At 42.7% G+C, this 72,089-nt stretch overlaps 2 protein-coding genes and 1 long non-coding RNA gene across 5 annotated transcripts in view; 1 reads left to right on the top strand and 2 right to left on the bottom strand.

The window, feature by feature from the left end:
- Window positions 1–11,986: 11,986 nt before the first annotated feature.
- FGF9 (fibroblast growth factor 9) lies at window positions 11,987–41,246 on the bottom strand. Its single transcript, XM_042023955.1, has 3 exons — window positions 39,957–41,246; window positions 33,383–33,486; window positions 11,987–14,862 (listed from the first exon to the last, which is right to left on the bottom strand). Exons 1-3 carry the CDS (start codon window positions 40,231–40,233, stop codon window positions 14,617–14,619), a joined length of 627 nt encoding a protein of 208 aa, XP_041879889.1. The 5' UTR covers window positions 40,234–41,246; the 3' UTR covers window positions 11,987–14,616.
- A 15,060-nt stretch (window positions 41,247–56,306) lies between these two features.
- LOC121662609 lies at window positions 56,307–61,292 on the bottom strand. The gene is made up of 2 exons (XR_006015340.1): window positions 57,858–61,292; window positions 56,307–57,130 (listed from the first exon to the last, which is right to left on the bottom strand). It is a non-coding gene; the product is annotated as an uncharacterized LOC121662609 (long non-coding RNA).
- Window positions 61,293–65,367: 4,075 nt separating this feature from the next.
- The window catches only part of MICU2 (mitochondrial calcium uptake 2), a 142,435-nt gene continuing 135,713 nt past the window's right edge, over window positions 65,368–72,089 (top strand). For all 3 annotated transcript variants that reach the window (XR_006015339.1, XR_006015338.1, XM_042023954.1), the window contains exon 1: window positions 65,368–65,586. Coding sequence is in view for 1 of the 3 variants with exons in the window: in XM_042023954.1 (XP_041879888.1) it covers window positions 65,383–65,586 (204 nt within the window). In the remaining 2 variants the exon portion in view is untranslated. The remainder of the gene's footprint in view (window positions 65,587–72,089) is intronic.

Below are 72,089 nucleotides of genomic sequence, written 5' to 3'. Positions count from 1 at the left end.
CTTGTGTATGAAGTTATTTTTAGATATAGTTAAAAAAAAATAAAAATCAATCTGTAAGTTTTTCGTAGCTACATTTTTTTAAAAAACAGCTTTCTCGAAGACTGTAATTCACAATACTTAAGCTCACATATAAAATTCTATTGATTACCTGAAAGTTTACAGAATTACATGCGCTATTATTTGAAATCTAAAGCAAAAAGTGAGATCTTGGGAAACTCTGAAGATCTCTGTTTTAAGTACGTTGATACAAAATCAAATCCTTTTCCTTAAGGGGGTGAAATGGATTCTCTTTAGCCAGAAGTTCATTAACTGATAGATTTTACCCTCATGCTGTTCCAGCATCATCATACATTCTCCTCTTTCAAGTCTTTATAAATTTTCAAGGCTACACTAACTGAGCACTAGAAGCATCATAATCAATCATCAGCTCCAGTATCTGCTGTGGCAGCTAAAATTGGGTTAAACCAAGAATGGGAGCTGAGAGTATTCAGTGAGCTGGGAATAGTCCTACTTTAAGGTGTATGCTCTTAACAAAGGAAGGTAATACATTCAAGTAGATTTTACTTGGTGCTGAATTTCAGCCTTATAAAAATTGGCAGCTCACAAAACTGTAATTAAAAAGGTTCCTAATTATCCTGCTTTGTGTCCCTATGCCACATGAACCCAAACACACAGGTTACTATGTGAAGGAAGCTGAACATGAAAGCTCTGACCATGCCTACACTTCAATGACCATTTGCACAGACATGTTCTGCAGGCAGCAGGGTCTCAGTGAAGCCATGTGGGTTTGGAGGGAGAAGAAACGTAGCAGTTTCTGAATATTCATCTCTCTAAATTCCACGGAATTGTTAACACTTGACACAATGTAACATGGCAAATATGTTGAGAAATTATTTTGGTTAATTAGGTATGTCCTGCATTTTGTGGCTCAGCATTTCATGACCTATCTGGGCTAGAAATATTTCAGTACATCAAGACAGGTAATTTCAGGATCAGTTTTGTCAGAACAGAAATGGAAAACCTGCAGCACTGACTTTCTAGAATCTTTTCCAGTACACTAACCTGAAAAAAAACAAATTTGGTTTCACAGTTCCTTTCAGCTGGATCCCCTGCCAGTATGAATTTCAAAAGCCTGCATCATGATTCGAACATGTTCCTATGCCAAGTGGTTTCCACTAAGTTAACAAACAGAAGTACTCAGCCTCGTGCTGCAAATCTATTCACATTCCAGAGGACTTGAGTAAATGGGCACAGGGTGGTCATTCGCATACTCTGTCTAGCAAAACAATGTTCCCAGCTTACTTGCACAGAGCAAAAGTGTTCTAGGAATTTGCAAGTGTGGTGTTCTTAGAAACAGTGACCTGCAGCCACTTGTCCTGAAAGCATAAGCCTTTCTGGTGGTTTGGGGACAGATACTCATGGGGTACATTTGCACTGGAAAGGTCAAGCAAGTTAGGGGTGAATAGATTCAGGAGAGCCATAGTGCTGCTCCTCTCCAGGGGGATCTCTGAGTGTTGTTACCATAGCTCTGGATGCAGGATCACTCATATGGGGATGTCCCCAGATGTCCTTCTTTCTGTCCATCTAGCTGGAGGCTGTAGGTGAACAGGGGTAAAACCTAAAGATCCCATAAAGGAAATACCTTATCTACACTAACAAGAAGATAGTGTCAAATGGAAAGTATGAGAAACCAAACTCCATATGGAGCTGGCAGCAATGAACTGTTTGTAGCACTGAGCCTTTTGTGTAACTCACACCCCAGACATGCAAGTATCAGCTCCCTGTATTCCTTTTACTGCAACTGAAATCACATCAAAGTAGGACACAGCAGCTACGCTGCAGCCACATTCAGAAGATTTCCACCTTAACGCAACAGTTCAGCCTGTGAGGAGGAAATGCCACCTCCTGTTTCCTTCTGGTTTAAAGTAATGTCACATCAGACACTAACTCACGAATTTGCTCTTTCTGGTCTGCCATAACAAGAATAACAAAACAATTCAATGTTTTGTGACTCAGTCCTTTAGACCTCCTTGTGGCTTGCAGGAACTTCCAAAATCCCCGTTCGAGTTGCCCCATCTTGTGATTCCCCCATGGAAGAAGAGAGTATGAAAAACAAAAGTTGCATGCATGACCTTCCATGATCTCAGTCTTGTCTTACTGAAAATGTCTAGCTTAAATAGTGTCTAAATTTTACATATAGAAAACATATTTTTCAGACAGGACTTTCCTCTTGAACAGTCTAGCTGAGCTGAAGTTTTCTCACTGAAGATTTTGATTACTATTGTTCTTCCACTGGTAGCAAGTGAGGACTCCTATGCCTCTGAGATGGAGTCTTTTCATTTCAGAGGGTTTAAAATATTAAAAAATACAGTGAGAAATAATCCTAGTTGTTACACAGTGTCCTTAGATGTGTTTCGCTGAGGGGTTTTTACATCTGCAGTTGGTGATTTTGGATATAGTGTGTCAGCTTCAAAAAAATACACACCACTTAGACATAACAGTGACCTTTGTGTATATTTATAATTAAACTGGCTTGTAGAATAACTTGTATAGCTTCCCTCTCTTTAGATACAAAAGAAGAGAAACTCAGACCTTGCTGAAGCCTACAACAAATCTCTGACTGGCACAAAAGCAACAAGCACTTGCCTGTAATCTATATCATAAAACCATAACTGGCCATCTACATTGGGACTAAACTAAGAGGAATGTAGAAGGTCAGGACAAAGGTGTATTTGCAGCCTGCATAGTTTCTGTACACATTAATAGTCCTTCACGAGTATTATGTTCACATTTTTCAGAATGTATTTGTGGTATTTTATTTGCTAAAGCCTGGTCGGGTGGTCGCTGCTGTCTGAGACAGACAATTAAGGCAGTCTCTGACCTAATCAACAAAATTAACAGTCTGAGCTTGCTCGGGTTGCTCGATAAACTGTACCTGGCAAGGAGCAGTGCTGCCCATTGCGTATCTTTCTCTCTCTGTCTTATTTAGGACACCAGGAATTAGAGAAAAGAAAAATCTCTTCAGGAAGGATGACAAATGCTGAAAGAACACAGTATTTACAGTAGCAGAACTGTACAGTTTCCTTAATTTGTCCTTTTTTCTGTCCCAGCAAGAGAGGCAGCTGAATTTACAGAATGGCAACTACCTAGACACAGGGAACTTTCTTAGCCGACTCCTGACTCACACTGCTGGTCTTTCCTGGGGTCAGGAGCTCTGCTTTTGCTTATTCACTGCAGCAGCAAAGAAAATCAAAGCTGGCACATTAGACAAGACCCAGTGTTATGCCTGGCAGCTGTCACAATGTTTGACTTTTGGAACCAAATCATCAGCCTAGGTAGGTATTTTTGGGTGGTAAAGAGAAAGGCAAGCAAAGGGTGCCCTAAGCAGAAGCTGAATTGAAGTCCATCTCCAAGCCCACAGGACCCTTCCCAGTGTCCCCGAGGTGCCCCAGCTGCGCTGTCACTGCTGAAGCTATTGGCTCTGCCTCTGTGGTCCTCCAGCCCCTCAGGCACTGCTGGTCCACAGGGGCTGGGTGCTGAGGACCCCTTTTTGTGCTGGCCTCAAGCCTCAGTCTTTCCTGTGCACAGGTGAGCCAGTTTCACACAGGGAAGCTCTGAGAGCAGCAGCCTTGACCACCTCGTTGGGCTGCAGCACTGCCCACCTCAATGCCACAGGCCCGGGCTCACAGCTGCTGCCTCCCCACTGCCTGCAATGTGGAGGGAGCAAGTTTCTGTAGCACTAAAGCAGTAAAAGTCACATGAAGGGAAATTATATTTTGACCTATTTCTCTGTACTTTGCTTTTCAGCCACCTTTTCATGCAATTCGGACGGGTCAGCCCAAATACTGGCAGCACGAAAACTCCAGTAAAGCCAAGGCATGTGAAACAAAACAGGAAAAATTCCCCTAAAATTCCCTTGGTCCAGTTTCCACAGTAAATATGGACCCTTTTCCAACTGCTTCTTCCCAAATATGTGTTGTCATGAACATAAATTAAAACCAAGACTGCTAGCTACAGAATAATTAACATACCAAATGAGTTTTTGCTTTCAGAGAAAGGATTTTGCTACTGAAGGTCACTTTCTTCTGAAGGAGCCAAGAAGAACACACTCTGCTGCATCACAATCTGCAGCAAATGCAGAGATTTAGTCCTGTCAGCCAAGCATTTCTAGCAGACCCCCTCCTCCTCCTTTTGATGTGCTTAAATAATTTGACATGATGCTCTAATACTTTAAAGCAGGGACAAGGAGGAGGATGAGGGTTCAATAATTGCATCTCATGGTATGAAATGAACTTTTCTCATTGGAGCCCCTTTACTTTTGATAAAGGAGATGGGGAAAGTCTGCAGTGTGTAAAAAATGGGAAATGCTGTGCCCAGTTTTGCACCACACACAGTTCAAGAAGGAAGCGTGAAACAGAGAAGGTGTAACTTAGAGAATTACCAAGATATTCACAACAAATTACCTGCAAGGGCAGATGAAGATCCTAGCACTGCCTGAAGGACAGGGATGATGAGACCTGAGTCAAAAAAGGAGCAGAAAATAAATCAAGGGGAAGCCAATGGGCTTCCAAGATTGTGTAAATGAAACAGCTACTTAGTGAGCTGAAGTGGAAGGGTCCAAGTGGCAGAGCCACTGCTGTTCTTCTTCTTCCACTCACTACCAAGTAATTATTCTTTTTATTGGTTGCTGTTTAAGTCATTTTTCCAATGACTTAGAGACTTCAGAAGCAAGAAAGTTGGGGGTTTTTTGTCCAAAAATTACAACATGGATTCAAGTACGGGCTCATCTCCTACTGTTCTAGTCCCCTTGCAATGATATTCTTTGTGCAGCCTAATTTCCTAAATTGGTCTATAACATACCCCCATCCATGCCTTCGCAGAACCGATGACCTCCTCAAGGAGGGAGGAAGTTGGCAATTGCCTGTGGTTTTTATTAGGAAGTGTAAAATACAAAGAAAAGAGGAAAAAACTCATTGATCTGTGGACTTGACTGATAGCTTGCCTGAAAAAATAAGACCAAGATATAAGTTTTCCCATTTATCTTGATCAAATAATAGCTCCAGGAGAAAACCTCATTTTTAAACCGGATGTTAATTCTGAAATTCCGGGAGCTTTTGCTGAGAGAGAGGTTAGGGATTGATGCCAGCATTGGAATGGCTTTGGTCCTGCTCACCAGTGCCACTGTTTGAGTGCATAGAGGCTGGGAGGGCTGGTCCTTCCTTGCTCCTCTGAATAAGAGGGCCACTACATCCCTCCTGTACCAGCCCTTACCCCCAATACCCCAGGAGGGGTGAGTCAAGGGCAGGGAGATTCCCCCATCAGGCACTGTGCACCCTGCCTGCTGCTGCCCACAGAGACAAACCCCAGGTCCCAGCAACAGCAATGGAGGAAGTAGCCCGTGGTTACCAAGTCGTCCTACTTGAGATGTTTGACTTTGGGTTCAGGCCAATCTAGAAGTAAACATATCTTATTTTCTTGTTATTTTCACTCTCTGTGGTGTTCATGGTGTTGTTTTCATCCTGTTTATTCCTACAGAAGGCTATAGCTCCAAAAATACATCCTAACTGGCTGTTGGAGACAAAGCAGTGAATAAGCATGACCCTAGAAAGAGGAACACCTCTACAAAAATTATTGATTCCTGTCTGTGATGAGGAGAACTGTGGAAGAGAGGAAAACTCCACAACTATCCTACCTCCTCTTACTATTAAGCCTGCATCAGTTATACTGATCATGCAGATTTTGATTTCCTCCAAGCCAGGGCTTAGCCCTAAACTCACTTATGCAAAGACAAATTAGGAACAAATTGCCTGTATCTTCAATAGCTGCCTGTGGTCACTTGGGAATTTTGCAAAGAAGGAACACAGACATCTCCTGGCACCAGACACAGCCCTTGCTCAGCAGGCACCTTTGTTGTCCGCACCAGAGCCTGGTACACACCTCGGCAGAGCAGGCTCTGCAGCACCTACTCATGTCCCAGACCGCAGTATATGGAGGAAGAGTCTCCCAGCCCCAAACCAGGCCCTCTTCTCTGGTCTGAATCCTTTTAGCACCACTACTTCCATCATGGAACTAACCCTCAAGATGGATCGTTCATTAAGGATGTGCAGCACATGGTCTTCTAACATTGCTAAGAAGCATCTGTTGCCTCAACTCATGATAGCTGGAAAGGGAAGAAGAGAGGGTGTGCTTGGGGGAAAAGGGGTAGCACACAGGCAAAGCAGGGAGAAGAAACAGAAGCATTTGTATTTCTGTATGGCTCTGTCCCTGCTTCCACAGTGTGCTAATTCCCCCCTGGCAAACCCAGGAACTTCCTCGTACCCCTTCTTAGATGAACCCTGTTTTTAACACATCTCTCTTTACTGCCTCTCTCTCCTCTCCACAGGGACATAGCTTTCCTGTTTCAGAGAGGCTTTCCCTGCAGCGCAGACAAGTTTCTCAGCCTGAGTGAGAGCTTTGCCTGAGTGGAAGTTAACCCTGGAGCTGGGCAACAGCAGCTGGGGGGAGGTTTAAGGGGCATATGCAGCAGGTGGGGGGTAAGCATTTCTACTGTGCATTAGAGGCTTTGCATACCCGTGTAACAGCTGAATATGGTCTCCAAGACTACATTTCTGTGAGTAAAACATGTTTTCCATTAAGAAAGAAATGGATGCTCAGATGCACACTACCTCATGAGCTGTGGAACACTTACCTATTATCACAACTGAAAATATGACTACAAGTAACACGGCTTTGACTTCAAAATTTCAACTCAAGAGTACCTTGGCTGATTTTTAATTGTTTATTTAAGCAATGCAAGAGAAGAACAGGAAATAAACTGGTTCATATGTACCGTCAAGCCTGTTGTTCATCTAGTTTGAGGGTTTATTTTAAGATGTCACAGCCACCAAATTTGTATAGCAAAGACAGTTATTGACAACTGAGATCAGAACTTTGCTTGTTTTCCATGATGCTGCTAGAGAAGAGTGGGGATACTCCTGGGACAAGCATCCTTCCTTAATCTAACCAATCAGACCTGTTTGTCTTAAAGAAAAGGAAGGCTATGAGATGCTTCTAGCAGAGTACCTGTGTGTGTGTGTGTGTGTGTGTGTGTGTGTGTGTGTATCAACTCATAGACAGTCCAGAAGGAAAACAGCAATCTGCTCAGAATAGCCTTCTGGCATACACCAAAAATGCATTTTTCAGATAGATAATAAGGCCATAAAATAGAAATATTAATTAAGTGCATGGAATATGGGCTGAGGTGAGAAAGATAAAAAGTGCAAACTCTACTGAAGTCAAGTATGGACTCCTTCTTGCAGTCCTGGAATGAGGAAGGTAGTCTCTTGCTGAGGGAACTTCTTGTACAGTACAAGAAGCCAAAAGACAACAGCTTCCTTTCTACACAAAGTAGCAGCCTGGCAGGCACACTCTTAAAGGGGTTGGAACAAGCAGGGGACATTTCACTTGGAAAAGAGCAGGCTGATCTCAAGAAACAGAAAATATCAGTGAATACGGCAGTGTGTAACAACATCCTCTTCACAGAGCATTCATGGAGTTCACTGTACATCAACTTCATAGACATTGACAAAAGCTTTTGCTAGGATGACAGATAATATCAATTGGAAAGTAATGGGACGTAACAGAATCCCAGAAAGACAGTTAAGTGTATGGAAATCTGTTAAGAGGGATCTTAGCATGAGCAAGTTCACATTAGCCTCCTTCAAACCCACTTGAGATAAGGGGTAACACACAGTTTTCTTTTCCTTCACTGTTTCTTCCAAACTTTTTTACTGGGTAAAGACTGACTTGATTGAAAATGAGATTACACTGGATTCAATCACAATTATAAAATACAGGTTTCTTTGATAGTATGGGCCTCAATACCCAAATACCACAAAATTATATTCGGAAGATTAAGGTGATAGGAAGAAGCAGCTGCAAAGTACTGGAAGAGTGGGGGTTTTATTAGAAGGAAGAGAGCTAATACAGGAGAGCACGTGATACAGCAGGCCATTTGGGAGTGATCCCCAGGCACACTGAACAGGCAGGCCAAAAGAACTGCTTTCCTCTGAAGGACAGTGGAGTGAACTGGAGACAGTGAGGAAAACATCCTTAATGGAATTGGGGATGCATACCTGACTTTCATTCTTCAGAGAACAGTTCAGGTCTTACAACAAAAGGCATTGACAACCAAATTGTGCATCTTTAACACACATCCTTGTAATTCAATGAGTTGCCAACACAAAGTAATACAAAGTGGTTGATCAAGAGATTTCAAGTTAATAAGGCGATGTCTACAGTGTTAGATGTTAAATGATCCTAATGGATAATAAACAAAGGCTTGCACAGAACGTTCAGTGAAAGAAGAAATGGAATGGATACACCATACCCGAATAAACTGACATTATATATTGAACACCCTTCTGTTGTTCATACTAGGGACACAGTGAGATAAAGACCCGAACCATCCTGAACAGGAAGATATAAGCACTGGTTTCATCTGGAGTCAAACCAAAATATGTATCAAAAATGAAGATGCACAGAGAACTGTTTACCAGCAAGTCTTCTGCTTCCCTGGAATGAAGATAAGATGGACTACAGTCTTACCCTGCAGGTTCTTTGTGAAGGTTTGTGAAATTAACTACAGTCCAAGAATAAAAAAGATGGATTGTGACAGGAAGACGAGAAAAGGAAAAATAAGAGTCCTACCTGAGAAGTTACTGCCTTGCCTTGCCAAAACATTAGAGATTTAGAAAGAGAAAATTGGTTTAACCAAAGAAGTCAGAGATACATCATTTGACTGCAACTACTTCAGTGTGTGGACATTCATAACAAACATAAAGGTTTCTAGAAAGCAATAGAAATCATACTGCGTAAGAAATATAAAAGAAAGAAGTATACATTCAAGAGCACAGCTGTGAGGGAGTATTTCAAGACACTCTTTCAATGTTTACATCTACTCTCTCAACAAGGGTAGAAATAACAATAATAATTTTAACTAAAGCTACTCTTTGCGGGGGCAGGGGGAAGGCTGTCAATAAAATAAATGAGTTCCAACATTACAGAAATGCTCTTTTCACCTAGACTGACTGCCTCCAACAGTAAGATATACATAAATCCAGACCCTCTGGACATGAAAAAAATCTACAGGGCATATTTTGCATATGACTATAATTTGACGGCCTGTGATTTCTCAAGAAAACAGAAATGTGAGAAACATTTTGACAGTTCAGTCTAATTCCAGAATTCTTTTGACTATGTAGCTGCTACTTGTGAGTAGTGCACATAAAAATAACTTCCCTCAACCTTAAGAAAAGGGGGTTGGGTTTTCAGGTTTGGTTATTTTTTTTTTGCTATAAAGTGAAATCCCTTTTGCAGCACTAAACAATAAGAGCTAAAATTTATTTTATACACAGCTCTCTGTGACAGGATATTTGTGAGAGGGTGTTCAAGCGACAGATGCAGGTTTAATAAAGCTGGCATGACTTGAGGATCATTTGGAAAGGTCTCTCCTATGATAATAACAATATACAACGTATTAAGGTACAATTAACATTGTTGCCCTCGATGTAATAGCTATGGTAAGACAAAGTCATCCTATGGACTGTAACAGCTACTCTGAGGACAAGAGCAGCAGCTTTGCAATGCATGTGATCCTCTATCCTAACCCACAATCACATGGCACTTTTCCTGCCCCAGGGTTCAGACCAGAATAACTCTGAAAAATTATAAAAAGGCAGCTGGACTTCAGAAATCATGAATGAAAAATAGAAGACTCTTTTTCAATATTATTGGGTAGAAGAAAACACTCACACAAGTTATTAAAGATATAAAACCGTGAGAGGAAAAAAGCAAAAAGACTGGATTTTATAAATGACTTTGCAGGTGGAATTTGATTATTATTCTCACTTAAAATTACCAGAACATCAATTTTCTGCTTTCAAACTTCTGGCATCTGAGCTGGCAAGACACCTTGCGCAATAGCATTTTTTGTTTATAATCACTAGTTGTCTTTCTTATCCTTGATGGATACATTTTTTGAGACCTAAATTTAAGGTGCCAATTATCTGTGCCCTGCACACTTCACAAGGCCAAAGTGTTCAGGAACCAACTCTAGGGCAGGCTGTTGCAGCTTCTTGACAGGAGGAGATGAGTTTTTATTACTGGTACTTCCTTGGGGCCAGGAGGGCAAAACCACCTTGTAGTGTTATGGTAAGGTGAAAGATAACATCAAGGCAGGACAGAACTGCCTTGTGAACAATCGATGGAGAGCTCTAACAGTATAAGAACAGAGATAAAATTTTGGAAAACAGAAGTCTTCTGGTTTTATTCTCAGATCAGTAAACGATGGGCCATGTGGAATAAAATATTGAGGATGACATTGTTGGTTACTTCTTTTCACAGATTACCTACAAATACAGCTGCCTGCACTTATACAGCTACATGAGTAGGGGGCTGAGTTTCCAAGATTTTCATCAAAATTTCAAAGACTCTGGAACCTCTCAATTTTTACAAAACAAACTGCAGTTGTAAGGAGCCTGGTCATATCTCGAGGTTTGTTAGTGTATCTCATGGGGACCTTGTAAGAATTCACTAGCTGGGACAGGAGCTCACGTGAAAAGGTATTCAGTGTGGCTCACAGCCCATCCGCTTCTACTCCTATAATCATGAGTAACAGAGCTGGACCTTACAGTCACTTCTTTACTTGATACAAGAAGCAGAGCAGAGTATAAGCTAGTGACTGTGAAAGACAAGCTACAGAAGCATCTTCTCTTACCTCCTGTCATATTCTGTATACAAAGAAACTGCCTCGGAAGCATGTCTTCAGCTCCCTCCTCTTAGTATATTTATCAAACTCACACTTATGTTATTTTCAGGGGGACGACAGAAATGCTTGATTTTTAAGGCCAGAGTCCCATCTCCAGCCTCCACATCTTCTACCCTGTCATTTATGAAGGACTCACTTCTTTTTTCCCATCCAGTTGGCAGGCAGTTTGAGTTCTGCACTGACTGGTAGTAACTTAAGGCAATTTTCCTAGGATTTTTCTCTTTCCACTCTGCGCTGCCCAGCTCTGCCAGGTTTCATTCACCCCACTTACATTTGGGAGTGCTGCCTTACACATTACCGAATGCAGCTCCAAACCAGCCCATACTCTAACACTGGTCTGGATCTCCATCATCTTTTGGGCCGTGCTTCTTGCCCAGAGAGGTCTGCTTCAGGTGAAATGCTAATACAATTTTTGCCAAAAAGACATCTCCCTGCTTTTTTCTAAATTAGCAAAAAGGCATAGAAAATACTGATGACTTTTGGCTTCCTGGAATATTCTCACATCCTTTCTAGGAATAAGCAAGGACATCTCTTTGCCATCCCATTATTACACATGTGCACAGTTATAAGAAAATGCTCTGAAGGGACATCAAGCAAATAATACCAATTTTCAAAATTCTATAGCAATATATTTATACAAATTACAGAATTCTGTATGTATTTACACACCATTACAGAATATCAAGTAAATAACACCAGTTGTTCTTTTCTTTTTCCCTCAGGTTTGTCTTCGAGTGAATTTTAGTGCTCGAGAAAGGTGCCAGATGGACAGCACAAGAAAATGAAGACTTCTGTTTGTCCACAGCACAGGAGGAGAGGCAGGCAAGCCTCCCTGCTTTGCCGTGTCAGCTCTCTGCAGCCCTGTTTTAGCAGGATCACATAAGGAGCAGGAGGGCATCCGTACCACTTCACGCCTTGGCAAAGGAGCTAAGCAGCACCCAGGTGACGATGGTTTTGCCCATCCCCCGCCAGAAAACAAACAGAAATAGCTCATTTTACACAAGGGACTGAACAGAATCTGTTGTTCACTACCCGAAACAGGCCAAATTTGACCCAGTGAACCTGCAGGGAGTGGCAAACTGCCAGCTCCTGAGCCTTCCAGTCTTGCAATAATGCCTAAGTTAAATTACATGTTTCTATATTTACATAAAGTCAGTATTTACACACCATTACGGGTTATTCGAGTAAATCGGTTACAGTTTATTTATAAGGACTGCCATAAACTCATAACATTTTTCTCAAGTTTAATCCTTTCTTTAGAAAAATACAAAAAAAAAAATAAATTAAATGAAACGTGTTAACTAGTAGTAATGATTAGCCTATGACTAAAAACCCAAGTCAATTTAACATTAAGACTTTAACTGTGGCCTAGTATTGAGGCCTCGACTCACAGTAATTTTAACCTTTGCAAATAATTTCCTGGTGTATGTCAGATTTACTGAAACAGGAGAGAGTTGTAACCTCCCCTCCTCGTGGTGGGGTTGATCCCTTTAACACAGAGCAATGAGCCCTAGTCCTGCTCAGAAGCGCCTTTTCTTCCCCTACGGTCTTTGCCTCACCCACACAAATGATCCGGCACCCGACTGACCCTCAGCAGCCCCAAAGGGTGGGAGACAAATGCGTGGGCTGCAGCTCAAGGCTGTAAATTCCCAGGCAATAACAGTCCCTAGACAAGTATCCTTCAAATCAACTAATGTAATTTATGTATTTTATCATTCATAAACAATTACAACAAAATGCCATGTTCCATTTAAGATTACTGATACTGCCGGTTGAGACATGGCTCCTCCTACCTGCTTCAGTACAGAAAGGGAACATTTGTTCAGGACACCGAGCCAGAGGTTATTCCAGAACAGAATTAAGTTTCAAATAATATAAATCAGAGGAACAAGAGTGCTTTAGCTCAAAAATTTCTTAATTACAAGTAGGCTACAACCTTTTACATCTCTCCTCCAAAGCACATCTGCGCTCAGCCCCCGTGCGTTTGAAGACAGCCAGGGTGTCAGGACCAGCCCTGCTCCCAACATATCCAATGGCGAAGGCTACACTCAACTTAATGGCACTGGATTCAAATCCTAAGGGATAAAACAACTACAAAATGCATTTGTCATATGGACCTTAACATGATTTTTTTCTCCTTTTTTTTGTTTCTTCAGAGTATTAGGGAAAAAAACGCCTGTTCCTGAGGGTTAATTTCCAAATGGTAACTGCTAATCAATATGTTTGTGTGCTTATCATAAAATGCTACATACCCTTAAGTATTAGATACTGTTTCCTCACCTTGGGGTTCATGAATATTTGAACATACTTTAGAGAAAACAATAAAAATAAGTCTAATACTGTCCCCCTCATTGTCATTATTGATAGAGATTTATTAGTTTCATTTTGCAAGTTTTACTTTAGGAAGGGTGCTAATATCATGTATTATGACAGTTCACACTGAAAGCAATTTTCCATAAAAGATATTACAATGACCCCTATGGAACTTGTATAATTTCATAGTAGATAGTCAAGTGCACAAATAAACATGTTTACAAGAGTGATCCTGTTAACCTGGTTCTTGCCCTCTGAAATATTTATGTGTTCTTTGTTAAAATTAGTATAATTGTTGTTGGTGTTACTTATGTTGTTTCTGGCATTCTCTTTAGGAAAAAAAAATAATAGCATACTCATCATTTAGCTTTGGTATAATCTGCAATAGGTTTTAACAAGTAGAATATATTCCAACCCCTATATTTTCCACAGCTGTGAAATTTACAATGATGTAAGAAGTCACTTTATCAGAGAGGAAATATTACAGACACATAAAAAAAAGTTGAAGACCCAGTTTTCTCTTTAATCCTCTGGGGTAAGCTATGAAACAAGCAGTCAGAAGAGTGAGGATTCAGTGTCATGAGTGGTGTGCATACTTGTACAATAATACGGGCACAAAAGAGATTGTCGCCTTTAGTACATGAGGGTCACTAGAATTTATTATTATTATTACCTTTTTATTGTTGGCTTTTTTTTTTATCCATGCACCTTTATATTTACTTGCATGAATTTACCACAGGTTCATAGTGGCCTTTGCCATTTTAATGCTTACAGAGCCTAAAGCTTCCAAAATGCCTATCTGGCCTGTACATATTTCATTAAAAATAAACTCTATATAATAAATAAATATATAAAATAAATAAAATGTTGCCTTTGGAATTTCTATAAATAAATTTAACTTTTTATTTTTATTTTTTTTACTAAGAGGTCTTTGCTTTAAACTCAGTGGGGTGAGACCCAGAGAGCAATTAACTGAAAAGTCTCTTGTTTAAGTAAGACTGCACCCTCCATGCCTTTGTAAATGCAGCGTACACTTGAGCAGGCCACCAGCCAAAAATCCTGATGAATCGAAGTATGGCAGCTATGCTGATATATGACGAAGTACAACTGATCAAAAATTTAAAAGCGTGTCTATTCCCCAGCATGCATCAGGCCTTCCTCCTCCTCCTCCTCACCCTCCTCCTCCCCTTGGTTCCTCTCTCTCGCGCTCTCACTCCCATTCATCCTCTCCCTTTCTCTCTCTCTCTCGCACTCACTCTCTCGCGCTCCCTCTCGTACTAAATCAAGCGAGTGGGCATAGGCTCTCCTCCAGGAGGACAAACCTTTAAGTGCAGAACAAAATCAGCATGTTCCATCCAAGCCTCCATCATACATTATGCATGCGACAAAGTTTGGCAACAGTGGAGCTGATGTGATGACACAGCTAATCAATAAGAACCCACCGCATGAAACCTTTATAGTGGTTACTTTTTAAGGGCTCAAGTGAATTGTCTTTGTCAACTTTGGCTTAAAATATCCTTATATAGTTCCGGTACTTTCTCAGGGTCCACTGGTCTAGGTAAAAAATGTGTAAATTTTTGATGCCGTTTAGTCCTAGTCCCTTCTCTTGGAGTCCCATCTTTATTTAACGCAACGTAGTATCGTCTTCCAGTGTCCACATGTTTATATAGATTTGATGAATATGTGTTATACCAGTTTTCTTCAAATTGCTCTCTGAATACACACTCCTGGGTTAATTTTTCCTGTGGAAAGAAAAGAAAGAGCAGTAAGGAGATAGCCACTAAAATAAGCTACTTTTTATTAAAGAATTACTTTTTTAATGGCTTGAAACTGGTACCTCCTTGCTAAATTGCAGAATTAACTATTTCAATACTTCCAGTTTTAGCTATGTAAACAGTTTTAGCTATGTAAACTGTACTGCTGGGTATTTCAGGAGGCAGTCACAAGGGTGGATAACCCTATGTGAAGAAAAATTATTTTCCCCAAAGCCTATTGCCCAAATCAAAACAGCAGCAACAAAGCTGAAAACAGATACTTTTTATTTCTGATTGCTCCCAAGCAGCTCACAAGACCTTACTGGACTTCTATAACTAATTTTTTCAATCATGAGTGCAGGCATTCAAACAAACAGATATAAATAAAGGAAACCAGAACCAGTTTGCAGGGCTGCAATAAAATTTACAGTCTTAAAGTCTCTGTATCTTTTCATTGCAGTCAATGAAACTCAATGCATTTCTTTAATTTAAAAACATACAATCTGCTACCCTTCATTTGATTTATTATTTGTATCACAAAGTCACAACCCAAGAGAGCTTCAAACAGGGACATGAACACTGTGTGCTGACATGAAGCCCTGAGGAAAAGCCCTCCAGGCTTGCACTGCCAGGGTTGTCCTTGTGTCCTGCCCTACTGACGGGACCCACTGAGGACATCAACCATTCATCAGATCCCCCTGCCACCACAGAATCCCACTCCTTCCTGTTCCTTCCAGCACACCCACTTCTTCAGTCTGTGTTGCCTTCTACATCCTTTTCGTCTAAATAGATTGCTTAAAATTGTTTTTTAAAAATTGCTTAATAGAGTGCTTAAAATGCAGCCACCTGATAATCAGATTCATTTTAGGAAGGACTCGCACAAATGACTGAGCAAAAACATTGGAAAGAAGAGCTCTAGCATGGGAGAGCTGATAGAAAGCTGGGGAAAATAAGCCTGAAAATAGTCTTTTCACCTGGCACAAGAAAAAAAAATAGTGATAATTCAATATATTTTTTCATAACAAGTTTTCATTTCAATAGCACTCACATTAATCACACCCAGCTTCCAGCTGAGGATCAATTTATAATTATTACAAAGCTCCATACAATGCATGTGTTTTACAGACATTAAATCTTAAAACAGTCCTTTTATATAGATGTACAGAGAAGGGAAAACTGAGACCAAGGCCCAGATGCAGCAAAGTATGTATGGCACCTAAGCTATAAAATTGTGCCTGAACACAGCTAAGGTCCCACAACTCAAGCACCCCTAAGAAACCACCCTCCATGACTTAACTCAGGAGCTTCCCAAGGTCCACCATCACCAAAGCCTGCAGCTTGCCCTGAGACTGCAGGTGCCTTTGGGGCCACCTCTGCTGCTTGAGACTCAGCTCACAACCCTTTCCCAAACCAATGTGCTTCGGCCCAGACATTTCACTGCTGCTTTGTGTGGCAAGCACTCTGCTCCCAGGGCAGAGCTCTGCAGCCCATCAGGACTGGGAACCAGCCAGGTCCAAGGAGCACCCCACACACCTTACAGAAGCCCCCCAGTGGGGGAAACAAACCCCGTGCAAATGGGGAAAAGAAGGCAGCACCCCTCTGCCCCTGTACAAACTGGGAATTGAGCTGCGAAGACAGAGCCCTCCTCAGGCCCTCCCTAACTCCTAAAGGTTTGGGATTTGGAGGTTTCTTCTAAATTAAATCTCTGGCAATTCCAGTAGGCAAGAAAGGCAGCAAGTAAGCTGCTACTGACTTCCCCTTTAATGGGCACTGGGTATCTCATTACCACTCAGGAAGGAGAAATCCCAGACAGGACCAGGTTTCACGTGTTAAACACCTGAAAATTCACTATGGCAGTGACCGTATCCCTTTGAGGATATGACAGCTTATTTTAGAGGCATTTCTGACTATGACATTTTTAGTTTAAAGTAGTTCAAACAGCAATACTCTCTTCAGGTTATAGGCAAAAGAAGCACAAACCTGTTCACATTAAAACCTTATCTATGGGCCATACCCTGCAACCTCCTCTTGGTAATTGCCTCCATGTCCTTTGCCAGCTCAAATCCGCAGCCACATTGAGCATTACCAGACCAGCAGCAGCTGCCAGTTACACCCATTGCAGTATTCCCCTTGTATAGCCTCAAAAGTACAAACTATTATAAAAGGTATTCAGCTGCAGTGAAGATTAAGTATAGGTTTCATTAGTGTTTTATTTTCATGAGGTTTAAAATCATCTGTGTTTGTTTTAAGGCAGAAGCAGATGCCAAGGGGTATTATATACTGGGTCTGTATAGGTCCATGGGGAAAGAGAAACTAATTTAAATTGTTTTCCTGCTCTCAGAAGGCAATAGGATCACATGAAAAGCACTGCAGAACTCCCTGCTAAAAATAGAAGCATTTTAGGAAGATATTTCAGTCCTGTCGTGAATTCATTAATTATTCACTTCATCTGCTTTTTTTTTTAGCATCATCATAAATTTCTATCTTTGCAAGAACAGTACTTCCCCATGCCCTGAAGGAGAAACTTTAAAATAGCCTCTCTTTATCTGGCAGGTTTGGTGGATCATGGCAGTGCTGTGGCGCACATAACTGGACCCTGAATCAGGTGGTTTGCATTGTACTGCGCTCTGGATGAGTTAAATGGATTTCAAGATCACAAATTCAATCTTCATTTTACAAGCTTATCCTGTTTTAGCTCTCTATTCACTTACAAGACAGCTACATCTCCTTTGTCGTTCTTCAAAATTCTCTGAAATTCACATATAAACATGATGAAAATACTTCAACATGAACTTGACAGAGCAATCAGGATGTGGGACCAGATGGGTAGGGACATTAACAATCACCCTTTCAAAGAAATGAAATGAAATAATTTCTTTATACATTCAAACCTTTTCCTTCTAGGAGACCTAGAAATTCTGGTTGTGGTCAGACACCACTGGAGTAAATCAGTGTTGGTGACTCTGGATCAGATCCTATAAGTAATGTGGGACACTAAAATCCCATATCATCCTTCTCCCCATGCCCTGGGAGATCCTTACAATAATGTCTCATCTAGTACCAAGAGAGACAGAAATCGGCATACACCAGGATAGTAATTTATGTAGAATCACAGAATCCTTTGGGTTGGAAAAGACCTTTAAGATCCTTGGGTCCAACCATTAAACTAACACTGCCAAGTCTACTCCTAAACCAGGTACCACCACAGCCCTATGTAACATTACTACCTTACAGTCACATTTAAGTATGCATGTCATTATTCAAGCCAGAAATGAGCATAACACAGGGGTGAGGCTGAGCCATCCCGCCAACACCACCCTCTTGTCTCACCATCTTAGGATGGGAAAGTCTTGCTGAAAACCAACTCTCCCAGTATAGAAAGGATATGGTGTTTCCTGACCACATTTCTCCTTCTGGCTTTGACTTTTAGAAAGTCCCTCTATGTACATTTGAAGAGCAAGATTTAGCCCTACAATACAGCTTTTATTCTAGCAACTGACTTCTCTATCAGTTGTCCAGTGCAAATATTTCCTTGCACCATAATTAAAGTTGCTGGACATCTTTGTCGAAAGCTGACACAAATACCAAACATACCCAACTGGAACAGCTATGGAAAGTAACCTGCATTCCTGTGAAAGGGGAGGCTGCCTGCCTTGTTGAAATCATTTAATTCAGGGCCAAATAAGGAGGTGACCTCAAAATTATATAAATCAGATGTTGCACTGCATTCCACTTGTTTTCTGTGAGGACTGTTCATAGAGTATTCAACCACAAAGTGATTGATTTTCATTTTGCTACATTTCTACACTTCACCTGTTTGTTTTTTTACCCTGTTATTTAGCTCAGAATGTTCAAATAATTGAATTGTACAAAAATGCGCATACCGCAAAGACAAAACTCTGAGACATATTTAATTCAGAAATCTGCTAATGCCTGGTCGGTGATAGCAAGCCCAGGACCCCTTTCCCTTTCTACATTCTCCACCATCTAACAAGGGAGGAAAATAATTATGTTATCCTATTTCCAGGCTGATTGATTAAAAGTCAGATTCTAAATTAATAAAATGCATAGTTACAGCCATCGCAACGAAAATCTTGCTAGCTTGTTTTAAAATAGCTATCCATGTGAAGTAGTTAACTGTAAATAAGTAGAAAAATAAAACACATGTACACTGCTCAGAGAATGGTTTCATGACTCTAAAGAATGTAAGACATTTGTGCTGCTTGGTAGCTGAAAGAACAGTACAGGGTCCTGTATAAAACATATCAATACTCCTTCTTTCTTTTAAATAACCCTATGGAGCTAAAACTCCATTTTATTTCGAAACCCGCCAAAAGAAACCCTCTTCAGACCATCATTCCTAAAATCACAACAAATACCTTTCATGCCAAGTAAACTATTCTGTTTTATGCCATGTATAGTTTTCCCTTTTGCAAACTGCTACACTGATTCAATAGAAACAGGAAAACACCTAATCCAGAAGTCCAAACAACCATTAACAAGAGATATATTTGATGTAGTCAGCACTTCCTATATACCTGCTGCACACTAATACCTTGTTAATCTACCCTGTCTTAATAAAAATCTTGTTTAAATATATAATCTCCTAAATAATTTCATGCAAATCCCTCATTATGGCTACATGGCATTACTAAAAACTGCATATATAGTGAAGAGAAACAAAGAAAAGCCCTGTTCTCTTCCGAAGCAGTTTGCTTTGCTGTTCTGCCTACCAACACACACATTTTACATGCCATTGGCCCTTCCCATGCTGTAATGCAAACAGCCTCTAGAACAGACTATGTTCAGCTAATAATTAACACTCATCCAGAGCTGTCATAAATAAAGGTCTAGTTTACCATTTGCTGTGGTGTTGTCTGTACTCTCATGCTAAGCCTGTTAGTCTCTGGCTGGGTGAACCACCTCCAGCCACAATGAGAAGCCAAATACCAGTGTCCAAGCAGCACCACTTTCTTTTCCAAATGAGACCACAGTGTGAGTCAAGCCCTGTACACTGTGTGTCTGACTTGGTAAGTGTCACAGAGCTTTCTTTGATGAGTTTCTCCGAGCAGAGTCTTTTCAGAATGCTTTGTTTGATAATTTGACAAAACATGAAAAAAAATATGGAGGAAAAAAGGGTCTGCCAAGAGGACTAGCTGACTGGTTTTTTGTGTTTGTGTCAGTAGTTCTCCAAAAGCCTTTTTGACAGACAGCAGGAAACCCTTCAAGGCCGGAGGAGAGACAAGCAAACAGGCACCAATGCTGCCACTCATACAAATTTCATATTTCACAGCACGTGAAATTAGATGAGGGAAATCAGGCAAGGTGTCCTGGCAGAACCACAGTTAGGCAATTGCATTCTCCCTACCTGAGGTCACCTTGTACTCTCACAGAGTACATGCGGTATTCATCTTACTTTCTTCCCCTAAACCTCTTAGTTAATTTGTATAAAGTTTTTATTATACATCAATAGCCACTTACAAAATAAAAATCAAGTGTAACAGTTCTGTGCTGCTGCCATGGAGCAGTTATGATGGTGTTTAAAGATTAGTATCTTTCATACAAAAAGCTTGTAAAGATCCCAAGACCCAGCAGAACTTGACCCCCTTGGGATCATGATTGCCAAAAGCCACAATACATACGTAGATACAGACACTGTGGTACTTCTACATCCTGATGCAGACAGCAGAAAAGCAGAGCCTCCTGAACAAAGCAAGCAGACTCCAGTATCAACAGTAAAATCCCGGGACACTGTCAGTGCAGGAGGGATTTCAGTGCTTCACCCCTTTGCCCCGCTGCTGCTCTTCTCCCACTCCCTTGCTCTCCACGCTATCTGGACCTTCTCTGGAGGGACCAGACCGGCATACAGCACTATGCTGTCCCAGGGCTGTTTAAAGAGCTCTTCTGACATGAGGGTGAGATGCCAATTAGGCCTCCACCCATTTTTGCCACTGCCAGCTCCACAGCTCTTGGTTTTACTGATATCCTCTCCTTTGAGGTTTCAAGTCTGCAGCATCTGTCAAGCTTTAAGCATGCCCTCCCTGGACATGAAATCATTATGGGATGGGCAACCCCACTGTGCCTGAGCTCTCATCTGCCAGCGTAGGCTGCCCATCAACAGCCATGCTTCATGTTCATAAAGGCTCGGTTTATAGCTGCTCAGCCAAGTGCATGAGGTGAAAACTCATTTTCACCTAAACACCCAGGATCTGCTCATGATGCTGTTGGAAGTCATGACAAAACTCCAGGGACAGATCTCAGGCCACATAAGCTGTCACAGTGTCTTTTCTCTGGAAGCTGACAAGCTTCCTTCCTGACACCACAACAGGGAACAGGACCAGGACAAAGTCGACTCTTAGAAAACAAATAAACAAGCAGGTCTGTTCCCCTCCCTTCCACGCCAGCAGGACCAGGCCCACACTGTGTCATTTACTAGTCACATTTCTGACCTCTATTTTATTTTTTATTCTCTTGGCACAATAAAGAGCTGCAGTCATCAATGTTATCAAAGCATCTAATTCATAACGCTTGGCTGAACCCTTCCAGGAATCAGAAAGCAAGGTGGTATGCAATCTGATACAGGGGCCAGAGCCAATTTTTAAGGAAGATGGGAGAAGAGTTCCCATCAGCTTAAATGGAATGTGGATCAGCCTTGCAATGATAAAAAGGCAGAAAATATTTTAAGACACTAAAAGAACCATTTCAGGCATGCTCAGATTTACTGAAAGCTGTAACTTGACCTCCCCCAGCTCCCCGCTCCGCAAATTCTCTTCTATCAAAAGACAACCTGTATGTCAAACCAGGGCTGCTACTCTACAGCTACACACAATCTTTAGCCTGAGTACCAGTTAAGGTTTTAACTGGATGGAGATTTTTAAATAAAACCTGCTTTCCTTAAATCCAGCTTAGATGGAACAAAGTGTTTTTCTTCCCTTGTTTTGTGGTTCTCTAAGCACAGAACACAGGTTTAAAGGAAAGATATACCCCCTTTAGCAGAATGTGCTGCTTAAGCAAGCTAAACTCACATGCTGAAATACATTTTAAAGTGAGAGATAAAAAGTACTTAATCTGCATGAGTCTCTACATTCAGTGAATACCCCACAAAATGGATTTATCCATCATTAAAGAAGTACATTATCTGTCAGCTACAAGGTGCCATCAGAAAAAGATGTGCAGAGTGCTCAGGACCCTTCATAAAACACTTTGCCGTGGGGACCAAATAATCATTATACATATGTAGTGATGTAAATGTATATTATAAAAGTAATTAATGTTTTATTCTTTCAGCAAGATGATTTGGTCAAGGACTGATGAACAAAAGGCTGTCTCTAAATTTTGGTATTGATTTTTTGCAAAGCTACTAGCTAGGTACTAGCTCAGAGGACAAGGACATTACTGATCACATTGTCATTCTGGATGACATTCTGGTCATCAAACAAACACAGCATCATAAGCTATCACGTTTTGGAAAGATCCTCACTGAAATGCCACATGTCCACTGAAGTCTTGGAAACCAGCAAGTTTGACAGAAATTTTAAAAACTACAGTGCTTTGGTGGGCACTACAGCAAAGGATTGGCACACTACGATCTTTACCTAGCAGGACTCAACTGCATATTCAGTTTAAATTGTTTAAAAATGAGGCTTTTTTAATTTGCCACCTTTTTTGGACAGGAAGGAAGGCCAGCATTTCAAACAGCGGCTGCTGAAGGAAAGATGTCACGTTTCCTCTTCTGCTAAAGTAACTCAATTTAAGAGCACGTAAATAATGTGCATGTGCACACTGGCTTTGAAATACCTTGTCACACTTCTCATAAGCAGTCTCTCCAGGGATGACTTTTTGGACACTTCCCCCATTCTTTTCCCAGTGGCAATCCCACCATAATGTCATGGATTTAGATACACAATTTTTAGTATCTCACTTTCTGAGTAGAATAAAAAGTATTTCCTTAATATTTCTCAGAAAATCCACACATCTTTGGTGTTGCTATGCCATGACTTATGTTGTCAGTGATATGGCTGACCCAGCCTTTGGGAAACACTAAAGGAAATCAGGTGGCTCTGCTGCTCCACGAGACCCCTACTCCTCACATGCACACCGGTGGGCCTGTCTTTCAATGGCTAAAACTTTAGTCATGCAGTTAATTTCAGCTTTGATGAAAGACATTGTCATTCTGTCTGAAAAAACCCAAAAGATATACAATAACAACTTCAACAGAACTAGTGACTGAAGAGCTCAAAGACCAGGTTGTTGGTCTCCTGGGTACCTACAAACATGGATCTTCCAAATAATTCAGATTTTTAAAGTTTTTTTTAAAAATTCCTATTTTGTTTAAACTTTACAACATTTGTACATTCTAAAATGAATCAAAAGGTTTTCCTGAAATCTTAGCCAATAACTTTCCTGTCCTGAGTTCAGATTATACAGTATATGCTGTCCTGACAAAGGCATCAGCAGGCCAAAATCCCCCTTGTTATGAAAAAGTAAGATTACATGTTAGAAGACTGTCTCTAGATTGCAGACTCTCATAGGCAGGAACCCTGTCTAGATTTAGGTTTTTAAAATGATGAATACAATACAGCTCTTATCTTGATTGGGATCTGCTGACACAACCATAAAACTAATTGGTGGTTTTACAGGAGCAGGTCCAATCCTGATTCCACTGAAGGCCATGGTATTTCAACCATAATAGAGTCAAGTCAAAATTTCTCGAGTCACAGTTGCCTCTATAAATGTGTTAAATTTGAAGAGCAAAGTTTAGCAAATTAAAGATGCACAGCCTGGGACAGACCCCAAAAGTATGTAGCATCCGCACCAGAACACAAGTTTTACCTCAGCAGCAGCCTGTGGAACACAAATATAAAACCTTATCTTCAAATCAAAAGTAGCAGCAGATATCTGCCAGTATAAAAGGAATGAAAAAGAAACAAAAGGGCTCTATAGAGAGGGGAAATATGGATTTGCACTATAACAAGCTTTAATTCTTAAGCTTTTTGAATGCAACACAAATGAACCACGTTACTGCACATCACCAAATCAGCCTAAGCACATTCAAACTGCAAAGCAAATCTCAACCTAGTCAAAATTCCTAATGAAGTCCCCACAGGGCAGACTTTTTCTACTCTGTCTTTGAAAATGATGAATGGTAAAGTGGGAGAGAGTGCCACGTTCACATCCCACTGGCTCCTGAATCAGAAACAGAGCACATCAGATCTTTATCTGATGCAGCGAATAATCCCCAAGCACATCTCAGTGTGTCACTGCTGCTGATGCTTTTAGCATGTCACTTCAACACAGTATTCTCAGATCAACCAAAGACACTGAAGCTTTTCACACCTCAGTATGGTTGCACAGCCAGCTCCCAAAACGCTCAGGGCTGCAGTGACAGGGAGCTACACAAATGCAAAGAAAAGAATCTGAATATGTCCCACTCTTGCTTGCTGGATAGAATTTGGGTTTGCAATGCAGTTGTGCCATTTTAACAACTCCCTGCTGTCAAAAGCGTGGTGCTCAACCCTCCTCTCATCCCACACTGCACCTGAGTCCCCCACTGAGCCTTAGTGCTTGCCCAAACAGGCAGCAAGCCAGTTCAGGAAGCTAAACTTTTTTCTGTGGCTTTATATGCCTAAGCTGACCTTCTGACAAGTCAGATGAGTGCCAGTGTTGGAGCACAGAAGAAAACAGAAGCATGCAGCACAAGGAGGGAACCAGAACTGCCCTTTCTGGAAGGGCTTTCTGCAAGGTCACATTGGCTGCCTCCTGAAGCAGCACCTCTAGTCTCCTGTTTTCATGAGAACACAAAATTTCAGACATCTTTAGTTAGGGAAAAGCAAATCATTAAACTAAGGTTTGAGTAGGATCTTGCTTTACCAAAGCTTAGCTGTATATATCTATACATATACACACACATAAACATATGTATATATAAATATATATATATGCATATACACACACACATAATTTATACAGAGGATACTCTAATACCTTCCTGTCCCAGGCATGTAGTGAGAATCCAAGATCAGCTTAGAATTTCAGACTAAGGCAAGGAGATCACGGAGGGTTTTCTCCCATACAAAATTATCTTCAAACCTAGTAAGCATTTGAAATTAAGTCCTCTGAGGAAGATCAAAAACCTGAGGAAAAGTGTAGTATCTATCTTGCAGGACACAATTGGTAAGTGTCCCTCTTTGGTGACGTGTTATGAAATTCTGATTTTAAAAAGACCAAAGCCATAGTTTAAAAACAACCATAATAGTTGCAGTTTCTCACCGAGGTTTCTCTCATATTACCTGTGTCAAGTCTATGTATTGACCCATCAGTTCTTCCTACACCAGTACCCACATCTCAAAATACTTTTTTTTTCTACACAGTCCTTCACACCTTGCTGAGCAGGTTGCAGTTTCTGCTCTCATTCCCCACGCTGGTACCTGTGGGGAACACCCTTTAACAGTACCCAGCTTTCAGCAAGGCTGCCCATCCAAATTCTGAGAGAAGCTATCTACAAGGGTGAAGTAGATGAGGTAACTCAAGAACTTTTCTCAGACCTATATCCACCACAAAAGAAATGTCCACAGTCACAAAGCTGTTTCCCACTGTACAGTGCAGAGAAAGTATTTATGTCTCATCTCCCACCTCCCTGTAAAAATCCCTCTGGCCAGCTCAGAATCCCACTTCCTCACAATCTCAATCTTCCTCTTTATCCAGCCTAAGCTTTCTTGTGACTCATTCAAGCCAATTCATTCTTGTACTCTATTTCTAGGACTTTTTTCCCCCTCCCTGGTGTTACACCTCAAGGTATTTGCAGAGAGCAAGAGTGTACCCTCTTGCTTTTCATTCTGCAGGCTAAGTAAGTCAAGATCTTCAGAGTCTATCATTTGATAGTATTTTTATCCCCCTGGTTATCCCAGTAAGCCCTTTCTGCACCTGTTTTTGGTTTCAATTCATCTTCTTTAACACAGTGACCAATTGCATTTTGCATTCAGACTGGATCCTCCTAGTGCTGTATGCAGTGTCACTGACAGAGCTCTCCCTGAGCCTCACATGTAAACATTTTAGGCCCTTTAGGTCACCAAGGCCCCTCTGTGAGGTTGCCTCCTGTGCTGGAAATACTTCCCAGCTTTGCAAAAAGTTTCAATAACACACCACTACCTTTTTATGATGAGATGTTTAATGTCCCTAATAAAACCAGGGAATAAAACCAGTCCAAGGAACAATCCATAAAATCTCCACTAATAGCTTCATTCCAGTCTTTCAGCACTCCCCATTGCTGTCTTCTCTTCAGAGTTTTCACCATCTATCATACAAATCTTCTACTAACATTCTACCCACTGTAACAAGCGCTCTCTTCTGTGGGTCATCCCTAACACAGGCCTGCAGATCAGCACAATTTCCCATTTCTAGAAAAAGAAATTCCTACCAAAAATAAAATACTAGGCTTGCCTGAAACGATTCATCCTGCTTCAGTAAACTCATCTTGCATGTACTTCCAGGTCCCCCTCTACTCCTTCATTTAAAACCATGCTCCTAATGCCCCAAGCACATCCCAAGTCAGACTGATAGCCCTCCAGCCAAACACAAACCACGTAGCCAGAGGTACACCCGCACTCGAGGCTGGAAAACACCTGCATTGCCCCAGAGGGAGCAAACACTCCCTCACCTGGGGCTTGCTCCTACCTTTGTGCTGCACCTTCCAGTGACCTGGGAGGGAACTGCCATGGCTGAAGCCCTTTTGCTTGGCCAGATTTGTTTTCCAGTTTCCTGCCTTAATTCCCCAGGCAGCAAAGAAACACTTGTGCCAGCAAAAGGGAGGGGATGGTTGGAGGGAAAATAGCCACTTCTTTCAGTAGCAATGTTGGCTGCCCCTTCTCCCTTTGCTCATCCCACAACAGGGAGCTCCCCAGACCCATGTTAGCCCCAAAGGAGTCTATCAGAAACAGGGCTAGCCCAGTTAGCATCCACATTCAGACTGTATTGCATTTACACTCCCATCTGAATACACCATGTTGGTAAAGATTTCTGTTCCCTTTCCGGGTATATAGCTTAAAAAGTTTTCCCCTTGTAAAACTTTCAGTACACATTTCAGGGCCCAAATCAGCTTTATTGAAGCAATTTCCATTTTATTCCCATGCTTCTACATCTCTAAGACACAAGTTTTTCTGCAACCTGCCCTTCTCCCATTCTCTGCAGACCCTCTGCCAAGCACTTACAGCCTATTAGTCTCCAACTCCTTGCATGCAGTTTCACCCTTGCTGGGACACCATTTCCACAGGATTTCTGCATCTCTGACAAAATTTCAAGTTTCCTTCATGTTCAGAGCCCTAATCACCTTTTTGAACTGGGCCTCTTCAGATCTCTGCATTTGCCCATCAAATTAACTACAGGCCTGCTTCTTGCAGTCTCCTGCTTAAAGCAGATTTACCCAGGGAGACACAAGTCACTGTCATCAGTAAAAGACACCATCGGGTTTTTGTTCATGGGAGTGACAGGTTTTCCTGAGCAAAGATGCTCGTGCAGAAAGCCTGAGCACTCCTTGTGAGTCAGCTGCCATAGGAATCATCCTCTGTCTCTCCATTTATACCATTTCCTAGAAGGCATCTTATTATTGGAAGCAATAATAAAAACACAGGCAGAAGGGTGTTAAACCTGGTGCCGCAGCCATTATTCCTCCTGAGATTTGACCACTCTCAGCCTAGAAGTCTCTGCCCTCACTCAAGGAAATTGCTTTTAATTCTCCTTCCAAAAATTGTGCACTGAAACTGTCCTATTTCCAGGCTCACATCAACCATGGCACCTGACTGGAAAATAATGAACAGGTAATCCAGATTATTATTTTTAAAAAGTCAATCAGAAACATATGGAATTGCTTCATATCAGAGGTATTTAAAAGGAAAGTATGATGGTACTGGAGGGTAATTTATTTATTTATCCAGTTCTTACATACCTGTAGTAATCATATACTTGGCCCAAATGCTGTTCCCAACATGCACTTTCAACCTGCGTTTTTCTTCATGTTGTTTCCGTGCACCTTGACCTACCATTTGAAGGGCTGAACAATTCCCTTCCTTTATTTGCACAGGAACATAAAAGATATTTTTAGAATGTAGCCAAAGAAATCCTTGCCTACACCAAGCAATTTTCAGTGAACTATGACAAATTGTCCCTTTTTTGTCAGAAAAATTTCTGTTCACCAGTCTTTGTAGCTTCATAGCCCTTTCAGGACTATGGGGACCCAAACAAAAGCATAAAACACTGCAGGTGCAGCCCTGCTGGGACAATAAAGAGCCATATCGTCACCTCCCTGCACTCTTACTGGGAAAACATGTTTCTTCAAGGACGGTACTCTCTCTCTCCCTCTCTCCTCCTCCTCCACCCTCTCCCTAGTGTTTTAGGAGCAAAAGGCAAGTTTAGTCTCCCAGATCAAGCTTTCAGTTCACTTTTTGAAGGACACCAATTTATTACCCTGTTAAAAGCATTCCTACATCTCACCTTGCAGCACACACCCTGAAAGTCTGAAACCCAGAGGTGTGGAACTTCCCTCCCTGGCTCCTGATCTGGACTCTTTTGCCCTGTCCTAGCTGCTCTGTGAGCAAATGAAGCTTTTCTTTGTACACGCCCTTGAGCTCTCCTTCCAAGCACTCTTTCCCCTTTCCTCAACAACTCCACCATCTCCACTCCTGCCTTCCTCCTCCCACCCACACAGCTTTCCTGGTAGCTGCTCCAGATCTTCCAGCTACCAATATTCCTCCTGAGCATCCAACCTGAGCTGTCTTTTGCTGGCTGCCAAGGCCACAAGGAGCAACGAAGGCACCTGGATTACATAGAATGATTTGGGTTGAAAAGGACCTTTAAATCTCATTTAGTCCAACCCCCTTGCAATGAGCAACTCCAACTGCATCAGGTTGCTCAGAGCCCTGCCCAACCTGACTTCGAATGTTTTTACCGATGGGGCATCTACAGCATCTCTTGGTAACCTGTTCCTGCACCTCACCACCCTCACCATAAAAGGATTTTTCTTTATACCTAGTTGAGAAGAGGAATGGGGCAGGTGCATGTCCATCGGAGATCAGTGTGGAAGGGCTGCCAGCAGTCAGATGCAGCACAGCTCTCTACTGCAGAATAGCCCAAGATAACCAGGGCAGCTGAGGCAAGGGTGTCCCATGTTCCTGCCTGGTCTGTGCTTGAGGTAGCACAGAACTTCCTCAGAGGACAGCCTGAAGTGGGAACGACAGGCACCCTGTGATGTGGGGACACATCACAGCCTGCCACATGGGAGCCAGCTGTTAATATTCCCAAGGGCAGCATGACAATGGGGAAAGCCCACAAAAACACGAAGGTCTTGGGACTGATCAGAAAGACCTCCCTTCCTCCCTCCCTCCCTCCCTCCCTCCATGGCATGGCCTGAGGAACACAGTTAAGACACAATTGCTAATATTCTTGCCAGACGTGTTGGCAAGAGCTGTTTGGCACTTGGGAAGGAAAAGGTCTTCATGTCTTGTCATAACACCCTTTGGGTCCTATCTGTAGTTTGAATTTTTCCTCCTTTCCAGAGACAAGCACAGTAGCTGCTGTGAAACATGATGAGTCATAGCTGCAGGCTGCCAGGGAAAGGCAAGGTAAAGGGAAAGCGGGGACAGATGAGACAGGAGGGAAAGCTGCTGGCACTAACCAGGCTCCAAGTCATTGTTAGGTGGCTACCACTGGTTTCTCTGCAGTACTATGTGCATGTATTTTCAGCTTTCCCTGGCTAAATCCATGGCATGAGGAGGAATTTGAGAACAGCCGCATTATGTTACACATCTGCCTGAAAGCAGCATGAGAGTCACTGTGCTCTTCTGACCAGAAAATGAAGTAGGAACTGCCCCCTGTAAGAGCGGGAAGTTGGGAAGAGTTTGTTAGGCAGCTAATCTATGAGGAGAGCAGAACTTTGAGAAGGCTAAGAGGAACATGTCTGGATCAAGATATGCTGAAACTGCCTTTGCTGTCATCTCTCATGAAAACTGGCAGCGATCACCCATCCTGGCTGCTCTGCTTTGCCATATGTCCCAATTCCAGTGCCACCACAAATATGCTGGGAAAGATCTTCCTGTGTCAAATGTTTCAAACATAAATATAGAAGGATAGAAGTCCTTTAGGTCACTGATTTGATTCACGCCTAATGTATTTTTCATGCAGTAATTTCAATATAAATATGATGGTGTCAGACACAGGGCATCGTTTCCGATAGTGTCAAGTACTGCATGCCTCACAAGCTGTGAATCTAAGCACCTACTTAGATCCACAATGCTGACGTAGAGCAAGACCAAGTATTTCTGAGGCTGCTATTTAGTTGTCTGTGGGAAATGGTTTTCTCACCTTAGGAAACAGAGCTACAGTGTCATAAGGGTACCTGCTCTGTGACAAAGCTGATGCTATTTACAGCCCTTAGGGAAGAAACCATGACAGAGGGATAAGGCATCACACCTCCCAGCACAGCAGCACAAGAACAACTTACTGGTGCTACAGAACAGTTCAGCTGAAGAGATTGTTCTGCCTAATGCAGGTGAAAAATTGATTTAATTTTTTCACAGTCTACCACATATCAGTCTCAAAACTAATCTCACTTAAACTGATCTTCTACTTTGCCAGAGAGATAATTCTGTGCTGGATTGTGCCTTGCTTCTGGTTCAAAATGCAATATTTATTCCCATCAGAGAACTTCATTTTCAATTAACTGCATTTTTTGACCAAAACCAAAAGCAAAACACTGTCACTTAAAAATGTCCAGCCAATTCTACACAGAAATCTGCTCCAAGGCCTGCTTATCTCAGTGTTTCTAAGAGAGCTGACAGTTGCTGAAATATAGGCACTAGGATTGCTAGTGTTGACAAGGCTTTAAAGCATCATCACACTGAGTAGCCATTAGAGGTTATATTTCATTGGAAGTAATGTAATTCAATTACCATCACTCTTTAGTATGTCCCATCTCTGGAGACTGACAATAAGATGTATCATCCATCAGATTTTAACCTGAACTTTGCATTCTAGCCTCATAGATTGCCAGTTCTCCATTATGAATGGCTTCATATTTTTAGTGTCATTTCTGAGGAAAAGGAGGTTATCTAATTATACTGTACATCCATTTGCCTCCTTGTCTCTCCTTCCTTAGCTTGTCAACCAGTTTCAATCAGGAGGCAAAGGTCTTTATTAAGTTCCTATCAGTTTTGCAACTAATCAGAGTCAGGGTAAAGAAGAGAAATCATTTGCACGTCCCACTTGGGAGTGGTGAACTATGTAATCCCTGCAAACTGACAGCCTGGTGAGCACAGACAGCTAATACTGTCTCTTTCTCCATACATGAAATACAAAAGGCTGAGAAATTTGTGCTACTGCAGGGACTGAAGTTCAGAGAGACACACATCTTGTACTATGAGACACAACCCCTTAAGAATGCAGGCTCCTTTAGAACTGCTGTTCATGGAACAACTATTTTATAAACGCAGTGAGCTTAGTAATTTACATCTTTGTAAACATCTCTTGTGCACATTTCTTCAGGAAACAATGTCTCGAGTAATTCACTCCGACAGTCAAACATATTGCAAATACAAAACATAAATTGCACAGAAAAGTGATGTAACATTTGCTTCCGCAAGTCTATGCATTTAAGCTTTATCAATAAACACATTTCCTTTCTCAGAATTATGCAGACCAACTGATTCACTATGTTTATATGTTTTAACGATTACTCTTACTGATGATTATCAACATTACTGATTCATGTTACTGTTGTTGTTCTGCCTTTTTGCTGCCTAACTGAACCTGATGTACTCATGTACTCCGCTAGTTCTTTATCACATTCATCAGCTGCACAAGGATTGTGACTTATGACAACTTACTCCTCACAGGCAACTTGTTTATATCTGTCATTGCATCCATTCCTTTTTTCATTCCCTCTCCATCCCTCCAAACTTTAACTCCTCCATATTGACATTTATGCTAAATCCCTTTTCTTTGGCCTTTCCCACTCACAGGCTCTCACCGTCTTGGCATCTTCCCTTCTCCTGTGTCCACACATTCTCCATCCCAGCCTTGCCCCTCATTCTACCACCTCTTTTTCTGCCTCCCACACACACTGTCATTATCTATATCTTCTGGCTTCCTCACCTAGCCTGCTCTTTGCTCAGAAGGTAATCCTTTTCCTCTCTCACACACAAAATTTTACCAGAAAGAAATCAGTGAACCTAGACACCCTTACAAAAACACTTTTGCTGGACTTTCCTGGTTTCACTTGCTCACTCTCCTACATGGATAATATACATGGAAGATGGACTTCCCTCTTACTCCTTCTGTTTTCACCTGCCCACTCACCACCACCACCTCATGTTTTCTCCTACTCTCATTGCCATCCCTGCCCTTTTCCCTGGTACTGCTAGTCCGCTGTGACACAGCTATCTTCAACTACATTCAAAGCCCTTCTCTATCACTTTAACTTCTTTTTGAGTGTTTCTCTGCAATATTTACACTATCAGTTGGCTGCTGTCACTTCTCTGCTTTTACTGAACTCCAGTGAATGCACAGCTTCACTTCAGACATTTGCTTACTCTTCAAACCTGCCATCCTCTTCCTCAAAAAACCTGCTTCTCTATTCCTTGTAAACTTTGGAGATTGATATTTTACTGCTAGAAGAGGTTCCCTTCTACCATCTGGGGAGTTACCTGCCAAATTCCAGATGCACCTGCCCACGATCTACCCAGGGTATGAACCCCATTGTACATCAGATGCCTCGAATATTCCCAGGTAAGAGCCACGTCATACAGACACATGCACGCGCACACAACACGTACACTCTCTCTCTCTCTCTCTCTCTCTCTTTGTTCTGATGGAAGACAGCCCATGTTGCCAAGAACAGTCACCCATCAGCTGCAGGTAGGCTGGCAAACTCCCACATCTGAAATACCAAGTTTTACTCCTCCCTCACACCCGTTACTCACTCCTGCTGCCATCCCTCAGGGAGCACCTGTGAAACTTTCAGGACAAGACCACCAAGACTCTTGCCCTCATTCCTATACTTTTTATAACTTTTGTCACACTCCTGTTTCTCATTTTCTCATCCACATATGCCACTCTTTCCCTCCCCCTCTACCTTGTTTTGTCAATTCCTAGAAAGCTCTCTGCCTACACACAAAAGGAATACACTTGTCTCAATTTAGGTTTCTACAGGAGACATTTACAAATCTTATAGTACATCCTTCAGTCTTCAGTAACCAGCTCTGGCCATCAGTGTCCATTGTTTGTATCTAAATTGTCATTCATCTGCATTATTACTCATTCCTGATTTTGCCATCCTTTCCTTCTCCTACATTCATTACATCACCCACAGGGTCTCATTTTGAATTAGATTGCGAGATATTTAGAGCAGAAAGAGTGCTCACACATAACACACACATAGTGCAACGGGAGACTGTAGGAGCTAGCAAGTGTTTCCCCCACAGAATGTAAGCATCAGAGCTGCCCAAGGGCAGCAGGAACTTACCGAGCCGTACAGTTCCCCTTTCTCATTCATTCCAAGGTAAAGTCCACTGTCGACTCCTCGGATGCTGACCAAGCCCACTGCTATACTGATAAATTCCAGTATACCTATGAAATGAAGGAAAAAGCAAACAATGTACATATTGTTTCCATTGAAAGATTTTTTTTTTCCAGATATGACTGATCCCTGAGTGCCAAGCAACTATTTTCAAGGCTTTTTTCCCACTTTCTGAGTTGTTTGGAAGATGAGGACAAAATTAATATATAATACTTCAAGCACTTTGGGTCTTTGTTAGAATGGTGCACTGCAGACAGCATTAATGTATCAAATTAAAAGATTGCTCTCAATCTTTCTCATTACTCCTAAACACATACCTTAAGCTCAGTTATACTGATTTTCACAACAGATAATACATTCAGAGAAAAAAAATCTTTTTAAATTGCCAAAATTAGCAGAAGTGAGGAACCTATGAATCTTGTATTGCAAAATAAATTCTGAAAAAATACATTTTTATCAAAATTGTGAAGTAAAACAATGTTACACATGGTACCAAAAGATCTACTTTCAGACATCAATGAATCAGGAATACAGGGAAAGGTTTACTCACAGTATGATCTTCCAGAGGCTTGAGATATGAAAATCCTTAGTATAGTCCAGTGTCATGCATTTCTGTTTAGATAGTAACCATTCTCTCTGATGTGTTATTATTTACTCTTCTAAAATTCAGACATTAAAACATCCTACGCCTAAGTGTAATAGTTTGTACATTATTAAGTTTACCCATGCACATAACAGCAAGGTTACACAGACATTTGTGCACTTAGAAGTAGGAATACTCTGCAGAGAAGCACTGCTTCTGTGAACCACCAAGGTTCAGCATCCATGTGCACAGTACAGCAAGTGTCTGTACCGAGTATTGGCTCATCTGCTTCTGAGGGTTTGGGGATTTTCTGGCAGCCTTCCCTGCAATTTGCTTACCTCTTCAGTGAGGATGCTACTGGCCAAACCTGGCATAAACCTAGGAATCTTGTGTAAAAACATGGAAATTTCTTCCTCTTTGGGAGTGCTCATCTAAGACTGTAATGATCTCACAGGAAGTGATCCAGCAACATTCAGAAGCATGCTGCTGTGTTACGCTACTTTCTGAGTCACAAAATAAAGTGTGTCCTGCACAGAGTAGCATTTTCAATATATTATGTGAATTTTCATGTCTAAGCACACTGTGTAACTATTTTTTAAAGCCCATTGGAAACTATATGTACATGAAATACTGAAATAACAGTATAGTATGTGTTGAGCCTCACATGGCCAATAAAAAAGCACTTTGGTGGCTTTTTTTAACAATTAATTTGGCATCTCCCACAAAACAGTTGTGCACTAATCAATAGCAGGCATGAATCACATAGATCTAACATAGCACAATTTGAAGCCAATAGGGAAAATTTATAGCCAAGGTAATGCAAAGATGAAAAGTATTCCCTGTAAGGGACTATTGATCATTACCTTATATATTATTCAGCACTACAAACACCACAGTATTATTGTTTTGATAACCCTTTTTTAAGGCCTGGGCATTTAAAATTATTCTCTACATATGCACAAATAAAAAATACTGGGAGGAAATACTTAGTAATTATGGATTCTTTAAGTAATATTGAGTGGCAGCACGCCGTTTATCTGGTATATATAGTATCTCAGATACAATTGATCCATTGAAACCATTTAAAAATTCCCATTATATCAGGACATGCAATACTTACAGATTTCTTACTAAGGCTTTTTCTCTAAAGCTTTTACCAAAATATCATATTACTTGATACATGTTACCAAGCAATTTTAACTGAGGTCAAATCTTACGTTAAGTGTGTGAGTCTGGCATCTTTCATATCAGTCCAAATGTAGTCTTTAATTGCTGTCATCATTTCAAATATTTGGATGCATGCTGCTTCGTGCATCAAAGAACAAAAAAAGCACTGTCACATCTATTATAAGTGCAGAAAATTAATTTAAGGTACTTGGCAAAGAGCATCCATGTATTTGAGATCAGAATAGAGACTTCTTCATTTGAAATACTCAAAAGCCTACTCACAGCAAGTTTTATGCGCCATATTAAGTCCTTCAAGAGATTATCCGGGGCCAAGCATACAGTCTTACAGAAGTCTTGTCGGTTTAAGGATTGCACTTGTCCCACAGTTCTGTGAATATTTTCACTGTATAGTTTCTATAATATACAGATACTACTTAGGACCTGAACTAGATATTTAAATAGATAATCCTTTTCAAAATGAGGCTATATCAAATGAAAATCAGGACAACTCCAAACTTTGAAAGCTAGGGCCCTATTTATAGCTAAAAATGTGGAAGGGAAGACAAGTAGAGAGGAAATAACTGTCTCAGTACATGGGGTGCTGAATTTCTTCTCACTGAGCATTTTCTTTCATGAAACCACTTCAATGCAAAGACCCATTCCTTCACAAGGATAGGAAGAAAGTTTCAGGGAAGCTATTTATTCCTTACATGTCCACACTAGCTTTTGTCCACACCAGACCTTCTTCTACATGATCCAACTCAGACCATGCTGAATGGTGCCGGACACCAGCCTGACATAAATGCTGGTCGTGCTCTTCTGACAGGCTCACAGATGAGAGAAGGTGTGTTGTTGAAAAAAGTGAAATTTTAATTTTCATCTGTCCTAGCTCTGGTGAAAAGCAGGTCTACAGAAGCATTTTCCTTGGCTTTTAGGCAATGAACACCCCTGCAACTGCACGGTTTCATGTTGTTGCTGGTTTGCCCTTTGCTCATTTTTGCCTCCAGCTACACGTTGGCTTTCTTTGTATCAACGGATTGGAGCAGTTTCGCTTTCCTTTAGCACTCTAACACACCATCTATGACAACGAAGACGGTGAACAAGTATCTCTGCCAGCCACTTCTTTGCACGGCTTCCAGGGGAAGGGAGCGCAGGCGGAGCGGTGAGGGACCCGCCGGACTGTCCTCTCCCCGGGCTGCCGCGGGGAGCAGCGGGGCGAGGGAGGCCGAGCCCTTCGTGGCTAAGCCGCCGGGAGGTCAGCCCAGTGATGGGGCGAGGGAAGGGGCTTCTCCGGCGCCCCCCTGCCCCCGGCGCCTCCCTCTCGGCCTCCCGCCCGCCGGCCGAGGCTGCGGTGCGGGGCTGCGCGGAGAGGCGCGGGGCTGAGCGCTCCGCCGGGATGCGTCCCGCCTGTCGCAGCTGTCACCACCCCGCCCGCTCCTCCACATGATGCCAATTAAAAGACGGGAGCGCAGACAGACACAGCACCCCCAGGCAGCAGGGCCCTGCTTCAGTTCCAGGCTCTTACAGCGCCCTTGCCCGCCCCCCCCCATCCCCTCCCCTCTGCAACGCTCAATAGCGGGGGAGACTGTCGGGCCTGCTCGGCGCCTTTTCCTCCCCCTAAAACCTGGCCCACGATTCCCAGTCCCGGGGGCCAGAGCCTTCCCCGCATGCATCACCTTCTCCCCCGCCCCGCCCCGGTCTGCTGGCTCTCTTCAGAGACAGCACGGGGCGGGGGGCAGGCCCGCCCACCCGCATCCAGCAGCAGAGGGGCGGGCAGCCGCAGGGACCCCCGTCCGGAGCCGCCCCCGCGCCCTCCCGGCGCTGAGCCCGCCCCGCCAGCCCAGCGCCGGAGCAGGCAGGGCGGGCCGGGGAGGCGGGAGGGCGGGCGGCTGCGCGGCTCCCGCAGATGATGAACGCAGCGGTTCCTTGTAGCAGCAGGTCCCGGGGAGCGGAGGTCACCTGCTGACAAGCTTTTTTTTTTTTCCTTTTCCTGCATGCTCCTATTTTTTTAATGCTGTGCATGCAGTACTTGTGCTGACGCACAGAGGCACGCCTCTCCGCTGTTACAGAGTTCCTGAATTTACAATGACTCTACTGTCTAGCCAATGCCCTACACTAAAGGAGACTGCATCAAAAAAATTTCTTTTGTGACCCAGGAGAGATAAGGCTTTGATCACCTGAGATCACATTACGGGGGGGACAGAGCCGGGTTCTCCCGGTGAGCTTTTCTTTTAGAGATGGGCATCTTGCTGCAGGAATTGCGAAATGCCAGGGCTCCCAGAAGCGGGCGAGTATAGACACACAATATGGCTCGGTTTATCGTACGCAATAGGCACACATCCAACATAGCATCACAAAAGAATTACTCTTATCTGATGTCTCTCCAGAGGTGTGTGCGGGGAGGGGGATTCCCACAGGGCAGAGCCCAGAGAGGAGTTTACGCGCAGCCCCCGGGGTTTTCTCTTTGTCCTCCTTATTCCTGGAGAAAAACTTCCTTCTGACGCGTACCCCCCCATCCACACGCGCGCGCAGGTTTCCCGCACACGCTCGCGGGAGACCATGTGAGCCCGCTCTCCCCAGGGCAGCTGCCGAGTTGGGATGCAGTCCTACCCAGTATCATCAAAAGACTTTACAATCACCAAAACTCAGATAGCATCTGCTATTCTGTGACCTTCCGGCAAGCACAACAGCAATGTCACGGCACCGATACAACAGTACCAAGATCCCCTTCCCGCCCCCAAAGAAGCCGGGAGCCCCAAGGCATCCCATGGGTTTGCCGCGCCCGGTTTTCCCAACCCCGGAGCGAGCAGGGGTATCACCGGCGCGCTGCATGGGGAGAAGAGTTATCACCGAGGCGCGTCCTGGTGGGGGGAAGAGGGAGATCAAACCGACAAGGACAAAAAAAATATCAATCTATTTAAAGCCAAGGCGCTGCAAGGGATGGAAGAACTGCCCCTCGGAATTGTCAGCTTCCTACAACTGCGGCTGGAAAGCCATTTTAAAAATAGACGCCACGAATAATGTGGTCACCGCCGCCTTGCTAAGGGAACAGCTGGCGGCCCTCCTCCGGGGGCGGCGGGGCCCCGCGGGCCGCCGGCCCCCCGCCGCCCCGGCTGCCGGTGCGCGGAGCGCCCTACACCTGCTGCGGCCCCGCACCGCGCCTCCCCCCCGGCCCCGCGCCGCGCCCGCACCGCAGCGGGCAAGGGGAACCTGCGGCGGTGGCTCAGCAGCTACGCACGGCGTCTGCCCGTGCCAAGGAAAACGCCTAGCTGCAACACACCCCCCCGCCCCGTTCCCCTCACTACGCGGCTGCCTTAAACACTTTCCGCACTTTTTCTCGCCAGCAAGCGTGGATGTTGCGCCCCCGGGAGAGCCGCGACGCTGCCCTCACCCCGCACCCACCCTCGGAGACCCCGGGCGGGCGGCGTGGGAGGGAGGAAGAGCCTGCAAGCAGCGTGAGAGTGTCAGGGAGCAGCGGATGGAGGGGGATGGAGGATGAACCTGCGACCATGCGAGAGCCTCGGTCCTCTCCTCCCCCGTCCCTCCCTCCCCGCTTCCCTTATGAGCCCTTTGGAGATCATCTCCTACAACACCGGCATTATCTAAATAGCTCCACAAAGCAATAAAATACAGCTTAGATATCGTTCAACATCTGGCATTAAAATACAAAGAGAGAAAAAAAATCAACACAGGACTTTGTTTTTACGACCGAATTTAAGTGCTGTCAGGTTGGTTCACTCACAAGTTAACTCCTTCCAACAGCTGGGAGCTTGGCGAGCTAACCTGGCATATTTTCCGCACCCCTCCTTAAAAAAACCCCAAAGAATCAGCTCAGCCAGGCTGTTTTAGTCACTTTCATACATTCAGTCTGCCGGGCCTTTAACAGACTCCTTGGCAGCCGAGAAGCTCCAGGCCCACCGGACTCGCGTGTGCATGTGCATGTGTGCGTGTGTTCATGCACAGGCTCTCCGGAGCGGCCGGGGCCATCAGCCCTCCAGCCCTCGCTGCTGAGTCACAAATAGTGTCCCCTGGAGAGGAAACCCAGGGAATGCTCTTTTCAAATTCGCTGCCAGTCTGACACGCCACACAGCTCGAGAAAGGCAGGTTTTGGCGCAGGATTCCCGGCTGGTTCCGGACCCCACCTGCGCTCCCTCTTTCCCGGGGCGCCGGCCACCGGCAGCGCCGCACGGCTGCGGGTGCGGGTGCGGGTGCGGGTGCGGGCAGCGAGCCCCGCTGCGGGTCGGCGTGCGCTGCCGGTAAATCCTCGCCGAGCAGCGAACCAGGCAGGGTGTGCAATTCGGGCAGTTACTAGGGCAGGTAATCGGCAGAGAAAACGAAAGAAAAGCCCTCGTCAATTTGCGTATAGGACGAGAGCCACTCCCTCCAGGAAACTCGGTGAATTTTAAATTGTGGTGGTTAATGATTAAAAACCCTTTAAACTCGCGAAATCAAATCATTCAGCAGAAACGTCCCGAACAAAAATTCCACCACCGCCACCACCACCTCCCAGTACGCGTCTGCTCTTAAGCAGAACTTGGGGCTACACAAACATCGCTACCAAACACCCGGCGACTTCGGCGAGGGCTCCTGCTCCGCCGCGGTGGTGCCGCTTGTGTACATCTGCACCCCCGGACACATTCATTTTTCCCCTCGGCGGATCAACACAAACCCCCCTTCCCGCACGCCTCGCACCCCCCACCGTCCCCCCGCCCGCAGTTCTGCCCCATTATTTCATCACATGACCACTAAAGGGTTAAGGATAATACCTACCAAATCTGCTGTGGTCTTGCCTGGTTCCCTGGATAGTACCATTGGGGAAGATTTCTAAATGAAATCCAGTCCTGCAGTATAGCTGCCTCCGCCTGAGGATCCCCTTTAAATGGTCCAAGTCCGTGACCGCAGGCCCCCTGGGTAGCCCACCTGCCTCAGACTGACCCAGGTGGTCACTTAACAAAACCGGACTATCCACCGGCAAAACGGGCACATTCCCAAAGGGTACTGCATCCTGCACACCGAAATAGTTCCCAACTTCACCTAAGGGAGCCATCAGAAGATTCTGCTTTTAGAGAATGAGAATAAACAATAATGATGGTGCCAAACCCAGGAGATATAAGATTAGGTATATTCCACTCCTCTCCCCTCCCTAGCGCAGTTACAGAGAAAATGTTCTTTCTTCAATCCATTAAATGCATAAATAAAAGTAATATTCTGTTTTGACTGGTACAGGTTCAAGGTCAAACCAGTTAGTCTAAGAAACCACCACTTTATACTCACACACTGACATATTTATAAACATATAGATGTGTATATCTATATAAATGCATATATCCCCAGCTCTTAGCAAGCAATACGGTCTTCAGCCCATCCAACTGTAATAAAGAAAAAAATCCGTAGTTTCTCCATTTGGTTTAAGATAAGAATGACCATAGCAACTTAAATACCTAGGCGTTATAGGGATTTTTTTTTAAGATGCACAGGCTACGTCAGGATTTATGGATTCTGACTCCAGAAAGGCATGCGCTGTTTTTACTCTATAACAGACTGCATACATCAGCATGAATCCTGCAAAGGGGGAGGGGGGAAATCTCACGTTGTTGGCTGAGATAAATCCAAAAAAAAAAAAAAAAGGAAAAAAGAAAAAGGAAAAAAAACTTTTGACGTCCAAATCTATTATCCAGAATTCTCAGGAGGCTCAGCAGATGTCCACTGGTTTAGGATTATTGACGATCCACAAGCAAAGCAGCAACATACAAGCGCTTGTGTCTTTCTTGGCTGGCTCGAAACAGGTGTTGCTTCTGCAGGGCTCCCTGTGAAATGTTGTACTCCAGCACTGAGCTGCAGCTCTTGACTGTGGATCTCCATCCAGCACGCAGAGTGGCGCAGGAAGAGGCATTGGGCTGGGTTTAAGGTAGTCCTGATTGCTGCTGGAAGGATTCTCCGAGGTCCTAGCGCTCAGCCCTACCTGCTGCAATACCGAGCCGCTTCCAGCGCTCGGCACGGCGCGGAGCGGCTCTTGCTGCTCTGCGGCAGCGCGGCGCTCGCCGGCAAATAAATAAATAAGTGGGCGAAACTTTGGGGGAGGAATAAAGCGACGCGATGCTAAATATACCGCGCCCGCCCGCTGCGGGAAGCGGGCTCCTCGGGAGATGCCCGCATAGCCCGAGTCCCCCCTGACATTGGCGGGGGGAGCGGGGCGGGCAGCGCCCTGCCCGCCCAGCCCGAGCTCGGCCCGGGGCCCGGCCCCGCCGCAGGGGAGGCGGAGGCGAGGCCGCCCCGCACCGCTCCGCAGCCCGGCCCCGGCCCGCTCTGCCGCAGGTAACCGGGCTGCCGCTGTCCCAAGCGGGGTTCAAACTCAAGCTCCGGCGAGCAAACCGGCGGGGCGCGGGAAGTTCGGGAGCTGGGGCGGGTAGTGGGGGTCCTTATTGCCCACGCCGCATTTTTTGCCTTCTCCACTGTGGCCCCCCACCCCGGCAGTCCGCAGCCCTCCCGCTCTGCCCCTGCGCTGCCGGGGGGCAGTTCGGGATGCCGCTGCCGGTGCGGGCAGCGCCGGGGCCCTGCCGCCGCCCGGGACGCCCCGCGGGCCAACCGTGGCTCCTGGCTCAAGAGTGCGGTGGAGGGAAGGAAGAAGCGAGCAGGAGGCGGCATGGGGGGAGACAGGGGTGCAATGCGAAGTACGTATTTTCTTTGCCCCCAACCCCTCCCCCTCTCTCAAAATGAAGTTATTTAAAACTCTCGGGAGAGACTCGGCGAGGGGAAAGAGGGTTTCTGTTTCTTCTTATGATGCCGAGAATTGGTGTTATTGTGGGTTTGCCCTTCGAAAATAGCTGTGTGAATCAGCAAAGGGACAGAGGGTCTCCTGCATTTGCAAAAGCGTTTTTGAGCAGAGCTCAAGGACTGAGGACGATGCGGAGCCCTGCACGAGGGAGAGGACGCTCCGGCAGCCCCTTATATTGAGCACAAAACCTAAAGACAGGCTCTTGGGGGAATGGTGGGGGGAGAGAGAGAGACAGGGAGAGAAGGAGGAGAAACATAATATCTTGGGGGCTGGGGGAAGAGATTGCATGGTGTGAATGATGATGTGCACCGCTGAGGTAGCGGGGTCCGGGAAGGTCATTGGTGGAGCCTGGAAAGAGAACTCCAGAGAAGGGAAATTTTGCAAGGCGTTTAGTTAGAAATAATCGACTCTGCATGTCCTCCTGCTCGATGGGCATGCGGTGGAGGGGGTGGGTCTCCTTGCCTTCCCCACCACAAAAGCCAGCAGTCCAGCTCTGATTGTTGCAGCTTTCCTGCATCCCCCCACTTGCCAATGTGACTAAACACGAGAGGAGGGAGAGAGACTAGTTTCCATGTCTAGCGGGGAAACTGCAGCAGGGAAAAGCTGTGTCCTGAATCCACACGGACCTTTAGGGAACTGACTCACGCCAGTGGCGCATGAGCCACCCCCCTTTTATTTGACTCCAGCAGTCTTTATTACAATTTGAAGGACAGGATGTAGAAGCTTTGGAGCAGGGTCACGTCACTCTAGTTCTGTACAAACCCACAGAAAGAAACAGTTGCTGCATGTCAGTCCATGCATTTCAATATGCAAGAACAGAAAAAAAACCACCACCAAAGCAGTAAAGTCATTGCTCTCTGGCAAATAGTTCTGAAGCATTTACCGTTATTTTTAGGATTTAAGGACACTGCTCTCACACACTGGTTGTATCAGTGTGAACAACTGCAGAATGACTTGGGAAAAACTGCAGAACTCACCATGTCAAAAATCATCATTCTTTATCAACTGGATCATGGCAGTACCCAGAGGCCCCATTCAGGGCTCACAGCTCCATTGTGTCGGATACTGTAGACACATGTAATAAGAGAGATGGTCTATGCCCAAAGAGCTTATGATCTTAACCCATGATGAAAGACAACAGGTGTATAGTACAGACCCATGGGGGAAGGATAAGGGAAAAACAGCCTTGAGAATAAAAAGCAACAGGCCCAGCCAGTGACAAGTGTTTGGTGTCAGAAGGAAGTTTTAAGGAGATTTGAAGGAGAACAATAAAGGAGATTTACGGTTACTAATGGGGAGATTTTTCCATGCATAATGGCTAACTTGGAAGAGAACATGAAATTGCTTGTTAAAAAATTGGACTGTGGAAAAGTGAAGGTTTGTGCCACTGGCAAAGCAGAGGGGAATATTGCCGAGTGACCATAAGGGCCTTGTATCTGGTGTGCTCTCAGTCTAGAAGGAACTGGGAAAGAGGTTCCCAGGTCCTTTCTAGTGCTTTAAATTTACATTTCTAGTCCCAGTAAAGAGTATTATATGGAATTTTTTTCTCTAGTCCAGGCTTCAGTATTTTCTGTCTTGCACTTCACACCAGCTTACCTTACGAAAAATATCAGAAGGTAAAGAAGAAAGTATTGATATAGTTGCCTTTTTTTTTTAAAGGGACTTAAATGAAAGCCCATAGGTTATTTGCTATAGGAAGTTTAGTGTTATAAAAGTGTTATCTAAGTTGAGGCATCAATGTCTGAATTACTCATAAGTATCAAAGCCACACATGAATTATGCAGGACATCCCCAAAATTATACCCATCTGTGAGTAGGTGGTGTTCCAACCTTGCTTCACATAAAATCTATGTGTGATGTGTAACGCCAAACTTACCCCTTACAGAAGTTTGGCATTGCTGATAGCTGGGGCTGTATTAAAAACCTACACTTTTATCCCCAAGACACTGAGGCAGGAACATCCCTAACTCCCCTCTACTAGAGATTCACACCCACTTCCCTTATACCCTCCTGGAATTAAAGACTGCATCTGCCACAGTGAGTCATCAAGAGCTTACTCATCAGCTTTATGCAGGATTTTAACTCCTGAGAGCAGAACTGGTCAGAAGGAACCTGCATTTCTTGAGGAGCTCCTGGCACACATTCTCTTCACATGTACCACACTAACGTGACATCTCTGTCAGGTTTCAGTTATTACGACATTTTTAAAAGAAAACTGTTTCACCTGTACTCAGCCAACTAGTCCAGTTTTAAAAGATCTTTTCACATATCAATTTTTGAGTGTCAAAAAATAATTCAGCCTGCCAAAACAGTTTTTTCTTGGGTTTCTTTTTTGTTTTGTTTTGTTTTTTTAAATCCCCCTATATTGTATAATTTCACCAAGATCAGGATCTTATTCTGGACCTTTAATGTATCTAACTCATTTATTTCCCAACCCTTCAGACAGAGAACTAAAAGACTTAGTTATTAAAAAGAGAGTTCTTATGACTTTCCCATGAAACATACGGCATTTGCAATTTTTACTAAAATGTCTTGAGGCAGAAAACTTTTTAAAAGTTCTTTTTTAATATATAAATGGAGAATAATATAAAAAGTAATGCTATTTTCAGTTTTCTTGACAAATAAGATTTTTAGGGTATTTTAAAGCATGATATAAACCTGGATATGAGACTATTAATTAATCTTGTCTCACTTGAGGCTGCTAGAATTGAGACATCAAGATATAAACTGCTTGTTCTTTAACATAGAGAAATAGGAGCAATTTTAGGGCACAAATCATCTGACCTATTCTAGGCATCTACTTTAGGATGACATGACTCATGCTCTAAAGATGCTTAATTCTTCCTCGTGTATGGAGGGAGCCTATATTAGATGTAGACTTCTACATGACAGAGGTCTAGATAGGACTGCATGGATCCCACCTGCTGTGTTATACATGTGATTGAGCATTTCCCCAGAATGGCTGGTGAGGGCACTAAACTATTAATACAGCTACACAAATTAACACTCCAAAGAAAACTTATGTGATATCAGCAATGAAAAATTACTGAAAGTCATGATTATCAAACCTTAGGTTGACTGGAAATAAAGAAAACATGTGAAAACAAAACAAAGAAAAAAAAGCCATGTGATTCAGTTAACCAGATTAATAAAAAAAAAAAAATGTCTAGAATTTTAGAGAATTTAAACTAGAGGAACGTATTTGCTTTCTCACTTCAGAGACTGTAGAAAAAACAGCAGTATTTATGACAAAAAAGATTCCTATAAGAATTCCAGAATTCAGCAGGAAAGGGCATGTTCCCAGTTCATCAAATTTTCATGCTAGAATAGCATAAAACATGCAGTTTAAATGGCAATCTCCAAGAAAACACCAGCGTCAGTGTCACTATGCAATACACAGCAACAGTAGGATATCTAATATGGATTTTTCATGGTGTTACGGTATTTTGCTGTGTACAGGAATTAGTGAATTCACGTAATTAAACACTGGCAGAATATGATCTTTGTGACCATCCTAGGGAGGGAGTTATTAGGTTCCACATTTTAAGACTTCTTGATTTAAACGCAAAAGTAATACTGCCATTACCAGTCAGATAGAGTCAAGTGCATTGGCACAGGTGTCAATACAATCTTTTTGAATGCATGTCCTTGTTGGTGATACTTGAAGGTAGATAAGGTGATGTAAGTATCAAAGCTGCCAAATACATTTGAAATTTCTGTGATGTGTTTATTCATACATAGCTTTTATCTGCTGATTTTAGTAATGAATTGATTGTCCACTACATTTCAAATCCCTCCAGCTCAAGAGCCAAAGGGCCACTGATTGGAAAGAGAAAAGGGTAGGAAATCAGTTGCCATGTGTGCCGGTGACTGCAGAGGCCTCCACATGGCAACCAATTTGTGTGGCACAGCTCACAGAACTGCTGATTGTGAGAACCTGTTTGCCACAGCCAGCGTTTTGCCTTGTGCACCTTCCCTGCCCAAGCACACACGGTGTCTCGTCAGAGGTTTCTGCCTTCTTCATGCTCCCATACTGTCGGTGCTCAGTTGTAGCTGCAGTCTCAGCAGGGTTTGCCAGCAGGCTGTAGGGCATCCCCGAGGCTCTTCCTTTGGCTGATATTCTTTCTCTGTAGATAGTTCACTACCTGAAAGATGAGGCGGCCTTCATATACCAACCAAGGCACACAGCTTGACCATCAGCTGGACGCTACTTACCAGTGCTAGACTGGAGCTGCAGCCAGCAACCAGGTCCTCGCCACCTTGACGGGCAGGGATAAGGCACCTCTCGGCCCCTGCCCATCTCGGCAGGAGCTGGGTGTGTGCCCCACTTACCGCTCCATGTGCGCCGCGGCAGGCAGAGCAGCAGCCCGGTGTGCCGTCCCCCGACGGAGGAGGTCGGTGCCAGCTCCATGATGGCTCTATGCCCGCTTTCTGGAACGGCCAAAGGCCTTGGGAGCTTTCCCCATGGAAGGGACTACCTCTCCCTCCATGGCACCGTGGCCACCCAGGACATCTCATGCCGAATGGCCCTGAGCGCGGGCCTGCAGCGGCCACGCAGGGCTTCTCCTCCCCACGGGCCCGCGGCGCTGACCCCGCCGGGGCAGGAGGGGCCGGGCGCGGCGGGCCGGGGGCTGCGGGGCAGGGGCAGCCGCGCTTGTGCGGGGCTCTCTTGCCCTCTAGCGGGCGAAGCCAGCGGGGCGGCCCCGCCGTGCCCCCGGCCAGCGCTGCCGTGCCGCTCTGCCGGAGCCCGCGGCCCGCTCTGCCGGAGCCCGGCTCGAGCCCCGGGACAGCCCCGCCGCACGGCGCCGGCAGCGCGGGCGGACGGGCCGGGGCCGCGCCTTGGGGCCGGGCTGTGCTGCGGGCGCCGGGCAGCCGGGCTGGGCAGCGCGGCAGGAGGAGTGCTCCGTGCAGAGCGCCTGTTCACAATGCCGCCAGCAGCGCTCAGCCAGCTGCGGGGAGAGCGACCCAGCGCCACGGTCCCAACCAGCAGCACAAGAGCTGACGAGCAAGGCCATAATGGGGCAGTCAGAGACACCATTCGTCTTTGCGATCCCTTCAGCCGGTTGTGGTAGCTGACCATGACTCCTTAGCGGCGAGCACAGCTGCGGATGGGGAGCCAAAGGGGAGCACGGGACTATGCACCCCAGTTGCTGGGCAAGCATCGTGTGCCCGCTGCTGCTGAGGACGGCAGCAGTTGCTGAGGACAAGGGAGTGCCGGGCAGGGGCCATGCAGCGACCTGGAGGCAGCTCTGCATCAGCTGAGTAGGGGTGGAAGTGGTGCTGGAGGCTGTGTTTGGGAAAGGGGAGGACATCTATGCATGCTCATGTGGGGTGTTCTGACACATCATAAGAAGATCAGTTCTTTAAGTTGTGTAGCCTGTGTTTCCTAAGAATTCTCCTTTTCTGCTAACGGTTTAGAAAATATTTCAGTATCGTCATCTCCATCATCCTCCTCCTTCCCAGTTCCAAATCAATAAAAACTTAGTCCTTTCCTACATTATTTTAAATGTACTGTCTCCATCTAAAAAAAGTTCTTACACCATCACTAGGAATTCTTGCTTTATGTTTTAGAAAATTAATCTTTCTTTTTAAAACTGTCAGTGACTTTCTTCCTGTAGACTTCAGCTTGACTTTATCACTCTTCCCATTCTGCAAAAAAATTTTATACTTTTTCTCCCTCCCAAATTCAAAAATTATTTTCAGTAGTATATATTGCATTTTTACTCTGGCTGTTGTTGTAACCACTGAACCACAACAGGCTGAAAAGTTATCCTTTTCATGAAATATAGCTTGTTAGCCATCTAACAGAATTCAGAATTTGTTTTCTTCCTCTAAAGCTTTCCTACTCTCACTCTCATTTATAATTTCCCACTTTTGGGGAATCACTGATACCTCTGGGGTGGCTGTCCTCTCTCGTTGTGATTTCTTGAGGTAGGGTAGTGATGAGAAAGTCCTCTGTTTGCTGGTAGTGAATAGAGTTGGGTCACTTGGAATGCAGTCACGTGGAAACCTCCACTCTGCTACAGTTATTATAATCCTTTGCATGCCTGTGTCTGTTTCATTTGCTTAAATGTTATCCAATTACTTTGTTGATAACTAACATATTTTGCGTGGTTTTGCCTGATGATTTTCTTAATCATTCTGTTGCTATTTCACCAATAACTCAACAGTATGTAACTGCACTCTGATTCAGTGATGTGAAGGAAAAGAAAATAATATAACTGGTTGCTTTAAATAACTACCCTGGATATATACTCATGCTTTCCTTTTGGTTGGCAAAGACAAAAGTATCTCTGACTAGAATCTTGCTTGTTTCTCCTGAACTTACTGCTTTTACAGCAAGACTGGAGACCCTGCCCTCTTGTACAGGGAGCAAAGGGGGAGAAACTGGAGAAGTCAGTAGCTGTGGGGAGCCGAGGGACTGTACAATTACAAAGCCATTCCCCACAGAGGACTGCCATCTTCTGTTTAAGCCATTTCTGTTTGCCCAATCTGAGTAAGTTTATCAAGGGACTGGGCAAAAGGTGAAGGAGCAAAGAGAAGGGACCACACTGTACAAATTGCCATCACTGTAATCTTTTCATATGATGTTGCAAGCTACCAAAAATATTTTATATAGTGTCCCATTTGCTGGTGAGAAATTGGAAATGCCTGTGATGTGTATCTACAGATAAGGAGTTTTTCTACTCCAGATCTTTGCCATGAACAGCTGCAACCCATGTTTGCTGTTACACAAGGAGATAATAAATGGCAATAGCTGTCTCTTCTAGGCTAAAATAAGAGAAAATCAGGCTTTCTAGAGAAGGAAAAATAAACTTACAACAGTGGTTCTGAGCTACTACACAGCCCTCAATGTGACTCTCCCTTCCTCTCTCTGGATCTCAAGGCACTGCTTTTATGAGGGTCACCAACACACTTCTGAGTACCAGGCTGTATCTTTATCCCTAGCTAGAATATCTCCTCCCTGAGGACAAGTGGAACAGAAAAGATTATCCATTCCTTTGCCCCCACTCCTCAAAATTCATACTGGTTTCCATATCCTACCCTTCATTTCTCAGAAAAAATTGTCAAGGAGATGAAAAGCTCCCTACTAACAAGAATTTGCTTCTCTGCCTTCATAGCTGCTCTTGACAAAAAGCAGCTTTCCCACCCTGTTGTTTAGATTTCATCAAAGTCTGCAAACTTGAAATCTGCCATAGGAATTTCAGTCCCCTCCCAGAAGCTGTTATTCCAAGAGAGCTTAGAAATTCATCAGAGGGTCTAAAAAACACATCAGCACTGGGAATCCACAACTAGGATTTCACGCCAGAAATAGATGCTGCCTGAACTACTTTGCTTTTTCTAGGCATTGCAGTGAAATCACTGACAGGCAATGGGGAAAGAAACTGTTCAGGAGGTTCCTGTGCTTCCTCTGCTTTATATATTGCTCTAAGTTTGAGGAGGAGAATGAAAATTACTGTCAGGGATTCTCAGGGACTGACTTTATAGCACAACCAAGCACTGAGAACTCACTTCTGCAGATACAGACAAATTGGCTGTGACTACCTTGCCTTTACTGCAGTAGCACTGCAGCCAACAAGAACTAAGCATGCAATATTGAGACATCAGGCAGACATCTAGTATTAGGTATTCTGCTTTTTTTAATGGGGCACAGGCTTGTGAAGAAACACATGGCAAAACCAAAGGAAAATTATCTTGCCAAGCCTCATGTTATGCTATTTGTATAAATCTTGATATGAACAAGCACAAGGAATTTGCTTGACCTTTCTGGAATTCATACCTTGTGTCCCTGTAATCATCTGAGTGTTCCAGCTCTGTATCTGGGAACCTGGTTCTGCTGCCCTGCTGGGGGCTGCTAAGGAGAGCTCTGATACACCGAGCTTGTAAGCTCTCTAGAGTAGATGTTCTCTGCTTTTGTCTTCCAGTGGGGTGATGGTGATGACACTGCAAACCCCACTCCTCAAAAAAAAATAGAGCAAACTCCCATCTTAGGTAAGCTATCACAGAACCGCTCTATTGCTGGAGCTTTGACAATTGACATGAATGCAAGACAAGCAAATTCGAGTCTTTTATTCCCTCAGGTAAAAAATCCTTTTATAGTTCATCATTGCAAACACTCAGAATTTGTGGGCCATTCTAAGTCACAGCTTACATAATTAGGAAGCTGTGGAAGTCACCACAGAACAGATGAAAGCAAAACCCAGGTACACCAAGCACAGGGAGATGAGCCGAAAATCTAAGAACTGCTTAAACATTTACAGAGTCATGCAGTGAATTTCTGGAAAGACCGTTTGCAGTCCAGGTGCTCAAAATACGTGACTCTTAACTGTAAAAGTGTGAGGACTGAGGGCTCAGTAAATGCTCTTGAAGTCCTCTCTGTAGATTTGATTGTCACTAAATTTTTCCTGCATGCAGGTTTTGGTCCAGTAGTCCCCATATTTTATTTATAATTTAAGTCATATGCTGCTTTCATAATTTTTTGTCTAGTCATTTAAAACATCTTTGCACTGTATTCAGACAAGACAAGTCTTGGGGGTTATTACTATTATATTTTCCATTTTCCTTCGGTTTAAGCAAACTCTATATAGCACAGAGTTTATGAAACACTTCAAAAACACTTTGAAACTTTACTTCAATGCTACTCAAAAGTTGAGGCATTAGAGTTGTCTGTTAACAAAGAGAATGAAGCTTATTTCTTAACATTTCTGTAAGGTAAAAATAAATCTCTAAGACTTTTAAGTAAGTTTTTAAGTGATCTCAAACACTCATTTGTAACACAAATGCCACGCTCAAAAATAACCATGCTGGTAACATGCTTTGAAAAAGTAAGCCATTTATAAGGATGTTTTACAAGTGGAGTCTCTCAAGAACAGATAATCAAAAACTTCCATTACTGAAATATCTTTAAATTATGCATTTATAAGAGCAAATATTCAAAAAATGGAGCATAAATTAAGACTGAAAGGCTAAGATTCTCAGAACTGTTGTTGGTGTCTCTTTTTGGCCAATTACATTCAAAACCTCTGAAGACATCTTACCTGAGTGCTCAGTAAGTGAACTGCAGGAAGTACTTGGGAGAAAAATAGGTTCATTAAGATCTCTTCATAGAATCATAGAATTGTTTAGATTGGAAAAGAACTCCACGATAATTGAATCCAACCATTAACCCAGCACTGCCATGTCCACTGACACTAAACCATGTCCCTAAGTGCCACATCTACACGACTTTTAAACACCTCCAGGGATGGTGACTCCACGACTTCCTGGGGCAGTCTGTTCCAATGATTGACAACTCTTTCCATGAAGAAATTTTTCCTAATATCCAGGCTAAAACCTAGTCTGGAACAACTTGAGGCCTTTCTCTCTCATCCCGTTGCTTGTTACCTGGGAGAAGAGACCGATCCCCACCTGGCTACAGCCTCCTTTCAGGCAGCTGTAGAGAGGCATAAGGTCCCCCCTGAGCCTCCTTTTCTCCAGGCTAAACACCCCCAGCTCCCTCAGCTGCTCCTCACAGGACTTGTGCTCCAGACCCTTCCCCAGCTCCGGTGCCCTTCTCTGGACACGCTCCAGCCCCTCAATGTCTTTCTGGCAGTGAGGGGCCCAGAACTGACCACAGGATTGGAGGTGTGGCCTCAGCAGTGCCGAGTACGGGGGGACGGTCACTGCCCTGGTCCTGCTGGCCACACCACTGCTGATCCAGGCCAGGATGCCATTGGCTTTCTTGGCCACCTGGGCACAGCTGGATCATGTTCAGCTGCTGTTGACCAGCACCCCCCAGGTCCTTTTCCACCAGGCAGCTTTCCAGGCACTCTGCCCCAAGTCTATAATGTTGCATGGGGTTGTTGTGACTCCTCAATGTCTTTAACTATTTATTTACTTATGTCCTAAGTAAGGTAAGGATTTCAGTGCCTGAGGTTAAGCTCCCACTGTTTAAAATTCCTGGCCTCATCTTTTTGTAGTGAGATTACACTTCCATTAATTTGTGGCACTTTTTTCATGTGAAAATTTAAAATACTCACTTTACATCACTTCATACCTCCTTAGCTCTTCTGAAAATTATGTCAACCCAGTCTAATCACTACAGGTTTCCTATTTCACAGGATACATAGACTGAAGATTTCCTATTTCATGGATATACAGCTATGATCTTTGCTTTAGAGTATTTGGGTAGTCACAGGGGTAATCCTGCCAGGAAATGGAGAACAGACATGAGCTGCCAAGAAGGCTAAAAAGCATATTACTTTTTAATTCATGGTACCTTTTTATTCACATGATTCTTAAGCAAACTGAAGAGAAAAGCTGGTGCAGGCAATAAGACAGCATGCAATATACACCGCGAGACAAAGAACATTTTGAACTTCAATACTAAATTCTGCCTGTAACTGGCCTTCCCAGCAATTCCTTTCAAGAGTAGTCCTTAGATAAGCTATTCCTGAGTAGAAGGTAAAATTACATAGTTTTTACATCCTTTAAACAGCATTTAAGCACAGAGATCACAGTCTTTACTCCTTTTATTATTAAACATGGAGGCAGTCTGGCTCCTCTACACTCTTTTAGGTGGGCAGCACAGGCATACAGCTCGCAGCTATTGTGTGTTCAGGGACTTGGGGCTGACTGCAGCTGCTTTGACCCTCAAGACTTCACCCACCCTTGTCAGGCTGCAAATGCAAATCCTACTTCTGTCCACTGGCCAAAAATATTCAGCAGGAACCTCAAACCTCCTGAGGCAAGATTCACACAAGTGGCTCCAGTTTCAACTGCTTGATGGTATAGAACTGCACGAGCTTAACCAGTCTTTCTCCAAGGGGAAATATAAACAGCTCAACTCAAGGTCAGTTATGCCCAGAACATTACACAACATTAATTCACACTGAGCTGGAGAGGACAAGTTCCTGACATTGCACTCTTTCTTAAATATATTCACAAATGCAGGCACCCTTGCTCCTCCTAATGCTGATATTTAGAATACATGTAACTGCTGAAAATTAATATCCATCAGGCTGCATTTACCAAAAGTAAAAAAAAAAAGACAGTTCCATCTTCAATGAGAACCAAACTGGGTATTTAAACACACAAAAGAAGAAAAAGGCAACATTCCTATCTCATGAGAGATACAGGTCCCAGTCCACCAAACAAACCACCAGTTTAGACTGACAGGCAAGGATTTCTCATGCTGCAGAATGCTGTCTCATGCTCTTCGGAGGATGTCTGTTCCCAGTCACAACAGCCTAGCTGGCTCCCATCAGTTCCAGCATTTCAATAGTACTAACTGCTGCTGCATGGCAAGTAGTGTTGAGTCTGCAGAAACTCATCCAATCTCTTTTTGCTGACAGTATAAGCTATGAGATTACAGCGTCATGTGAGCTGTTTTTACGTGTTGTCTTCTGGGGTTTGTTTTCTCCCTCTGATTGCTTATAATTATTGAAAGGTTCTTATCCTTCCCTGCTTCTTTACTTTTTGAGCAAGATGCAATCAACTCAATTCACTCATCTCTGATCTCATCTCCAGTTCTGCTCTCAGTATGGAGCTATCTCATTAGCTCCACATTTCACTGCTGCCTTGCCTTTCTTCTTAGTCATGCTTTAATGTGGCTGTTTGATGACTAAAGCAAGAAATACTTACTCATGTACTGTGTCCTCAAGCTCTGAATCACTGAGCATTTAGCACAAAATTCTAGCACTTTGCTCTTAAGAATGACACCCAGAGACTTTGCAGTGGGTATTATGACATTTCATCATGTTCCTCCCTTTCTACTAAAAGTTCATTTAGTTCTTCTTCTGTAACAATAAGATCCTCTTCAACTTTTTTTTACCAAATTTGTCATCCTCAGACTATAAGGTTCCTCAAAGAACTATGTCTGTAAAACAGAGACTAAAAGAATAGGGAATTCAAGAACAAGTCCACGTATCTTCACATCAGCTATGGCCCTGTACCATAACCTCTTTGTCAAAACTACCTTCAGCACCAAGCCCTCTGCCTTGTAGCACAGACATCTTCTGAAATGACAGGAGCTAATATATCCTCCTCCTCCTCCTCCTCATGATGTGAGCATTCTCAGCTGTGGAGGGTTACAGCTACGGCAGAGCCAGATGAAGAGCTGATTTACTGTGTCCTGTCAATGATGTACCACATCCATACAGAGACAATCCCCTTTGCACAAAGTGGTCAGTAGAAATGCTCAAACCTCGAGCTCTTCCTTTAATTAAGCTTTTCAATATTAAGCAAAATTTCAGACTTTTTTTTTTTTTTTGTCTTTCTTTGTATTTGTGTGACCATTATTCTCAGTGATTTCTAAGTGACAGTGTACCTTCAGGAGAGGAATACTCTATGACATCTTGGTTCTCTGGAACACCTCTTTTTTATTCTTGTTTAACTCTTCTGCCAGTTTTAATACAGCCAGCAGTCTTTAACAGATGATGAACCAAAGAGAACCACAACTTCAGATTTTAAATATCTGGAAGTCTGTAGAAGTCCCCAGGAAAAAACAAAAACTCTGCTTCAGTTTAAATTGCGTACAGACTGGCAGCACCTTTGGAATTAAAAGTCTCCCCAATACAAACACAAGTAATGTAATCCCAAAATAACAGGCTGTCTTAACACATATCGATACATAAAATACAATCTGTACCACAAATTTGGTTAGGAGGGTTGAGGGACCAAGACTCAGAGGAGACTAACATGAGCTCCAAGAAAAGGAAAAGACTTCTTTTATTGGGTTTCTGTTTGATTGGTTTTGAACAGGCCTTTTATTCAGCACTTCCTGACATGAAACCCTGATCCAGAAGCCTTCCAAGCACAAACCCCATCCAGAATTCAGCAGAAGTTCAGTGGATGCAGAACTCATGGGATTACGTCTGGTACGCTGTGTACAGTGGCAAGTGCTCATATATGCACATAAACAGCAGCATCTCCTTTCTAACAGAAATTTAGAGATTTGTAGGCAGAGTTGCAGTGCTACATTATAAAGGGACACTGTAAGTCACCGAAAAATCTAAAAAGAGAACACTCTTTCCCCTGAATTGAGGATTTTGGGCTGAGGTTCTAACCTTCATTTCAGTTTGTGACAAGTAAAAGCTACAGATAAATGAAAACAGCATTCCTCTTTGTCCTCTCATCATTGTAACACTCTTGATCACAACATTATTAGATATTTTTCAGGCTGCTAATTCAATGCCCACCAGCAATTATTCTCTTTCCTCTTCAAGCACATTCTTAATGTTATCCCATCCAAAATTCAAGTCTGGTAAATACAATAAATTTGATTATAACTTAGATTCCCTAGTTATTAAATTTGTGTCTTTTCAGAAACCAGGCTGAATCTAAAGGAGAAAAAGCAGCAAATTATACCTGACAACTTTAATGCACTTATAACTATATGAATAAAAGATGTGATTCATCATAGATAGTAAGTCTTGCAAAAACTTTGGGTGAAATGAGAAAATAATGCTAACAGCTTTGCAAAACTACTTATAATTTAAAATCATTTGAGAGGCGGGGAAAATGTGGCAGATTCTGAAGACTACAAAGTGGTCCAAATTGCATTAAATTTTCTCTTGCAGAATTTCTCTTTTTGTGACAGCAGTAATTTTTACTTTCATAACGGCTGATGTAAGATCAGCTATGGAGAATCGAGACAAGACACCTTTTGTGAGTAAACATCTTACCATTCTCTGATTTGCTAGAGGACAGTATAAACCCTCACTTTGTATTCACAAGCCTAACACACAGTATTTTTTATTACCTCTATGACAATAGAGTTGTGTTTTGTACAGTATCAGTATGTAACTGCAGCATGTACAGGAGAAGGCAGGACAGATGATATCAATGTCTAAACCCACTTCTATAGGACATTCAATATTTGTTCTGGCTAAGCTGTTTCTAAGGGTAGGGGGTGAAGATGATGAATAAGGCAGATTAGGTTTTAGGCCATCAAGTGTATGTAGAAACACAAAAGATAAGTTCTGGACTGAAGTCCAGAATAGTTTTGAGAGTGACTTCAAGCATCTTAAATCTTAGAGATTGTCTCAGGGAATATAAGGGATTTTTAACTTGTATCATTATATACAAAGGAATTAGAATGAGGTGCACTAAATAAGGCATAAAGGTAATGGTAGTGGTTCCCACCATGCTTTAGACATTTTTTCTTACATCTTCTTGTTACTTGCTTTTATTGGACCATAGTCTGTCCTATCTCTTCAGAATGTAAGTTACAACAAATTAGAATCAGTGGGGTTATAGCTAGGAAAATTTAAAAACTACATGTAAGATAGATCTAAGAAAGTGGTAGTAGTAGCATCAGACTGACAGACATCCTTGGATTTAAAATCAAACATGGACGCCAAAAGTTTGGTAATGCAGAAATTTTTATTTTATTTTTTAAAATGTGCAATAATCAACCAGAAACTGGCCAAATAAAGCAATATTTGCAGAAAATGTTACAAATAGTGTCTGCCTTCAGGGATTATTTCCAGTTCTGTCATTGCCTTGTTTTAAGATCTTAGGCAAGCCATTTCAGCCTAATGTGTTCCATGGTACAAAAAAAAAAGGTACTCAACCTCTAGTGACCCTCCACAGATGCTGTAATACCTAGTTCTTGGTAAGGTACCCTAACCTTTCAGAGCAGCAAGGTCCCCTGTTGCTCTCCCTGCAGGGATCCTGGTACCATCCCACCAGTGGCAGTTGAGTTTCTGGTGATCAGCAAGTAAACTTAGTTGCTGAATATACACAGTATTACATATAATAAAACAGGGATTATATAAAAAGAGATTGAGGAGGAGAGTACACTAAAAGGAGAAGAAGACAAAAGGGATTCCCTGGGTGTTAAGTCATTTAGATCCTACTTAATCTGTAACAAAAACTGCTAGCATACAATTTATTCAATAATGCAACACTTATTCCTCAAACTTGCCTTCCACTTCGTCCATCCAGGTCTGACAAGAGCAGTGGGCTGTTTGAGATGTTATCAGCACTGACAGACCACTGTCATGGGTAGATTTGGGGTAAGATCACACCATGGATAGTCCCCGGTTTCCAGCAGGTTACCCGCAGACTCTTCTGGTCCTCAGCGCTTCCCTGGTGCCAGCTTTCTGGAGCTTCTCAGGGCTTAAGGAGTGGGAGGCTCCTGACTGACCTAAGGTCCTCTGAGTGAAAATGGCAGTTTCTCTTGCTGCTGTGGAGAACAATAAATAGCTTGCTGTCATCAATCACCCCCTCCCTTCTCTCAGAACCCCACCCAGCTAAACTTAGGGGCAATCTAGCATGGTACAGTGAGTACTCCTAAACGCCTTCAACTACCACAGGCAAGTAGGCAGGTATCCTCTGGAACATTGGATAATCTACCTTTGTGAGCTCTCTCCAAACTCTCTCTGCAGCAGATGATAGAAGTAATGTCTGAACTGACAGAGGATATACATATTTTTCATGCAAGTCAAGACATAAAAAAGACATAAATTCCAGTGCTCCCAAATACAGATGTTCATATGCCCAGTAACAAGTTAGTACACAGGGGAGGAGTGAGGATATCACAACTTCTCCCATGCAACATTCTTCCCTCAGCTACACCTTGAAGTAACACATCCCTGCTTTCATCTGTCATCAGGGTGGCACCCCATAATCAAACTCTGTCTATCTCCTTTGTTGCCAGCTCTGACAGCATATGTGCCCAGCAAGTTTGATATCCAGATCTGCAAGAGTTCCTTTCCAAGAATCTCTGCAGCAACCATACACAGTAAAGAAAAGCAGTTTACAGTGCAGATGTTTACAGCTGAACAAAAATTATCTCAGTTCCCCTCACAGTCAGAAAGACTGACATGGGTATTTCTTTGGTTGAGACTCAACTGAGCCACTTCAACATTTATCTTGGGATGAGACAAATCATGCCAGAGATGAATACTTACTCCATTAACAAGAGCGTAAGGTGATAAATTCAGGTGCAGACACCTATATGTAGACATTTCTTTTCAGTGGGATGAACCTTACCCATGTCTTACACGCCCCTGCCCTTTTACACCAACTTCCCTGTGCATGCTTTAGTCCCACCAGTCTCCTCTGTTCCTCAGAATTTAAGTTACGGCTGATTTGCTGTGGATCCTCTGGACTACTTCAGCTGAATCTCTCCACTATAGACCAGGCACAGACAGTATACACCTAAGCTGCAAGAACACGAGACCCACGAAAATGCCATGTGAATAGGAGATTCCCTAAGTCTTGTGAACATGACACAGTCTGTGTATCTCAACTTTTTACTCTTGGTATAGCTTATGCCTTCTTGGACACGTGCAATTCAGATATTCCAGAATACCAACTCCCTCAAGTTCCCCCAAGACCTTTCCCTTCTCTAGAAAAAGGTTATGTAACGGCTTGAAAATCCTCTCTGGGTGTGCTCAGCCAAACAGCTCCCGCATGACTAGTGCCAAATGGGGACTGTCAACTTTATCCATAGCTTTGTCAGGGATTTTTGTTAGTGCCATTATTACTGTGCCTTTGTGAGTGGATCCAACAGCCCCTTTTGATGCAGCTACAGACTGAGGATCCCTCACTAGCAAATATACCAAGACTGCCCACAATATTTACATGAATAGTAAAGCTGTTTTTCAGCTCTGCAAGTGCCAAATGCAGACATCTATGGAAAGAGATTCTCCTGACTACAATGAACTTCGTACTAGGACTTTCAACACTTTTATGAAAGGATCGCAGAATCTTTTACAGTGAAGGTTTGTGTCTACCACACACTCATTCTACTAGGTTAGATCAGACCCTATACTAATTTTAGTTACTAAACATACATACATGGAAAATAATCATGCCTTCCCCTGCTTATACAAAAATATGTGCAATCACAGCTCATAAATAGTGTTCTGAGCAAAAGAAGAAAATGCTGCTTGAAATAATGGAATACATTATAGAAAACAGTAATTTAGAGTTTTATAATTCCTTTCTTTTTCACAGAAATAATTATATATACTTCATCATCTTCAGTAGTATTAAAGACGTGATAGTTAAAGTAACTTTCATTAATAAATCACAGTAGCAATGCAACATGTTATTAATAGCCGCTTTAGACTGCAGTCTGGGAAAAGAAACAAGAAAGAAATACATGATGCTGCTTCCACTTCAACACTTCCAGAAAACATATATTTTAAAAATATTTTACAGGTTAAAATACTGATAATTCTATAATTGTTTCTTTAGTAATACTGTGAAGTAATGCCTTGCCATCTTTATAGTATTTTTTGAACTACATAACAATAATTATTTTAAATTATATCAGTCTCAGTCACACTGCATTTAAAAATATAACGTCAGAGTCCCTAATAAATCCTTCTGGTTTTTCAAGTAACACAGATAAAATTAACTTTGCTAATCTTGACATGTTTTATTGTACCCTTGTGTACAATTTCTATCCCTCTCTCTAAGTACAGGATCTATACAGCAGAAAGTCTTAGGCAATCTTAACTACAGTTATTGCTGCCAACTCTTCCTATAAAACTTAGGGTGAAATACTGGTATAATTAAAATCGGTTGCAATGCTCACAGATTTCAGAGAATGAAAGAAAAGAGAACAAACACTCCCTGAAATATAGGAAGGTACCAGCAACACAATTCTATATTTACATAGGAAGCACTGGTAATAAGATTTCAGGAAACCTTATGATTAATATATTATAGGCAAAATACATATATAAATGTGTATATATTTGTATGAATATAAAAATACAGGTTAAAAGTCAAAATGATAGGATTTCACTTAGATATAGGTCTCTCTTTAATCAGTGCTAGCAGCATTGCAGAAGAATTCTTGCAAGGGAAGAAAAATGAAGTAAAACCTATTCAGCTGGAAACATGAGGAAAATACAACTGCTAAAACACATAATGTAATTCTATTGAACGTTAAATGTTTTCAGGGGACCTCTATTATTGTTGCAAAAGTGTCATGGGATCTTATCATTAAAAGATAAAACAGCAGTTGAATCACAGTTCTCACCTAATAGCAAGAAAGTCCCCAGTCTTCAAAGATTTATGTATACAGCTAATTTTATGCAGTTGAAGAACCACAACTTGTTTCAGACCACAGAATTTTTCAAATTGCTTAAAATTAGGCATAATATATGAAACTTGTCACAGAATCGAGACCTATAGCCTTACTTGGAAAGTCATAGCAAACATACTTTTCAAATTAAAAAATGCATATTCCTTCACAAGAGAGTATCAGTCTTGATTTGTCTTTTGTATTCACATTAGTGTTTAAGCAGTCTGTGTACCATTTCTTTTATGAATCAAATATTTATCACACAAAGGTCACTGCCAACTTAGAAATTGTATTTTAAAATCTTTCCAGTTCCATTACTGGTATCTTCCATTCCCAAACTTTTTTTTTGAGTAAGAATTTTGCTTTCAACTTTTTTCTCTGATTTTCAACTTAACTTAAAAAATGTAATTCTGAAGTTTGAGGGAACTTGCTACATAAGCCAGAAATGTTTTTCAGCTAACTAAATACAAAGAGTGTGGGGAGACAGTGTGTTAGAAAGGTCAGTATAAATGAATGCTATGAGAGGTATTTGGGGACACATATCTGAGATAAATTTTAATTCTTTTCCTTTTAAATGGACTCTATCATGATAAGCTTTCAAGTAACTTTAGCAAGTTGAAAATATTTGAAGATAAGCTATATTTATAGTGTAGCTCCTAAATGCAAAGATTGCTGTGAACTCTTATTTATGAGCTGAATAGTGTTATCTAGCTACAAAATGTTCACTTTTTTTTTCAGTTTTACTAGCGGATGGATGTTGACTGTCTGGTAATTAGTTCCATTTCCACCACCTCCAAAGCATACAAAACAATGGGACTTTTTGTAAATTAACAGCACATTGTCATGTTAAAAGATTCTTCATCAGAGGAAGGTATTTCAGATTCCTTGAAACTAATCTCTCCTCTATTTGTTGTTTGGAGGGGGTTTTTTTGTTGTGGAGGAGAGATGGGTAGAAATTACAAAAATGCTCAAGGTTGAACAGGGCTCTGAGCAAGCTGACCTAGCTGAAGGTGTTTCTACTTATTGGAGGGAGGAGTCTGGACTAGGTGACCCTTAAAGGTTCTAACCTGTGAATAATAATCTTTCTAGCACACAAAGCAGCTTTGAAAACCCCTGAAGTCAACCTCTAGCCTTCAATATGAAGACCTTGGTAGGACTTTTGAGACTCTGGATAGAGATCAAGGTATCAGCTGGCCAACTTCTGTGACTGTCCAGTTCTGTCCAATTACCCTGTACCTTTCTAAGTATGCTAAGAACATTTTGTGTTACCACTTTTTGGAAAACTTGTCTTCCCTGCGCTTACATCCTTACCTGCTTCAGAGTGTTTGTCTTGTAATCATAGGCAAGCGGATTGTTCTCATGTTTGCTAAAGTAAAATAGAAGTGATATTCTTAAGAGACCACATAAGTTTGAAGGGGCTAGAGAAGGCCTGGCTTTGTGAGACCTTCCATTTCAATCTGCTGTCTGACTTTGGGCAAAATACAATCTTACAATCCAGTTCCTGACTTACAAAGCCAAGCACTGATATTTCTTGTCTTCTGATTAGCTTGTCTGTTCAGCTCTGCCAGGAAAGTATCAAAATACTGTTAGCACACTGCATAGCCTACTAAAATCTCACATTTGGTTGGAGCTTACTGTCATATGTACTTATGTTAAATAAGTCAGACCACTCCCACGCTATTTCTCGTGAAATGAGGACATGTATACAAAAGATAGCTTGCCAGCTTCCCCCTCAACTTACAAATGGCTGATCATTGCCTTCTCCAATCCAGTTTATGCAGCATTTGAAGGGCGGGAAGACAGACAAGCATGATGGGTGGTCCTCAGACTAACTGACTGAATCCAGCTCTCAAGTCTTACACTGCAAGAAAGGGTTTAGACAGAATGTAACAGGAGTTAATTTAAGCTGTTCCAATAGTAAATGAATGCTGGCACTAAGCCTAATGCTCTTGAGGGGATTGGAGTTCTAGCACAGAGTGAATCCTTCTTGGAACTTGGCCTAACACTCTTAAAAGACACTGAGATGTGGAAGTGGACCTTCAGGCATCAGGAGATGTATGTTTACTTGGTACTTTTAATTTTTTTTTTTACTTTGTAACGTAACCTAAAAGAAGTAAGTTTCCGCCAAACATGATTTCCTAAGAACGACAGGACTCACAAGGGTTTTATGGTAGTATGTTTTTGTCTTTTGATGTGACTTTACATTATATTCATTATGCCTAAAAAGAGAAGACTGCATTTAAGCATTGTTACATAACTGTTCAGTGGGACTTTGAATCTTAAAGAAAAAATACATTTTAAACGTTTCAGAAAATATTTTATTAGTATTTTCATCTGCTTTTTCAAATTTTCAGCAATGCAAAAACCTCTAGTACAAAGTCTGAAATCACCACATAGAAAGCATTTTTTAAAAAAGCAGGTATGGTATCTTGCTAAATGTAATGATTTCTGCTTACAAGAGCAAATGAGAGCAAACTGAGCAGGATAGGAAAGGAAGGTAACATTTTAGTGCTGCAGCATATAGTAGCTGACGGCATTTGTCACCACATAACTCAATTTGTCTGGTGAAACTTGTGTTATATTTACCACACTGTCACTGTCATTTCTACAGACCACAGAGATCTTTGCTTTCTGTCATAAAGTAGTCTGCAGTGATACCGCATGGGGTGAAACAGGACTATGTCTGACTCACCAAGTGTTTTCTAGCTATTTAGGCGTGTGTTCTAGCACTCACAACTGTACCAGCACAGTGACTGTGAGCTAATGTGAGCAGCATTAATGCAGCAGTAGCTTCGTATTCCTGAACCCTGCACCCACGAGGTGAATTTACTGTAGAGAGAAGGGGTGGCTAAGGACACTTAACTTGCCCATCAGCATTTCGTGCTTGCAGCCATATGAGAATAGCTCTCCATTCACACTGCAGTTGTATCTGTTCCAGGCAGGAAAGTTACCTGAGGAAAGACAAATGACCTACTTATTTGTTTTTACTTAAAGAAAAACTGAAAATGCCTGTTGGAGTAATGAATTAAACCTCCTTGCCTGTGCTGTGGTTGTGTGCTCAGCATCAAGGGATCTGGTATTCAGAAATCAAATCTCTCAGCCATCCTTTTCAAGATGCTTCTAAGACGTTGCCAGCACACATGAAGTGCTTGCTATTGGCTTATACAGAAAGTAAAGTACTTATAAGGTGTTTGTTCAAATACTATGTGTCAAACTACAAGAGTGGGACGAAAAATATTTTGTCTGTCTAGAGGGAAACAGAAATACACAATGGGAATTTCCTGCAAGTTTTACAGAAGAAGTGGGATTTTGCTGTGTGTTTAACAACTGACAGATTTTGTTCCTATGTTTTATACTGGGATTAAAAAGGCTTTTCCCATATGAGTTAGTTTCTAGGTCTCGGGAAATAGGAAAAAGATTTTGCAATGTACATTAGCATGTAGAGATGGAAATCATTCACCCCGAACGTTGCACTCCTGGGTGATTTTGCAACGAGCAGTCATTTGTGTTCCCCAGAGAAGGTGTTTTTGAAGGGTTTGTGTCCTGCTAAGGACTTGGGTCCTGAGATTCCTGAAGATGTCTCAAACACTTCACAGACTGACACTCATTGAACACCCCATGCTAAAGGAAGACTGGATAAATTCTGTGGAGCCATTAGTTAAATGACTGAAATTACTCTCTATGAAACTGAATTCATGACTGAATTCAGGTCAGGGAAGGAGAGTGAACTAAAATTACTCTGGTGGCACTGATGGATGATCACCTTTTGTCGGTGGATAGAGGGCAAAAAAGTATTTCCATGTTTCAGAGCCTGTACCACAACATTTGTGATGTTGACAACACAGTACTAGCTGTCATATCAAAAAGAGGTGAAAGATACAGTTTGCTAAAACAGACTGAGTACTTTCTGAAGGCCTTCAACCAAAGACCGAAGTAAGAGAAAATTGCATGCAGCTGTTCTCTCAGCAGTCTTTCTCCACACTCACATGGAGTCACTAGGTGAACTACTTTCATAGCACAGATACTGGTACTGCCAACATACAAATGACATTAAATTTCCTCTCTGCTTTACTTCATATGACATTATCATTAATTCCCAGATGGCCCAGTTTTTGAATGTGATCAACTAATGTTTGTGTGTAACCAACCAAGACCTAGAGAGCTTTTTAAAAACTATGGCAGTGAGAAAAAAAAAAGCACTCTGAAGCATTGACAGTGAATAACTGTCTTTTGGCACGACTGATGACTGCCAACCAAGTCATTCTGTAATGCATCTCAGTTAACACCTCTGCCACGACAATTTCTGTAAACTCATCTTCTGTCATCTGTATTTCATTAGAAACTCTACTCTGCCCTTAAAAAGGATATTCTAAATTTGCTCATGCTTTTGTTGTTTCTGATCTGGATCACACACTGAGCAACACAACCATATGGGCCATCAATGCCTAGAAAATCATCAGCACCGGGTCAGCTCTGCTTGTGGAAGCTCACCTAACCTGCCTTGCTCAGTACCCCGGGCTTCCCGCAGGGCCTCGAACCCCGCTCGTGACCCCTCGCTCCTCTTGTACTCAGCAGTAGGAGTCTGCTCTGGGATAAGAGTCACAACAAGGAATGAGGCGAAGCTGAGCTCTGTGACAGACACAGGGGGGTGGCCGGGACACCCCTGGGGCCGGAGGACCGCTGCTGACATCGCCACTTTTCACTCCCTACCGCACAGGCTCGGCCTTCCGTGCCCCCTCCCCTGACACGACCAAACACCCGGCCCCTGCCCTGGCCGCCTTCCCTCTCCATCAGGAACCCGCCCGTCTCCAAATCGAAGTCTAGAAGGGGGCCCTGCCGCCTCCCCTCACCTGGGGGCTCCCCGGGCCGGGACGGAAGGAACGGGCGCACCTCCGCCTGCGCTGCGGAACCACGGAATCAGTTAGGTTGGAAAAGACCTCTGGGATCATCGACTCCAACCTGTGGCCCAACACCGCCATGTCAACCAGACCATGGCACTGAGTGCCACGTCCAGTCTTCCCTTAAACACGTCCAGGGACGATGACTCCACCACCTCCGAGGGCAGCCCATTCCAATGTCTAATCACCCTTCCTGTGAAGAGATTCCTCCTAATGCCCAACCTAAACCTCCCCTGGCGCAGCTTGAGAGTATGTTCTCTCGTCCTGTCGCCTGTTGCCTGGGAGAAGAGGACAACCCCCACCTGGCTACACCCTCCTTTCAGGTTACCTCTCTGCCAGCTCCGTCCCCTCCGGTTGTGCGAGTGGCGTCGCTCCCGCTGGCGGAGCGGGGCCAGGGCGATGCCGGCGGGACCGAGCCGGAGCCGCCCCCGCTCCGCGGCCTCGGGCCCGACACTGCGCATGCGCGGCGCGGCCGCCGCGGCGCTTTCCGGGAAGATGTCGGCGGCGTGGAGAGCGGCGGCGGCGGCGGCTGCCCGAGCCCCGCTCCGGGGGCGGCTCGCCGGGATGCGGCCCCCGCGCAGCCAGCGCCGCTCGCCCGCATGGGGGGCCGTCGCCGCCGCCGCCGCCCTGGTCGGGGGAGGCTGCCTGGCGGTGTGTTACAGCCGGCGGCCGCCCGTGATCCCCACGGTCCTGGCTCAGGTAAGGCAGCAGCATCCCCACTCCCGCCGGCCGGCGGGGCTGGGCGGGCGTGCGGGGAGCCGGGGCCCGGGGGCGGACGTCGGCGGCCCGCGGGTGGGTCGGGGCCGCGGTGGTCGGACCCTGTCGTGAGGCGGGACTTGGCTGCGGGAGCCCTCCTGGCCCCGGTGGTCCAGCAGGTAATGCGCGTCGCCGGCCCCCGTGGCATCAGCAGCGTGTCACTTGCGCCGAGCAGACTCGCCTCATCGACACGGACTCCGCCGATTTCCGCAGGGTTTGCCTTTGCACGGAGCACTTCCCCTCTCCCCTTGACGGCCCTGGTTGTGCCGGCCGATGGACCCGTGCACAATTTTTGCACAGACACACGGCCTGTACTGAGCTCCGCGTTTTGCTGGTAACTTTCGGGGGAAACTGCTGTTAAGGCAGTCATGCATGTTTTTGTCTCTTAAAAAATTATTTCACGAAAGTATACTTTTGTAGTTCATACTTTGTCTGAAATGCATCACACAGAATGATTTCCTTTTACTATGTCTAAAATGTGTGTTCTGGATGCTAAAATGTGATTGCCTTGGAGCATCAGGGCACAATTAGAAGGGTATGCTCAAGGACAGACCGCTATTGTTTACACAAAACTCTTTGTACACAGTTGCCCAGCTTTATCCTTTGCATGGAGGCTGTGAGCTTTTTCCTGTTCTTCCTTCAGATAAGAAGTTACTGTCAATTAGAGCTGATTTGTTACTTCAGAGCTGGAAGACCTAAATGCTTTGTAGGCCAGAGGGTTTGGGTGGATGGGGGAAGAGGTCAGTCTATGCTTGCAGTGCCATTCATCTACTTATATCTAAGAGGTTTTGGAAGTATTCAACAGTTTGTATGCTTTGATGTCTTACCTCTTAACAGTGTTTAAACAGGCCGAACTACAAGCAGATAAATACCAACCTTTGTTCTTGAGGACAACCTTTATTCTTGAGTCAAGAACAAAGAATGATTTTTTAAATATATTTTTTTTAATATTGTACTATTCAGTGTGGAAGATATCTAAGCTACATCTTCTTAGAAAACTCAATTTTTATTAGATAAGCATTTTTCTAAACAGATTATCTAGTAGTCCTGGTTCCTTGGACAGCACATGCTAAACTTTAATCTTCTGTATACATCTCCTAGCTAGGAAAGCATGTATTACTTAGTAGATGTCCTACTGAAAACGTATCTTCTTGTTGTTTTTACGTTTAATTATGTGAGTTTTTTAAGCAGCATTGCATTACATTTTAAAAGTCTTTTAAGTCATTGAGACCAATTTCATATATGCATGGAACTCTTGCTTAAATAGATGTGTATGTAGGTATATATAAAAAGTGTTAAATGTGGGAAGTAATCACTTTTGAAGGGTGTTGAATGAAGGGGTGTCACTCTGGTGCTGATGTGTTCTCGTGGAGTAGCTTCCCTGTAACGCATGGACAGTCCTACGAGTATGCTTCTAGTAATTCTCAGGAGGAAGTCCAAAAGTCTAGGACCTATTTAACTGATTTGGTTTTGGAGATGGTAAATTGCTGGACTCTGCAAATGTTTAGTAGTTCAATTTGAACTTTTCAGTTTTCCAGTAAAGTGATTTTTGAAGAAGCTAGTTCTCCATACGTATTGTACACCATATTCCTGCAGGTAATGTACATTACTGAGCTTTTTGAAACTACCTAAGAAATGACCATGCAGAGCATAATGCTGCAAGTGGATTGTGAAAGCTACACACAACAGAGTGTACAGAGGAACAGAGTGATAGAGCCAAAGAGGCACACTGCAGGTCTTTTAGGCAGTTTAGATGCGACTTGTGGCTTCTGATTGATGGAAAATATTCCAAAGTGAAACAGTGTTGAAACAAGTATGTCACCTTTATTACAAGTTTTGAAGCCGTCTTTTTTTCAGTTCAGAGTTTGTGGAATCCTGAGAAATGGAGATTCTTTTCACGTTCTCATAGTGGATAACCTTACTTTCTGTTATTATTCCTTTTCATTGTAACTAATCTTAACCAGCCTTGCTTGAGCTTATGCTCACAAACAATATGGAACTGTTTGTTCCTGTTGTAGTATGCTATGTAGTGGGAATGTTGGCAGCATGGTGTGTGAAATAATAGAGGTTAAGGCAAGTATTTGAAATTAAACAGCCTAATTTTCATTGTCTTTGTAACAGAGGAGCATGTAGTGGAAATGTTTATACTTCTGTCTCATCAACAAGGCCTACTGGTTACTCCTGAGAGTGCTGCGAGATTATGCTACAGTGCTTCCCAATTTTCCTTGGTAATAGTCTTGACTGTTGAATTGCTGCAAAATAGGTTGTAATTATTTAAAATATTTGACAGAGTGAAGCTGACAAAGTGACAATGTATCTTCATGCTGTAAAGGACCAATATAATAAGATTTTATGCTTTTCAGCCGCATTACATTATGTTTAAAAAGTTCTGTCATTAAGACCAATGTCGTGTCTGTGTGTGACTCTGCTGTAAGCACAATTTGAGCCACTGAGTAACTTTCATTCTTGTCCTAAGTGAGACGTAACTACCATTAGTAACTTTGTTGCAGAGACAAAGACTTCACTGTAAATATGTCCTGTTTGTTTAGGTTAAGTAGTTGAAGTCGGTAACTCTATTTAGATTTTCAGTTTTGCTTGCTAAAACTAGTCTCTGTCAAAGTAGTCAGACATTTTTCAGCTTTTCCTTGTTTTAGGCAATTTTAGACATACAATTTCTAGTGAAGCTGGCAAACAGCATGCCAAAGTATATATTTTTTTTTTTAAATTCAGTATTTACTTTTTTTTTTTTTTCTTCTGAAGCTTTTGAATATTCTAAAATCAAAGACTGATACCTTTGGCATGTAGTTTTTTAAATCTGTTTTTAATTCCAGTTCTTTCTTCTTGCTGGAGTGGGTTTAATCCTGCTCATATTGGTTAGTGGCACTTCTGACTTACGCTCAGATTAAATGAAATCCAGCCTGTGTATGAGTCTATGCAGAATCAATGGTCTTGCAGGGTCAGATAATCTGTTTACTTTTTGTGAGTTGTATGGATAGTGTCTGTTTTATTTTGTAGTGGCTTATCTTTGGTTACGGTGTTTTAATATAATTGTTTAGTCTGACAATAAATTTTCAGTTCAGGGTTTTCTGTAAAACTTTGGGCCAGGTTTTTGTCACTATTTTCACTTATCTGTTCTTAGTGTACCCTAAGTGGTTAACATTTCAGTAATAAAACTTCCTATATTTAGTGTAATATTATGTCAGATGTAGTCTTTCATGATTTATGAAGTTACTTTCATTCCCTATCTCCATTTGCTGACCTACTGTTTAGAAACATATAACTAATATATGTTGGAGTAAGTGTTGCTTGTAAAATGCTACAAAGATTATTATAGCAAAATGAACATAATATTTCTGAAACTTTTTTTTTTAATAGATACTAGGTTTTGGTTCTATCTACACTTGTTATTTACCAGTGAAGCTACACTGACAATACCCAAACCAGATATAGCTTGTGTTGGGAAAAACTAGATCAATTTTCATTTTTTTAATAAAATGAGCTAATCAGCTTGTATCTAGAGGAGAAAAAAAGAAGGGAGGGAATAAGGGCTTTTGTTCTAGCAGTGTAACTCAGAATGGGGATTTATGTTGAATTCCCTAGAAGTGCTTCTTCTATTATCCTAACCAACACAGCCAGGTCAAAAATGTTCACACGGCACTGCATACTGCATTGATACTATACAGGCTACTTTTCTTCTTCAGTAGTGGAATTCAAATGACACAATGGTATATGGTTTGTAACCTTGATCAGACTTGCAGTATTGTCTCTTGTGCCTTGATTTTCTCAGAGCTTGCAGTTTGCTGTCCTAACACGGCCCACTCCAACTAAATTAGGAACTTCCCAACGGACTGCAGGTTCGATTTTAGACGGGCGCGAACTGCAAATGATAAGAAAGTTCTGAGAAGCAGCAGGCTGCCAGAGGCAGTATATCCTGCCCCTGCTGAGTTTTTTATGGCCATGTGTAGGTCACTCGCTTCAGAAAGAATATAATTTGATTTGCCCTTGAAAAGTTGCCATCCCTGCAGCATGTCACAATTTGTGCCAAGTCTAAGTCACTGTTTTCCAAATGAGGCTGACTGGAGTTGTTACTAGCACATATATGTGCAAAGCTTTATGTGTGCAAAGTCTTGTCTGCTTATAGACATTATCATGTTTCAGCATTCTCTGTTTAGGGTTGCAGGAGCATTAGCTGGTACTTAAATATTTGATAAAGCTTACCTGAGGTAAAGAGGAAAACATAGCCTACTAAAAGCCTTTTTTGGGGTCAATTCTTGTTAATACTGTTACATGATTGCAGTGTGATTGGTTCTCTTTCTCTTACCTTTTCTACTGCTGCTGTCCTGCATCAGCAATCTTCTTCAGTTATTCCAGATCAGAGGAGACTCAGTTTTTGTCCTGGAGGTCTTAAATACATACATTGTATTTGATCATACTGAAAATATTAAGATAGTGCTTATAACAATTAACAAACACTTTGTGATAATTTGCAAAATATTTTTAAGTGTCTGAAATTCTATTTAAAATACATTTATTGAAACAACTCTATTTTGTACTGCATTAATATTTTTATTTCACTTTAAACTGCATTAAATGTTTCATCATTTTTCGGGTGTCCATGATTCTTAAGAGATGCAAAGACGGGAGTGGTGACTCTGTATGTCGCACTACCCACACACTACATGGGAGTGGCAACTTTGTATGTCACAATATTAAAACTATTATTCTGCACAACTGGGAGTAAAAAACTGTGAGTGATTAAAACTAGAGCTTAGATTTGTTTTCCAGGTCTCTATGTGTACCCACCACAAAAATGTGTGTACAAAAATGTACATTGTTTAAAGAAACCAGGATACCGTAAAAGATTCTCCAAATGCTAGTTTGTTCAGGGAATGCTCCCTTGGTTCTGTCACTGTGGAAAGGCAAAATAGTATACAAACAAATCTTAGGGCTATAGAGAACTCAGTACCACAGCTCATAGGATAATCTAGGGAGAGCATATATATTAAATATAATTTAAGTTTATCAAGGGTTTAGTAAAAGCCTCTGGACTCCCAGAGGAAGTTCATAAAAATAGCTTTAAAAGTTTTGTAATCCTGCCTGTGTTTTTTGGTGACACTTTGAGATGTGAGCTGTGTCTCCAAAGAGATTGAGCTGAAATATAGTTGTTTTAGGCAAGCTCCAATATTTTGTGCATGGTTTCTTCTCAGGTAAAATTTCCAACCCAGATCAATAAAAAATTTTCAAAATAATGTCTGCTATAAGCATGTTACCTGTCTAGTATATATTTGTTTGATTGGTAACTTCTGGAAAAAACATCCAAAACAATTGTAATCAGTTGCATGCAGGTCAAAACAGCATTTTGTTTAAATCATCTGAATTAGTTTCTACAGAGCAGTGGAAGGAAGAAGTGCATAGCTCTGGGATTTTAATTGGTTTTTTACATATCCGTAGTTACCAGGATCAGTTTGTGACTTAAGTTAGGCATACACTGCTTCTAGGTCACGCTTTCTCACTCACTATATTTATGTGGTTTTGGGGTTCTTTTTGGAATAGTGTTACTTAGAAAAGTAAGCTGTGCATAATAACTGCATATAAAGGATTTTTTGGCCAGATAAAAATACACATGTGATGTTTAAATTCAGTCACCAAATAGAAAAAAAGAGCGTATTTCTTATACATTAATAATGATTCCTACAAAGTTACATGTTAGTGCTTTGAATTGTGAGACACTGATGAATTGTGTTAGAATGGGAATTTTTGTGAGGGCATCTTTGTAATGTTTTAAAAGCCTGGTTCATGCTGAGGAAAGAACGTTGCTATTAAGATGAGGTGTCTTGATAAACATAGAATCTGGGATAAAATTGCATAAGGATTTGTAATGATGTATAGAATTGCCTGGAGGGAGAAGTGTGGTTCTAAAATAGTCGCAGAAAGGATATGTGCAGTCTAATCTAAGAAACATACAAGAGGATTCTTGTGTTTACTCTATCATCAAAAGAAAAAGTTTGCCTGCTTTTGATGGAGTAAAAATCCCAGGATAGCTTCTTTTCTCCTAAGTAATATTTTAAAGTGTTTATCTTCAAGTCTTTATTCTATTAGAAATTGAGAATGCAGATGCGCATAGACGATTACTGGGATGCTCACTAAGTAAAATTAAGCATGTATAACATAAGTCTGCGTCATAATGTTTTAACATGCTTTTGAAACTTAGTGCAAATGTTTGTAATCCACATCAAACAAGCTGCTTAGTGATGGCTTGCAGGCTTCAGAGAAGACTCACAGTGGAATTCAGCTTGTGTGAACCTGACCACAGGGTTACATTATTAATACTTAAAATCTATGTAGTAAAACAATGCCATGTAAAAGTAATGAAAATTATCATTGCTGTTGTGGCTTGGAGCATCTTTAGGCAAGGATTGTTTGTTTATTTCTTTGGGTTTTTAAAT

The sequence above is a fragment of the Corvus kubaryi genome, unplaced genomic scaffold (genome assembly GCF_017639235.1).
Source record: "Corvus kubaryi isolate FWS band 111438036 unplaced genomic scaffold, C.kubaryi_AGA036_p1.0 37256, whole genome shotgun sequence".
Taxonomy (NCBI): Eukaryota; Metazoa; Chordata; class Aves; order Passeriformes; family Corvidae; genus Corvus; species Corvus kubaryi.
Note: the sequence above shows the minus strand (reverse complement) of the source record. Positions and strands in the feature narration are given on the sequence as shown.

Excerpts from the sequence above, each read along its gene's own strand:
- FGF9 (XM_042023955.1), bottom strand. The coding sequence starts at position 40,233 with ATGGCTCCCTTAGGTGAAGTTGGGAACTATTTCGGTGTGCAGGATGCA. Across the intron at positions 33,487-39,956 it reads GCAAGACCACAGCAGATTTG|GTATACTGGAATTTATCAGT; the intron begins GTAGGTATTATC and ends TTCATTTCATAG. Across the intron at positions 14,863-33,382 it reads AAGGGGAACTGTACGGCTCG|GAAAAATTAACCCAGGAGTG; the intron begins GTAAGTTCCTGC and ends TTCTTTCCACAG.